The 72,089-nt window shown below is 38.7% G+C and overlaps 6 protein-coding genes across 8 annotated transcripts in view; 2 read left to right on the top strand and 4 right to left on the bottom strand.

Annotated features, from left to right (window-relative positions):
• Positions 1-13,733, top strand: part of zdhhc14 (zDHHC palmitoyltransferase 14) — a 41,566-nt gene extending 27,833 nt beyond the window's left edge. Inside the window, exons 4-10 of one of the 2 annotated variants that reach the window (XM_087780592.1) lie at positions 96-248; positions 4,931-5,068; positions 6,030-6,078; positions 6,210-6,312; positions 7,329-7,438; positions 8,183-8,288; positions 13,036-13,733. In XM_087780592.1, coding sequence (XP_087636718.1) covers positions 96-248; positions 4,931-5,068; positions 6,030-6,078; positions 6,210-6,312; positions 7,329-7,438; positions 8,183-8,288; positions 13,036-13,437 — 1,061 coding nt within the window. In that variant the 3' untranslated portion in view covers positions 13,438-13,733. Of the gene's footprint in view, positions 1-95; positions 249-4,930; positions 5,069-6,029; positions 6,079-6,209; positions 6,313-7,328; positions 7,439-8,182; positions 8,289-12,990 lie in introns of both variants that reach the window. The other variant, XM_087780591.1, reaches the window with a different exon arrangement.
• An 18,816-nt stretch (positions 13,734-32,549) lies between these two features.
• On the bottom strand, positions 32,550-36,873 carry lgals8b (galectin 8b). The gene is made up of 8 exons (XM_087780186.1): positions 36,744-36,873; positions 36,548-36,636; positions 35,496-35,706; positions 35,308-35,427; positions 35,201-35,227; positions 34,398-34,486; positions 33,975-34,140; positions 32,550-33,897 (listed from the first exon to the last, which is right to left on the bottom strand). The coding sequence occupies exons 1-8, from the start codon at positions 36,780-36,782 to the stop codon at positions 33,748-33,750; spliced, it is 891 nt and encodes a 296-aa protein (XP_087636312.1). The 5' UTR covers positions 36,783-36,873; the 3' UTR covers positions 32,550-33,747.
• Positions 36,874-38,373: 1,500 nt separating this feature from the next.
• Positions 38,374-56,950, bottom strand: brf1a (BRF1 general transcription factor IIIB subunit a). 2 transcript variants are annotated; one of them, XM_087780588.1, is made up of 19 exons: positions 56,932-56,950; positions 56,735-56,870; positions 55,319-55,521; positions 54,514-54,591; positions 54,235-54,408; positions 54,124-54,155; positions 53,784-53,856; positions 47,821-47,970; positions 47,391-47,611; positions 47,286-47,325; positions 47,130-47,222; positions 45,273-45,551; positions 43,373-43,437; positions 43,229-43,310; positions 41,734-41,789; positions 41,395-41,651; positions 40,622-40,673; positions 39,365-39,533; positions 38,374-39,291 (listed from the first exon to the last, which is right to left on the bottom strand). In XM_087780588.1, exons 3-19 carry the CDS (start codon positions 55,494-55,496, stop codon positions 39,263-39,265), a joined length of 2,028 nt encoding a protein of 675 aa, XP_087636714.1. In that variant the 5' UTR covers positions 55,497-55,521; positions 56,735-56,870; positions 56,932-56,950; the 3' UTR covers positions 38,374-39,262. The 2 variants fall into 2 exon arrangements, with proteins under 2 accessions (XP_087636714.1, XP_087636713.1); XM_087780587.1 differs by lacking the exon at positions 56,932-56,950 and having other exon boundaries at positions 56,725-56,871.
• LOC148060360 (BTB/POZ domain-containing protein 6-B-like) lies at positions 48,948-53,540 on the top strand. The gene is made up of 4 exons (XM_087780590.1): positions 48,948-49,739; positions 51,052-51,142; positions 51,232-51,350; positions 52,006-53,540. The coding sequence occupies exons 1-4, from the start codon at positions 49,381-49,383 to the stop codon at positions 53,036-53,038; spliced, it is 1,602 nt and encodes a 533-aa protein (XP_087636716.1). The 5' UTR covers positions 48,948-49,380; the 3' UTR covers positions 53,039-53,540.
• Positions 56,951-58,213: 1,263 nt separating the features above from the next.
• Positions 58,214-60,949, bottom strand: sptssa (serine palmitoyltransferase, small subunit A). Its single transcript, XM_087779586.1, has 2 exons — positions 60,784-60,949; positions 58,214-58,952 (listed from the first exon to the last, which is right to left on the bottom strand). The coding sequence occupies exons 1-2, from the start codon at positions 60,884-60,886 to the stop codon at positions 58,849-58,851; spliced, it is 207 nt and encodes a 68-aa protein (XP_087635712.1). The 5' UTR covers positions 60,887-60,949; the 3' UTR covers positions 58,214-58,848.
• Positions 60,950-61,077: 128 nt separating this feature from the next.
• eapp (e2f-associated phosphoprotein) lies at positions 61,078-64,510 on the bottom strand. Its single transcript, XM_087780593.1, has 6 exons — positions 64,357-64,510; positions 62,722-62,912; positions 62,567-62,650; positions 62,322-62,436; positions 62,044-62,166; positions 61,078-61,967 (listed from the first exon to the last, which is right to left on the bottom strand). The coding sequence occupies exons 1-6, from the start codon at positions 64,434-64,436 to the stop codon at positions 61,679-61,681; spliced, it is 882 nt and encodes a 293-aa protein (XP_087636719.1). The 5' UTR covers positions 64,437-64,510; the 3' UTR covers positions 61,078-61,678.
• Between the last annotated feature and the right edge of the window lie 7,579 nt (positions 64,511-72,089).

Genomic DNA, 72,089 nt, shown 5'->3' with positions numbered 1-72,089 from the left:
ATATATATATATATATATATATTGCAATGTTGGTCTGACAATGAGCTCAAAAATACAATGTTTAATTCCAGCGTTTACTCTCTGTCTCCCTCTAGATGTGGCTAACGGCAGCACAGGCTACAGGCCTCCACCCAGGACCAAGGAAGTGGTGATCAACGGCCAAACGGTCAAGCTCAAGTACTGCTTCACCTGCAAAATCTTTAGACCACCACGTGCCTCCCACTGCAGCCTCTGCGACAACTGTGTGGGTGAGTAGTGAAAACTTTGTCACTTGATATCTAGTGTGTATCTTTGCTCTGCTGATCCTGGAACACTTTTGAGTTATATTGTTTGTAAATTGTTTATCACCGGCGTTAGAGTGATGTGTTCAGGGTCGTCCCGATTGATGGGTAGTCTGATTATTGGGAATTGATTATTTACATTTTACTTTATAATAATAATAATAAAAAAAGCAACAAATATTTCCTCACAAAATTGAGCGTAGACGCCACAAAAGTATTTGACACTTTGGTTGGTGAATGATAATGAAATTAAGGTTTTATTTAACGGTTCATTAGCAAGGCTAATGCTAACCTGTTGGGGAACAAATACCTACTTTTTGAACTTTGTGTATTTTTGTAGCTACTAACAACAGAAATGAGAGAGAGAAGCAGAATGAGTGCACGAATGCTCCTCCCCAGGTGCAAAACAAATAGACTCAGGGACTCATTCATTCAGATTCATTCCTCGGGCTATTAAATTGTACAATTCTGAGTTCGGGGGGCAGGAGTGGAGTAAAAGTATCTGGAAGTTCTGTTCTATGTTAGTCTTTGTATCCTTTGTGTTTTTTATTTTTATTTGATCTATGTTGTTTATCTTTATCTTTAGACTTAGATTGTGTCATCTTGTTCTTTCTCTTTATTTCTCTTTGTTCTCGTTCTTATTTTATTTTGATTGATCTTTTGTGAAAGATTGCTGTATTTGCCGTGGCTATTGGAAAAAACAATCTCCCGAAGGAGACCTCCTGAGTCGACGCCATTAAAATTCTACCTTACCTTACCATAACAGACCAAAATCGAATATAAAAAAAAAAAAATTACGAAGAAAATGGTTTGACCCAGTTTTTTTTTTTTAGTGTAGCCATTAGCTTGACAATGCAGTTTAGAGATTCAAGGTTGCAATGATGTTTCAGTTGAGTCGAGGTTCATGTGTCGTCATATTTATTTAGATGACTCGTGTGTGTACACACACGCGCACACACACCCCCCCACACACACACACACACACACACACACACACACACACACACACACACACACTATCCTAACTAAGCTCCGCCAGCACTTGATCCATATTTAGATGTGGCAGCAGATAAATGTGTTTTTAAAACAAACCTTCAGGGCGATTCTTTAGACACGCGTTCAAGGAACTTTCATCCGTCCAGGAATGAAGATCCTCTCGGAAACAAAACACTCCGAGAAGCAGCTTGATGGTTTTTCCTCGTGCTGTTCGGGAACGTCGGCGTGGAGTGAAAGTGTTCGGCTCGACGACGCAATTAGTGAAACAGTCGCACTCATTAGTTTTTGTCGACTTCAAAGTCTGATCTTCAGCTGAGGAGCTGAAGGACGACCAGGTTTTTCTTTATTTTTAAAGTAGACTTGCAATGGTTGCCGGTACGACTCCCTGCGACTCTCCGCGGCCCCCTGAGCCGGTGGTCCGATTAGTTCCATGTTTGAGGATTTGTTCGACTTGTTTGATGATCGTGTTGCGATTACGTTCAAGTGGGTCGTTTCCCTCGACGATGGTGAATAATTCACACGTGTGTGTTCGTGGCTCGGAGACGCCGCGGCTCACATTGGTAGCTCATGAAGGATCACACGAGTGCGTCTCCGTGGGTCTCCCGGGCCACTGATGCCAGGCGAACGCCCGGCGTCGTGAATAAGTCAGTAGCCTGAGTGGTTCAGACTTGCTTCGCTTGATGTGAAGGAGCCGATTATGGGCCGATGTTTCTTCATCTTTAAAGGGATGATCCACGAGGGGTTATGAAGCCCCCCGCGGGCCACGAGTCTCTGTAGATGCTTCCATTTATTTTTCTTGAATCATTCAGCAGAGCAGTTCCGACACACAAACGTGCGCCTTTTTTTTACTTTACCGACCTTTTTAAGATACAAAATACATCCATTATTAAGCGATCAACTTAATGAGTTTTTTGTTTTTGAAATAAAGAAGGTCTTAATATCCCAGAGTCTCCTCCAGGAATGAGTTAAATGTTGGTTTGATGATCTTCTTAACGTTGTGAGCAACTACCTCTGATTGTTTTTCAAAAACCATGAATCCTAGAATCTTACTCGGTGGTCCAGTTTGATTGACAGGTGACCCTCCAGGCAATTAAATGGGAGGAAAAATTGTAGTGTTTTTAAAAAGCTGTTGATTCTACTGTTGTAACTCAAATGTTGAGTGTTTAGCAATAGAGTATTTAATTGATACCATTTATTAGGGCTAAAAGAAAAATAATGATGCTTAAATAAAATTAAATGTTTACTGTATCAATATTCAACTGCACTTTGTTGATATCTATTTAAAATAAATGTTGACCTTTCAAATCATATAATTGTTTTCAAATTTTATAGTCAATTTTTCATTACATAGCATAATGCAAATATTCGTGAAAATATAGTGTTTGCTAATTTCTGGGTTGCAATTTAACTTCCAACCGCTAGATGGCAGCAGTCATTGTGTCCTCTTTGCGACCAGCATCTTTTTAAGCTTGGTCGTATTTTGTTTTCGATACAAATAAAAACGGTAATAACTTCATCAAGAGTCATGTGGTCTGCAAATACAGCAACGTCAGAGTAAAGTACTACAAATGTATCCTTGTTAATCACAATATATCGTATGGTTGTATATCGATACATATCGTATCACCAGATTCTTGCCTACCTTTTATATAGTAAACATTTTCAATAGCAAAAAAAAGTATTAAATTCATAATATAAATATATAACAATAGACTTTAAAGGAATTCAAGTCAGAATAAAGGCGTATAGAACGCAGCATCATCAGCGTATTACTTCATAAATTCATAACTGGCCTTTTATCATCGTTTTGGTTCTGGCCGTTTTTCACATTCAGTCCACGTCGGGTCAGTTGTCGGACTTTAAGTGCGACCATTAAAGCACTACAGGAAGAAAAGTTGGTTCCGACGCAGAGGAAACGACAAAAAGACGGATCAGAAGTGACTGGAGCGACGAGCTGCCGCCTCAGATCAGCCTCCGCTGAGTCGACGCCATTATTACCCTCCACGAGATGCTCTTGTTCCTCACGTCTTCTTCTTCCTCTTCTTCTTCTTCTGCTCGTGGCTCTGATCCATTAGTTCTGAACAAGAGGGTCTTCTTGACGGCCCACTCAGGTTGAAGACGAGAGAGTGCGAGTGTTTCAATCCGGCGTCCGTCCTGATCTAGACGAGCAGCAGCTGCTGGAGCGAGTCGTCACGCCAGGCATCGATTCATGGAGGCCTCGTCGCCAAATAACCACGGATCGTCCGACACGTCCGCCGCGACTCTAATCCCTCCTTTTAATCCCGAACATGTCTGGGAACTGTTTTGGATTCCATCAGCCACGTCTCTCTGAAGCACTTTTTTTTTAATGTCTTGCATCACAGACAACCTGGATTTACAGACGCTTTCATCAGCGCCGTGTCCTGCTTCACGATTTCAGCTTCACTTTCACCAGAACAGAATATATATCGGAATATATTTCAAGTGATACGACGCTGTTCAGTGCCACAAAAAAAGTGATTGATGGCCCTTTTCCTGACTTGATCCAGGCTTGAATCCTGACTGGACGCCAGGCCTGAGCAAACGATCCTCTGAGTGGATTACAGGACGAGGATCGCTAACCGTTTAATTTCAGCATTATATTCACCGTCCTTCAGATAACAACAGTCGTAATGATATAATGTGTGTTGTTGTGTTTCACTCATTTTCACCAAAGTACAGGTTTTTTACAGTAAAATGACTAAAACGTGCTACTTCAGAAAATCTTATTTCAAAACAAAAGGATTTTTCAGACATTAATAATCCATAGATTTATTTTATTATTTCTATTTATTCTGCTTGATAAATGGAGCATAAAACCACTGTTATTAAAGTTTTGAATTAAATTATCTGATGATATTTTTTTTCAGGGGCTTTTGTGTTTTTTTTTTGTTTCATAAAGACTGGAAAAGTATTTTATTATTTTCATTTATTGAGGTAAAGGTGATGTTCTGTTCATCTGGATTCAGGAAGGTTTTTTTCAGACACTCGTATGGCTTCTCTCTGCTGCTGCGTCCACAGTGGGATAACATTTTTGTATGTGAAACACAGCCTTTGGCAGAGGTATGCACTGTCTCAGTGCCTTTCTAGTTAATAATTTAGATCCGTGTCGAAGTTATATTTGGGCTTAAGATGATAAAATAAAGTTTAGGGGAATAAATGAGAATAAAATGTTCAAGATACTTTTTCTTTTTTTTTTGAAAAACTAATATATATATTTGTATATCTATTTATTTTTTAAATGTATTTATTTGTTTTCGTTTACTAAATTAAATATAAAGACCCAAAGTTAAAAATGAAAACTCTCAAAATAGTAAATGTTTTTCAACATATTTTTGTGATCTTTTTTCAAGTTAAAAAAAAAATCTTTTTAATTTGTCATCAAATAAAATTGCAGCCTAAAATAAAGCTGACGGGACTCAAACCAACAAAGTCTCTTGAGTCGTTCAATAACAAAATCAACAAGTGATCAGAAAAAGCTTATTTTGTGGAATAAAAAAGTCAAAACAATCAACAAACCGGTTTACTCCGGTGCTAAAATACGAGTCAAACACTATGATGCTCCTGACTCTGGCCTCTGAGCAAGGCACCATGTCAACGATGCTGGTTCAAATTCTCTGCCTCGTGTCTTCCAGAGCGCTTCGACCACCACTGTCCATGGGTGGGCAACTGTGTGGGCAGGAGGAACTACCGCTTCTTCTACATGTTCATCCTCTCGCTCTCCTTCCTCACCATCTTCATCTTCGCCTTCGTCATCACACACATCATTTTACGTAAGTGCGCACACACGAACACACACACAAACACACACACACGAAAACACACACACGAACACGAAAAGACACACCCATGAACACACAAATACACACACACACACGCACACACACGAAAACACACACAAGAACACACACAAACACATACACGAAAACACACACACGAACACGAAAAGACACACACATGAACACACAAATACACACACACGAACACACACGAAAACACACACACACAAGAACACACACAAGAACACACACAAGAACACACACACACAAACACATACACGAACACACACACACACGAAAACACACACACGAACACACACATGAACACACACACAAATACACACACAAACACACACACACACACGAACACACACACACGAACAAACACACACGAACACACATACACGAACACACACACACGAACACACACACACAAACACACACACACGAACACACACACACACGAACACACACACACGAACACACACACGAACACACACATGAACACAAACACACACAAACACACACACACCCACACACCCACACACACACACGAACACACACACACGAACACACACACAGCAGGTTGTAAGTGGGTGTTGTGAAAGCTGCAGCATTTCTGGCTCGTAACCATTTTTCCAGCTGGGTCGCGGCTGCGGACGTCTGGGCTCCAGATCAATCTGTGTGTACATGTGTGTGTGCGCACTTGTGTGTGTCACAGTGTGTGTCAGTGGGAAGAAACCGGAGCTTCCTTGAAAAAAACTGCACAGGATCCGAGGTTCATTAAGCAGCAAAGTGTCTCGAGCTAATGTTGCTAATGTGGCTAACGTGAGCAGAGATTGAGCTAAAAAAAAACTTTAGCCGTTTCCACTGGTGTTTATTCTCTGAGCTCGATTGCTCTCCCCTGATGGATCCAGAGATCCGTCTTCATTCTGGTGTGTTTCTCCTCCTGCAGGCTCCCACGAGAGCGACTTCCTCAGTGCACTTAAAGACAGTCCTGCCAGATATCCTTCTGCCAGCAGAACTCCTGATGGTTCTGGACTGAACTCTAACATGTGATAGAAAACACTTCCTGTTCCATCAACTGTCAAAACTCTTCTCTTCTCCAAGTGTGTTTCCTTGACTGTTGTGTTACTGTGTTGGAGGTGGTTGTGTGTTTCTTCTCCGTCTGGTCCATAGTCGGACTCTCAGGCTTCCACACTTACCTGATCAGCTCCAACCAGACCACCAACGAGGACGTGAGTCACTTCCTGTCATCAACGCGGGCTCAGAATTTGACCCTTTCAAAGATCCTTTTCAGTCCAAGAAAAAGTGTTGTTCAAAATATATAAAAAAGATTTAGATTTTAAGACAAAAAAAATCTTCTTTCCTCAAATAACCTGTAGTTAATAATACAATATTTAGTAACTGATAATTTCCCAGGAATTTATTTATGTATTAATAAAGTTTTATGTATTTAAATAAAATCAAACAAGACTTTCTTTTTATATTTACATGTTTGACTCTTAACAAATATAAAGAATATATTTCAAATGTTCTTTTCTTATTAATAATTTAGTAATTACAATAAATACCATTAGACATAGTCTATTATTCTTTACATACTTGAAAATGATTTAAATGTATAAATTTATAATATTATAAAATAATGATGATTAATTGAAGTAATGAATGCGTTTGAACTTTTATGTGGAAAGAAATATATTAAAATACATATGTACACTTAAAGAAAAAATATGTTTTATTTCCCAGATTTACTGTAATTAATGTGTTTTTTTGGTGTGATCAATTTTTTTTTTTGCTGTTTTTTCCCGATATTTAAAATATTTACCTTTTTAAACTCTTTAAATTATTCACATTTGTTCATTTGGCTCTTAAAATTATTTGTATTGTTATATACAAGTAATTAAGTAAGTCATTTTTATTTGTACAGCGCTTTTCCAGACCAGGGTCACAAAGCGCTTAAACAATCAAAACAATATTCAATAAAGTATATATTTTAAAGGTCAAGATAACACTGATAACACAACAGGAGTTCCAGAAAATCAAGGAAAAGCGTCCTAAGATGTTTCTTAAAGGAGTCAGTAGATCATCAAGCTCAAATATATGAACATAATCAATGATTTAAATGTAATATATCTTCGATTTACATCATTTAACTGAACTATTTTGAACATCAGAAATGTGTGTTTATTATGTGAGTGTGACAGGTGTGTGTGTGTGTGTGTGTGTGTGTGTGTGTGTGTGTGTGCAGATAAAAGGCTCGTGGTCGTCCAAAAGAGGGAAAGACAACTACAACCCCTACAGTCAAGGCAACATCCTCACCAACTGCTGCGCTGCTCTGTGTGGACCTCTGCCGCCCAGGTCTGTCCCTCAGCCTCCAACCCAGAAGCTTCTTCTCAGAACATCATCCTCGACTCGCAGGGTTCGGTGGAAAGATGTTTGTAGGATTCCAGGAACATTCCTGTCGCTCCGTTAGGAACGATGAGTCATCGGGAATGACGGCGTCGTGGCGCCTCAGGTGGTCGACATCTGGCCGGAGAGGAATTTTTCTTCCTTCCATGAAAACCAGCTCTTTTTCTCTTAGAGTTTTTTGTCATAAAAAAGCATTTTTAGTTCCCCATTTTTTAAAATATATTTGCATATAATTTTTAATTTCTTTAACGGTTTTTAAATATCTTTTCCGATATTGTATTTAACGTTTAAAAAAAATGTATTTATGTAATTTTTTCATAAGAAAATACGTTTTTTTTCTACGTTTATATGCCGAGTTTACCAACAGGGGGCGCTGTAGTGGATCGTAGTACAATTTCAGTCATTCTTTTTATAATTTTTGAAATCATGTTTTTTTGTTGTTTTTTCTGCTTGGTCGTTGTGATATAAATGGTTAAATTAAAAAGGGAAAACAATTAAAATGAATAGTTTATTCAATTAATTCCTCTACTATTTTGATATTTCTGTCACTAAAATGATCGATTTCTGGATTAAAAGTCTTGAAATAATAACGTAGACGTAGAAGTCACTGATGATGATAAGATGTCGTCGTACTCGAGGGATGATGTTTTATTTATTACCTTAAAAAAATGTTTCTTCTTGTCCTCCTCACAGTTTGATTGACAGACGGGGCTTTGACCAATCGGGCGCACCGCAGCTGGCCCCGCCCACCAACGGCATCACCATGTACGGAGCGACGCAGTCGCAGCAGAGTCACATGGTGAGGTCACTTCCTGTTCCTCACGTCTTTCTACGAGTCTTGACGACAAATTACTTGTTCGTGACGTGAATCGAACTCTTTTAAAAGTGGCTCAAGCGTTGAACCTGCAACTTTGATTTTCCGTGACAAACTTTCAACTTCACAACATAATTAATGACAATAGTTATTGTAGTTGATTGACAGGCTTCAGGAAGGCGGGACTTAATGATGACAAAATTAGTAAAAAACGATTCACGATGAAATCGATGTTAAAACACAACCAAATGAATCTGTGAGATTATAATCCAGGTCACGTGCGTGTGTGTGAACATGTGAGTGAACATGTGAGTTAACATGTGTGTGTACGTGTGTGTACATCTGAGTTTATGTTCTTATTATAGAAGTTTTGTTTTGTTTTCTCACAATGGCAGTAAAAAGTATTGAGTGTTGCTATAACATGGTCTTTTATGTCATACTATAGCATGATCATTTATGTCATGCCAAAGCATGATCATTTATGTCATGCTATATTATGCCATGCTATAACATGGTCTTTTATCTCATGTTATAGCATGATCATTTATGTCATGCCAAAGCATGATCATTTATGTCATGCTATATTATGCCATGCTATAACATGGTCTTTTATCTCATGTTATAGCATGATCATTTATGTCATGCCAAAGCATGATCATTTATGTCATGCTATATTATGCCATGCTATAACATGGTCTTTTATCTCATGTTATAGCATGATCATTTATGTCATGCCAAAGCATGATTATTTATGTCATGCTATATTATGCCATGCTATAACATGGTCTTTTATCTCATGTTATAGCGTGATATTTAATGCCATGCTATAGCATGATCTTTTATGCCATGCTATAACATGATCTTTTATGTCTTGCTATAGTGTGATCTTTTATGTCATGCTATAGCATGATCATTTATGTCATGATAAAGCATGATATTTTATGTCATGTGTAGCATGATATTTTATGTCATGCTATAGCATGATCATTTATGTCATGCTAAAGCATGATATTTTATGTCATGCTATAGCATGATCATTTATGTCATGCTAAAGCATGATATTTTATGTCATGCTATAGCATGATCATTTATGTCATGCTAAAGCATGTTATTTTATGTCATGTGTAGCATGATATTTTATGTCATGCTATAGCATGATCATTTATGTCATGCTAAAGCATGATATTTTATGTCATGTGTAGCATGATATTTTATGTCATGCTATAGCATGATCATTTATGTCATGCTAAAGCATGATCTTTTATGTCATGCTATAGCATGATCTTTTATGTCATGTTATAACATGATCTTTTATGTCTTGCTATAGTGTGATCTTTTATGTCATGCTATAACATGATATTTTATGTCTTGCTATAGTGTGATCTTTTATGTCATGCTATAGCATGATCATTTATTGTCATGTTATAGCATGATATTTTATGTCTTGCTATAGTGTGATCTGTTATGTCATGCTATAGCATGATCATTTATGTCATGCTATAACATGATCTTTTATGTCATGCTATAACATGATCTTTTATGTCTTGCTATAGTGTGATCTTTTATGTCATGCTATAGCATGATCATTTATGTCATGTTATATTATGTCATGTTATAGCATGATCTTTTATGTCATGTTATAGCATGATCTTTTATGTCATGTTATAGCGTGATCTTTTATGTCATGCTATAACATGACATAAAAGATCATGCTATAGCATGATCATTTATGTCATGCTATAGCATGATATTTTATGTCATGCTATAGCATGATATTTTATGTCATGTTATACCATGATCATTTATGTCATGCTATAACATGATCTTTTATGTCATGCTATAACATGATCTTTTATGTCTTGCTATAGTGTGATCTTTTATGTCATGCTATAACATGATCTTTTATGTCATGCTATAACATGATCTTTTATGTCTTGCTATAGTGTGATCTTTTATGTCATGCTATAGCATGATCATTTATGTCATGCTAAAGCATGATCTTTTATGTCATGTTATATTATGTCATGTTATAGCATGATCTTTTATGTCATGTTATAGCGTGATCTTTTATGTCATGCTATAGCATGACATAAATGATCATGCTATAGCATGATATTTTATGTCATGTTATAGCATGATCTTTTATGTCTTGTTATAGCATGATCTTTTATGTCATGCTATAGCATGATCATTTATGTCATGCTATAGCATGATATTTTATGTCATGCTATAGCATGATCATTTATGTCATGCTATAGCACGATCATTTATGTCATGCTATAGCATGATCATTTATGTCATGCTATAGCACGATCATTTATGTCATGCTATAGCATGATCTTTTATTTCATGCTATAGCACGATCATTTATGTCATGCTAAAGCATGATATTTTATGTCATGCTATAGCATGATCTTTTATGTCATGTTATAGCATGATATGTTATGTCATGTTTCTGATTGCGGGTTTGGTTTCATACGGCAACAACAAGTCGGGAAAAGTGTTGCATTCAAGTGTTTCTGAACATCAAACATTAGTTTGCTTCTGCCTGTTGCTCATGAAACCAAACAGCCAATCAGAAACAAGCGTTCTCCGGTCTCTGTGATTGGTTCGCTCATTGGCAGGAAGCGCTGTGTAGCAAAGTAAGATTTATTGAATGTAAAAGAGATTAAAAAATTTTTTTTAAATACATGCAAAGTGTCACTTACATGCGCGCAAAATATACTCTCAGGTGCTCACAATTCTAAAGGCACGCTCAAAAAATGACAACAAATAAAACTTGACCTCCAGTCTCAGGCGGTGATGTCATCACATGTCTTTGATCTGAGCTCCTGTGTTGCATCTGCGAGCAGCAACGCCTGTTGCCATGGCGACAGCGCATGAGGATTCACACCTCGGCAACGAACTGCGTCACCATTAGATCTGACAGGAAACGGGATCACAGAAGGTTCCTCGGCCAGAGTAGAGGCGACGTAAACGTGGTTGTGACTGTGTGTGTGTTCGCCTGCAGGTGAGGCGGCTAGAGATGGAGAGCGTAGAGCTGCAGACAGAAGGAGGAGAGACGGCTAGAGATGGAGAGCGTAGAGCTGCAGACAGGAAGAGGAATGAAGGCTAGAGATGGAGAGCGTAGAGCTGCAGACAGGAAGAGGAATGAAGGCTAGAGATGGAGAGCGTAGAGCTGCAGACAGGAAGAGGAGAGACGGCTAGAGATGGAGAGCGTAGAGCTGCAGACAGGAAGAGGAGAGACGGCTAGAGATGGAGAGCGTAGAGCTGCAGACAGGAAGAGGTGAGACGGCTGGAGATGGAGAGCGTAGAGATGCAGACAGGAAGAGGAGAGACGGCTAGAGATGGAGAGCGTAGAGCTGCAGACGGGAAGAGGAGAGACGGCTGGAGATGGAGAGCGTAGAGCTGCAGACGGGAAGAGGAGAGACGGCTAGAGATGGAGAGCGTAGAGCTGCAGACGGGAAGAGGAGAGACGGCTAGAGATGGAGAGCGTAGAGCTGCAGACGGGAAGAGGAGAGACGGCTAGAGATGGAGAGCGTAGAGCTGCAGACGGGAAGAGGAGAGACGGCTAGAGATGGAGAGCGTAGAGCTGCAGACGGGAAGAGGAGAGACGGCTAGAGATGGAGAGCGTAGAGCTGCAGACGGGAAGAGGAGAGACGGCTAGAGATGGAGAGCGTAGATCTGCAGACGGGAAGATGAGAGACGACTAGAGATGGAGAGCGTAGAGCTGCAGACGGGAAGATGAGAGACGGCAAGAGATGGAGAGCGTTGAGCTGCAGACGGGAAGAGGAGAGACGGCTAGAGATGGAGAGCGTAGAGCTGCAGACGTGAAGAGGAGAGACGGCTAGAGATGGAGAGCGTAGAGCTGCAGACGGGAAGAGGAGAGATGGCTAGAGATGGAGAGCGTAGAGCTGCAGACAGGAAGAGGAGAAAAGTCAAAAGTTTCTCATCCACAGCTGTTTTCACCTGGAGAATGTCTCCACCTACTGGTGACGAGGGCGAACTACAATCAGACAGAATTCCTTTTCTGTTCTTGTCTTCAAATGTAATCAAGGAAACTATTTGATAATAAAAATGTTATTTTTTAAAAGAGCTTAAAACGTTAACGAGGTTTCATCAAAAATATAATCGATCTGTCCTCGGCTACACTCGCTAACGAGGGTTCAATAAGGGGTCAAAGTTCACAGGCCTGCAGCTGATGTTTGGTATCGATAACTGGTTCTGACCCGATTTCCAGCTGCTCCAGTTTCTACCGTGAGAACAGAAAGAAATATAATAAATATAGAAACATTATTTTTAATTCAATATAATACATTATATTTATCAAGTTTTATACATTTATAGGCCCGGGTGTGTAAATGACCACCAGCAGAGGGCGCTGTTGTGAAACGTGATATAATCATGCTTGTCGTTTTTCTTCTGTTATCGATAGATTTTAATGAGAAATTTGATCAATTTAGTCCCGAAAACGTTTTTGTGATTAATCTAAAGTGTATTAACATTAATTTTAATTAATTTTGGGGGGAAAATACAAAATGAATCGTCGACTAACACTTGCTTTCTCCGCTCCTGGTGCTTGTAAAGCTTGTCCTATTCCTGTGAACGTTCTGCTTGTGGGTCTGTGTGGTTCTGGTTCTGGACTCGGGCTCTAACCTCTGCTCTCTCTCGCTCCTCCTCGCCTCAGTGTGATCAAGACCAGTGCATTCAGAGCACCAAATTCGTTTTGCAGGCGGCGGCGACGCCTCTCCTGCAGCAGCAGAGCAGCGAGCCCGTCATCCTCACCGCCGCCCCCGAGAACGGGCTCTCCCTGCCGGGCCGGACCTCCCTGGTCCTGGGCGGGCCCTGCGCCTCCCACCCCATGGGGCAGCCCACCCCGCCCACCTCCACCCCCAGCCTCAGCTGCCACGAGAGCTCCGACATGATCCACGCTCACAGCTGCCCCCTGCAGGAGCAGGTGGGACACCACCACTATCTCACCCCCGAGGAGATGCCGTCCCCCCCGGGGATGCTCCCGTGCGGGACCCCCCTGGGCCACGGTCAGCACATGCCCGTCGGGGTCTACGACCCGGCCAGCCAGGACTCTCTACACGAGGACTCGGTGCGAGGTTTGGTGAAGCTCAGCTCCGTCTGAGGCTCTTTTGCAGCAGGAACTGAATCCAGTCCGAGCCGTGAGCGGATTCCACTCACGGGTGCGATCGAGTCGTTTTACGATGATTCTTTCGGAACTATTTTTACGGAAAAAAAAAGAAGCCAACTTGCCTGTCTTTGGGAGGAACATGTGTCGCCTTTTTGTTTTTTACTGGTGCGATCGCTGGATGTCGTCTGTTTCATATCATCCTGCTTTTTTTTTTCTAACGTTCCCAAACAGACTTTGTTCCCCGAATGACTCAACTTCCTGTGAACATGAATAAAAACTGCTACTTTGTATCTGGTGGGTTTGAATGTTGACGTCACATGACCAGGAAGTCTTCTTTATTTTTGATGAATCATTATCTTAAATTATTATCAAACCCTTGACACAAACGGATTTATGCAGACGCACAAATGCTAGTTGAGTCGCACAGATGCAGAAAAGCTGGTCGAGGCCCACGGATTCTGAAATGCTTACCGAGTCCCACAGATGGCAGAAGTGGAGACGCTGACGAGTCAAACAGTCGCATAGTCACTAGCTGAGTCCCACAGATGCACAATCGTTTGCTAGCGTTTGTGCAATTATGACTTGGCTGAGTCCCAAAGATGCAGAAATGCTAGCAAGGTCATAATTGCACAAACGCTAGCTGAGTCCCACAGATGCAGAAACATTATCTCATGATTTCATGCTGTGATCTCATGAATTCATGTTATGATTTCAAAATAAATCTCATGATTTCATGTTGTGATCTCATGAATTAATGTTATGATCTTATGATTTCATGTTGTGATCTTATGATTTCATTTTTATGATCTTATGATTTCATTTTTATGATCTTATGATTTCATGTTATGATCTTATGATTTCATTTTTATGATCTTATGATTTCATGTTATGATCTCATGATTTCATGTTGCGATTTCAAAATAAATCTCATGATTTCATGTTGTGATCTCATGAATTCATGTTATGATTTCAAAATAAATCTCATGATTTCATGTTGTGATCTCATGATTTCATGTTGTGATTTCATGAATTCATGTTGTGATTTCAAAAAATCTCATGATTTCATGTTATGATCTCATGAATTCATGTTGTGATTTCAAAATAAATCTCATGATTTCATGTTATGATCTCATGCTACGATCTCATGAATTCATGTTGTGATCTCATGATTTCATGTTGTGATCTCATGATTTCATGTTGTGATTTCAAAATAAATCTCATGATTTCATGTTATGATCTCATGAATTCATGTTGTGATTTCAAAAAACCTCATGGTTTCATGTTGTGATCTCATGATTTCGTGTTATGATCTCATGATTTCATGTTGTGATCTCATGATTTCGTGTTATGATCTCATGATTTCATGTTGTGATCTCATGATTTCATGTTATGATCTCATGAATTCATGTTGTGATTTCAAAAAATCTCATGATTTCGTGTTATGATCTCATGATTTCATGTTGTGATCTCATGAATTCATGTTATGATCTCATGATTTCATGTTACGATCTCATGAATTCATGTTACGATCTCATGAATTCATGTTATGATTTCAAAAAATCTCATGATTTCGTGTTATGATCTCATGATTTCATGTTATGATCTTATGATTTCATGTTATGATCTCATGAATTCATGTTATGATTTCAAAATAAATCTCATGATTTCATGTTGTGATCTCATGAATTAATCTTATGATCTTATGATTTCATGTTATGATCTCATGATTTCATGTTGTGATCTCATGAATTCATGTTGTGATTTCAAAAAATCGCATGATTTCGTGTTATGGTTTCATGATTTCATGTTGTGATCTCATGATTTCAGGTTGTGATCTCATGAATTAATGTTATGATCTCATGAATTCATGAGATTTATTTTGAAATCACAACACGAAATCATGAGATTTTTTGAAATCATAACATGAATTCATGAGATCGTAACATGAATTCATGAGATCGTAACATGAAATCATGAGATCATAACATGAAATCATGAGATTTATTTTGAAATCACAACATGAATTCATGAGATCATAACATGAGATCATGAGATTTTTTGAAATCACAACATGAAATCATGAGATCATAACATGAAATCATGAGATCATCACATGAAATCATAAGATCATAACATGAAATCATGTGATCACAACATGAAATCATGAGATTTATTTTTGAAATCATAACATGAAATCATGAGATTTATTTATGAAATCATGAGATTTATTTATGAAATCATGAGATTTATTTTTGAAATCATAACATGAAATCAATAGATCATAACATGAAATCATGAGATTTATTTTGAAATCACATGAATTCATGAGATCATAACATGAATTCATGAGATCACAACATGAAATCATGAGATCATTACATGAAATCATAAGATCATAACATGAAATCATAAGATAACATGAAATCATGTGATCACAACATGAAATCATGAGATTTATTTCGAGATTATAACATGAATGAATGTGATCACAACATGAAATCATGTGATCACAACATGAAATCATGAGATTTATTTCGAGATCATAACATGAATTCATGAGATCACAACATGAAATCATGAGATTTATTTCGAGATCACACATGAATTCTTGTGATCACAACATGAAATCATGAGATCATAACATGAATTCATGAGATCATAACATGAAATCATGAGATTTATTTCGAGATCATAACATGAATTCATGAGATCATAACATGAATTCATTAGATCATAACATGAATTCATGAGATCGTAACATGAAATCATAAAATCATAACAAGAATTCATGAGATCATAACATGAAATCATTAGATTTATTTTGAAATCACAAAATGAATTCATGAGATTTTAACATGAAATCTTGAGATTTATTTCGAGATCATAACATGAAATCATGAGATTTATTTATGAAATCATAACATGAAATCATGAGATTTATTTTTGAAATCATAACATGAAATCATGAGATTCATTTTTGAAATCATAACATGAAATCATGAGATTTATTTATGAAATCATGAGATTTATTTTTGAAATCATAACATGAAATCATGACATCATAACATGAAATCATGAGATTTATTTTGAAATCACAACATGAATTCATGAGATCATAACACGAAATCATGAGATTTTTTGAAATCATAACATGAATTCATGAGATCACAACATGAAATCATGAGATCATTACATGAAATCATAAGATCATAACATGAAATCATGAGATCACGACATGAAATCACAAGATCATAAAAATGAAATCATAAGATCATAACATGAAATCATAAGATCATAAAAATGAAATCATAAGATCATAACATGAATTCATGAGATCATAACATGAAATGTATTTCAAAATCATGAAATCATAACATGAAATCATGAGATCATAACATGAAATCACGAGATTTATTTTGAAATCACAACATGAATTCATGAAATCATAACATGAAATCACGAGATCATAAGATGAAATCACGAGATTTATTTTGAAATCACAACATGAATTCATGAGATCATAACATGAAATAATAAGATCATAACATGAATTCATTAGATCATAACATGAATTCATGAGATCGTAACATGAAATCATGAGATTTATTTTGAAATCACAACATGAAATCATGAGATCATAACATGAAATCATAAAATCATAACAAGAATTCATGAGATCATAACATGAAATCATTAGATTTATTTTGAAATCACAAAATGAATTCATGAGATTATAACATGAAATCTTGAGATTTATTTCGAGATCATAACATGAAATCATGAGATTTATTTATGAAATCATAACATGAAATCATGAGATTCATTTTTGAAATCATAACATGAAATCATGAGATTTATTTATGAAATCATGAGATTTATTTTTGAAATCATAACATGAAATCATGAGATCATAACATGAAATCATGAGATTTATTTTGATATCACAACATGAATTCATGAGATCATAACACGAAATCATTAGATTTTTTTGAAATCATAACATGAATTCATGAGATCACAACATGAAATCATGAGATCATTACATGAAATCATAAGATCATAACATGAAATCATGTGATCACAACATGAAATCATGAGATTTATTTCGAGATTATAACATGAATGAATGTGATCACAACATGAAATCATGTGATCACGACATGAAATCATGAGATTTATTTCGAGATCATAACATGAATTCATGAGATCACAACATGAAATCATGAGATCATTACATGAAATCATAAGATCATAACATGAAATCATAAGATCATAACATGAAATCATAAGATCATAACATGAAATCATGTGATCACAACATGAAATCATGAGATTTATTTTTGAAATCATAACATGAAATCATGAGATTTATTTATGAAATCATGAGATTTATTTATGAAATCATGAGATTTATTTATGAAATCATGAGATTTATTTTTGAAATCATAACATGAAATCAATAGATCATAACATGAAATCATGAGATTTATTTTGAAATCACAACATGAATTCATGAGATCATAACATGAATTCATGAGATCACAACATGAAATCATGAGATCATTACATGAAATCATAAGATCATAACATGAAATCATAAGATCATAACATGAAATCATGTGATCACAACATGAAATCATGAGATTTATTTCGAGATTATAACATGAATGAATGTGATCACAACATGAAATCATGTGATCACAACATGAAATCATGAGATTTATTTCGAGATCATAACATGAATTCATGAGATCACAACATGAAATCATGAGATTTATTTCGAGATCACACATGAATTCTTGTGATCACAACATGAAATCATGAGATCATAACATGAATTCATGAGATCATAACATGAATTCATGAGATCATAACATGAAATCATGAGATTTATTTCGAGATCATAACATGAATTCATGAGATCATAACATGAATTCATTAGATCATAACATGAATTCATGAGATCGTAACATGAAATCATAAAATCATAACAAGAATTCATGAGATCATAACATGAAATCATTAGATTTATTTTGAAATCACAAAATGAATTCATGAGATTATAACATGAAATCTTGAGATTTATTTCGAGATCATAACATGAATTCATGAGATCATAACATGAATTCATTAGATCATAACATGAATTCATGAGATCGTAACATGAAATCATAAAATCATAACAAGAATTCATGAGATCATAACATGAAATCATTAGATTTATTTTGAAATCACAAAATGAATTCATGAGATTATAACATGAAATCTTGAGATTTATTTCGAGATCATAACATGAAATCATGAGATTTATTTATGAAATCATAACATGAAATCATGAGATTTATTTTTGAAATCATAACATGAAATCATGAGATTCATTTTTGAAATCATAACATGAAATAATGAGATTTATTTATGAAATCATGAGATTTATTTTTGAAATCATAACATGAAATCATGAGATTTTTTGAAATCATAACATGAATTCATGAGATCACAACATGAAATCATTACATGAAATCATAAGATCATAACATGAAATCATGTGATCACAACATGAAATCATGAGATTTATTTCGAGATTATAACATGAATGAATGTGATCACAACATGAAATCATGTGATCACGACATGAAATCATGAGATTTATTTCGAGATCATAACATGAATTCATGAGATCACAACATGAAATCATGAGATCATAACATGAAATCATGTGATCACAACATGAAATCATGAGATTTATTTTTGAAATCATAACATGAAATCATGAGATTTATTTATGAAATCATGAGATTTATTTTTGAAATCATAACATGAAATCATGTGATCACAACATGAAATCATGAGATTTATTTCGAGATCATAACATGAATTCATGAGATCACAACATGAAATCATGAGATTTATTTCGAGATCACACATGAATTCTTGTGATCACAACATGAAATCATGAGATCATAACATGAATTCATGAGATCATAACATGAATTCATGAGATCATAACATGAAATCATGAGATTTATTTCGAGATCATAACATGAATTCATGAGATCATAACATGAATTCATTAGATCATAACATGAATTCATGAGATCGTAACATGAAATCATAAAATCATAACATGAATTCATGAGATCACAACATGAAATCATGAGATTTATTTCGAGATCACACATGAATTCTTGTGATCACAACATGAAATCATGAGATCATAACATGAATTCATGAGATCATAACATGAATTCATGAGATCATAACATGAAATCATGAGATTTATTTCGAGATCATAACATGAATTCATGAGATCATAACATGAATTCATTAGATCATAACATGAATTCATGAGATCGTAACATGAAATCATAAAATCACAACAAGAATTCATGAGATCATAACACGAAATCATTAGATTTTTTGAAATCATAACATGAATTCATGAGATCACAACATGAAATCATGAGATCATTACATGAAATCATAAGATCATAACATGAAATCATGTGATCATAACATGAAATCATGTGATCACAACATGAAATCATGAGATTTATTTCGAGGTTATAACATGAATGAATGTGATCACAACATGAAATCATGTGATCACGACATGAAATCATGAGATTTATTTCGAGATCATAACATGAATTCATGAGATCACAACATGAAATCATGAGATCATTACATGAAATCATAAGATCATAACATGAAATCATGTGATCACAACATGAAACCATGAGATTTATTTTTGAAATCATAACATGAAATCATGAGATTTATTAATGAAATCATGAGATTTATTTTTGAAATCATAACATGAAATCAATAGATCATAACATGAAATCATGAGATTTATTTTGAAATCACAACATGAATTCATGAGATCATAACATGAATTCATGAGATCACAACATGAAATCATGAGATCATTACATGAAATCATAAGATCATAACATGAAATCATAAGATCATAACATGAAATCATGTGATCACAACATGAAATCATGAGATTTATTTCGAGATTATAACATGAATGAATGTGATCACAACATGAAATCATGAGATCATTACATGAAATCATAAGATCATAACATGAAATCATAAGATCATAACATGAAATCATAAGATCATAACATGAAATCATGTGATCACAACATGAAATCATGAGATTTATTTTTGAAATCATAACATGAAATCATGAGATTTATTTATGAAATCATAACATGAAATCATGAGATTTATTTATGAAATCATGTGATCACAACATGAAATCATGAGATTTATTTCGAGATCATAACATGAATTCATGAGATCACAACATGAAATCATGAGATTTATTTCGAGATCACACATGAATTCTTGTGATCACAACATGAAATCATGAGATGATAACATGAATTCATGAGATCATAACATGAAATCATGAGATTTATTTCGAGATCATAACATGAATTCATGAGATCACAACATGAAATCATAAGATCATAACATGAAATCATGATATCATAACATGAAATCATGATTTATTTCGAGACCATAACATGAAATCATGAGATCATAACATGAAATCATGATATTTAGTTTGAAATCATAATAAGATCATAACATGAATTCATTAGATCATAACATGAATTCATGAGATCGTAACATGAAATCATGAGATTTATTTTGAAATCACAACATGAAATCATGAGATCATAACATGAAATCATAAAATCATAACAAGAATTCATGAGATCATAACATGAAATCATTAGATTTATTTCGAGATTATAACATGAATGAATGTGATCACAACATGAAATCATGTGATCACGACATGAAATCATGAGATTTATTTCGAGATCATAACATGAATTCATGAGATCACAACATGAAATCATGAGATCATTACATGAAATCATAAGATCATAACATGAAATCATAAGATCATAACATGAAATCATAAGATCATAACATGAAATCATGTGATCACAACATGAAATCATGAGATTTATTTTTGAAATCATAACATGAAATCATGAGATTTATTTATGAAATCATGAGATTTATTTATGAAATCATGAGATTTATTTATGAAATCATGAGATTTATTTTTGAAATCATAACATGAAATCAATAGATCATAACATGAAATCATGAGATTTATTTTGAAATCACAACATGAATTCATGAGATCATAACATGAATTCATGAGATCACAACATGAAATCATGAGATCATTACATGAAATCATAAGATCATAACATGAAATCATAAGATCATAACATGAAATCATGTGATCACAACATGAAATCATGAGATTTATTTCGAGATTATAACATGAATGAATGTGATCACAACATGAAATCATGTGATCACAACATGAAATCATGAGATTTATTTCGAGATCATAACATGAATTCATGAGATCACAACATGAAATCATGAGATTTATTTCGAGATCACACATGAATTCTTGTGATCACAACATGAAATCATGAGATCATAACATGAATTCATGAGATCATAACATGAATTCATGAGATCATAACATGAAATCATGAGATTTATTTCGAGATCATAACATGAATTCATGAGATCATAACATGAATTCATTAGATCATAACATGAATTCATGAGATCGTAACATGAAATCATAAAATCATAACAAGAATTCATGAGATCATAACATGAAATCATTAGATTTATTTTGAAATCACAAAATGAATTCATGAGATTATAACATGAAATCTTGAGATTTATTTCGAGATCATAACATGAATTCATGAGATCATAACATGAATTCATTAGATCATAACATGAATTCATGAGATCGTAACATGAAATCATAAAATCATAACAAGAATTCATGAGATCATAACATGAAATCATTAGATTTATTTTGAAATCACAAAATGAATTCATGAGATTATAACATGAAATCTTGAGATTTATTTCGAGATCATAACATGAAATCATGAGATTTATTTATGAAATCATAACATGAAATCATGAGATTTATTTTTGAAATCATAACATGAAATCATGAGATTCATTTTTGAAATCATAACATGAAATAATGAGATTTATTTATGAAATCATGAGATTTATTTTTGAAATCATAACATGAAATCATGTGATCACAACATGAAATCATGAGATTTATTTCGAGATCATAACATGAATTCATGAGATCACAACATGAAATCATGAGATTTATTTCGAGATCACACATGAATTCTTGTGATCACAACATGAAATCATGAGATCATAACATGAATTCATGAGATCATAACATGAATTCATGAGATCATAACATGAAATCATGAGATTTATTTCGAGATCATAACATGAATTCATGAGATCATAACATGAATTCATTAGATCATAACATGAATTCATGAGATCGTAACATGAAATCATAAAATCATAACATGAATTCATGAGATCACAACATGAAATCATGAGATTTATTTCGAGATCACACATGAATTCTTGTGATCACAACATGAAATCATGAGATCATAACATGAATTCATGAGATCATAACATGAATTCATGAGATCATAACATGAAATCATGAGATTTATTTCGAGATCATAACATGAATTCATGAGATCATAACATGAATTCATTAGATCATAACATGAATTCATGAGATCGTAACATGAAATCATAAAATCACAACAAGAATTCATGAGATCATAACACGAAATCATTAGATTTTTTGAAATCATAACATGAATTCATGAGATCACAACATGAAATCATGAGATCATTACATGAAATCATAAGATCATAACATGAAATCATGTGATCATAACATGAAATCATGTGATCACAACATGAAATCATGAGATTTATTTCGAGGTTATAACATGAATGAATGTGATCACAACATGAAATCATGTGATCACGACATGAAATCATGAGATTTATTTCGAGATCATAACATGAATTCATGAGATCACAACATGAAATCATGAGATCATTACATGAAATCATAAGATCATAACATGAAATCATGTGATCACAACATGAAATCATGAGATTTATTTTTGAAATCATAACATGAAATCATGAGATTTATTAATGAAATCATGAGATTTATTTTTGAAATCATAACATGAAATCAATAGATCATAACATGAAATCATGAGATTTATTTTGAAATCACAACATGAATTCATGAGATCATAACATGAATTCATGAGATCACAACATGAAATCATGAGATCATTACATGAAATCATAAGATCATAACATGAAATCATAAGATCATAACATGAAATCATGTGATCACAACATGAAATCATGAGATTTATTTCGAGATTATAACATGAATGAATGTGATCACAACATGAAATCATGAGATCATTACATGAAATCATAAGATCATAACATGAAATCATAAGATCATAACATGAAATCATGTGATCACAACATGAAATCATGAGATTTATTTTTGAAATCATAACATGAAATCATGAGATTTATTTATGAAATCATAACATGAAATCATGAGATTTATTTATGAAATCATGTGATCACAACATGAAATCATGAGATTTATTTCGAGATCATAACATGAATTCATGAGATCACAACATGAAATCATGAGATTTATTTCGAGATCACACATGAATTCTTGTGATCACAACATGAAATCATGAGATGATAACATGAATTCATGAGATCATAACATGAAATCATGAGATTTATTTCGAGATCATAACATGAATTCATGAGATCACAACATGAAATCATAAGATCATAACATGAAATCATGATATCATAACATGAAATCATGATTTATTTCGAGACCATAACATGAAATCATGAGATCATAACATGAAATCATGATATTTAGTTTGAAATCATAATAAGATCATAACATGAATTCATTAGATCATAACATGAATTCATGAGATCGTAACATGAAATCATGAGATTTATTTTGAAATCACAACATGAAATCATGAGATCATAACATGAAATCATAAAATCATAACAAGAATTCATGAGATCATAACATGAAATCATTAGATTTATTTCGAGATTATAACATGAATGAATGTGATCACAACATGAAATCATGTGATCACGACATGAAATCATGAGATTTATTTCGAGATCATAACATGAATTCATGAGATCACAACATGAAATCATGAGATCATTACATGAAATCATAAGATCATAACATGAAATCATAAGATCATAACATGAAATCATAAGATCATAACATGAAATCATGTGATCACAACATGAAATCATGAGATTTATTTTTGAAATCATAACATGAAATCATGAGATTTATTTATGAAATCATGAGATTTATTTATGAAATCATGAGATTTATTTATGAAATCATGAGATTTATTTTTGAAATCATAACATGAAATCAATAGATCATAACATGAAATCATGAGATTTATTTTGAAATCACAACATGAATTCATGAGATCATAACATGAATTCATGAGATCACAACATGAAATCATGAGATCATTACATGAAATCATAAGATCATAACATGAAATCATAAGATCATAACATGAAATCATGTGATCACAACATGAAATCATGAGATTTATTTCGAGATTATAACATGAATGAATGTGATCACAGCATGAAATCATGTGATCACAACATGAAATCATGAGATTTATTTCGAGATCATAACATGAATTCATGAGATCACAACATGAAATCATGAGATTTATTTCGAGATCACACATGAATTCTTGTGATCACAACATGAAATCATGAGATCATAACATGAATTCATGAGATCATAACATGAATTCATGAGATCATAACATGAAATCATGAGATCATTACATGAAATCATAAGATCATAACATGAAATCATAAGATCATAACATGAAATCATGTGATCACAACATGAAATCATGAGATTTATTTCGAGATTATAACATGAATGAATGTGATCACAACATGAAATCATGTGATCACAACATGAAATCATGAGATTTATTTCGAGATCATAACATGAATTCATGAGATCACAACATGAAATCATGAGATTTATTTCGAGATCACACATGAACTCTTGTGATCACAACATGAAATCATGAGATCATAACATGAATTCATGAGATCATAACATGAATTCATGAGATCATAACATGAAATCATGAGATTTATTTCGAGATCATAACATGAATTCATGAGATCATAACATGAATTCATTAGATCATAACATGAATTCATGAGATCGTAACATGAAATCATAAAATCATAACAAGAATTCATGAGATCATAACATGAAATCATTAGATTTATTTTGAAATCACAAAATGAATTCATGAGATTATAACATGAAATCTTGAGATTTATTTCGAGATCATAACATGAATTCATGAGATCATAACATGAATTCATTAGATCATAACATGAATTCATGAGATCGTAACATGAAATCATAAAATCATAACAAGAATTCATGAGATCATAACATGAAATCATTAGATTTATTTTGAAATCACAAAATGAATTCATGAGATTATAACATGAAATCTTGAGATTTATTTCGAGATCATAACATGAAATCATGAGATTTATTTATGAAATCATAACATGAAATCATGAGATTTATTTTTGAAATCATAACGTGAAATCATGAGATTCATTTTTGAAATCATAACATGAAATAATGAGATTTATTTATGAAATCATGAGATTTATTTTTGAAATCATAACATGAAATCATGTGATCACAACATGAAATCATGAGATTTATTTCGAGATCATAACATGAATTCATGAGATCACAACATGAAATCATGAGATTTATTTCGAGATCACACATGAATTCTTGTGATCACAACATGAAATCATGAGATCATAACATGAATTCATGAGATCATAACATGAATTCATGAGATCATAACATGAAATCATGAGATTTATTTCGAGATCATAACATGAATTCATGAGATCATAACATGAATTCATTAGATCATAACATGAATTCATGAGATCGTAACATGAAATCATAAAATCACAACAAGAATTCATGAGATCATAACACGAAATCATTAGATTTTTTGAAATCACAACATGAATTCATGAGATCACAACATGAAATCATGAGATCATTACATGAAATCATAAGATCATAACATGAAATCATGTGATCACAACATGAAATCATGAGATTTATTTTTGAAATCATAGCATGAAATCATGAGATTTATTCATGAAATCATGAGATTTATTTTTGAAATCATAACATGAAATCATGAGATTTATTTTGAAATCACAACATGAATTCATGAGATCATAACATGAATTCATGAGATCACAACATGAAATCATGAGATCATTACATGAAATCATAAGATCATAACATGAAATCATAAGATCATAACATGAAATCATGAGATTTATTTCGAGATTATAACATGAATGAATGTGATCACAACATGAAATCATGTGATCACAACATGAAATCATGAGATTTATTTCGAGATCATAACATGAATTCATGAGATCACAACATGAAATCATGAGATTTATTTCGAGATCACACATGAATTCTTGTGATCACAACATGAAATCATGAGATCATAACATGAATTCATGAGATCATAACATGAATTCATGAGATTTATTTATGAAATCATAACATGAAATCATGAGATTTATTTTTGAAATCATAACATGAAATCATGAGATTCATTTTTGAAATCATAACATGAAATAATGAGATTTATTTATGAAATCATGAGATTTATTTTTGAAATCATAACATGAAATCATGTGATCACAACATGAAATCATGAGATTTATTTCGAGATCATAACATGAAATCATGAGATTTATTTATGAAATCATAACATGAAATCATGAGATTTATTTTTGAAATCATAACATGAAATCATGAGATTCATTTTTGAAATCATAACATGAAATAATGAGATTTATTTATGAAATCATGAGATTTATTTTTGAAATCATAACATGAAATCATGTGATCACAACATGAAATCATGAGATTTATTTCGAGATCATAACATGAATTCATGAGATCACAACATGAAATCATGAGATTTATTTCGAGATCACACATGAATTCTTGTGATCACAACATGAAATCATGAGATCATAACATGAATTCATGAGATCATAACATGAATTCATGAGATCATAACATGAAATCATGAGATTTATTTCGAGATCATAACATGAATTCATGAGATCATAACATGAATTCATTAGATCATAACATGAATTCATGAGATCGTAACATGAAATCATAAAATCATAACATGAATTCATGAGATCACAACATGAAATCATGAGATTTATTTCGAGATCACACATGAATTCTTGTGATCACAACATGAAATCATGAGATCATAACATGAATTCATGAGATCATAACATGAATTCATGAGATCATAACATGAAATCATGAGATTTATTTCGAGATCATAACATGAATTCATGAGATCATAACATGAATTCATTAGATCATAACATGAATTCATGAGATCGTAACATGAAATCATAAAATCACAACAAGAATTCATGAGATCATAACACGAAATCATTAGATTTTTTGAAATCACAACATGAATTCATGAGATCACAACATGAAATCATGAGATCATTACATGAAATCATAAGATCATAACATGAAATCATGTGATCACAACATGAAATCATGAGATTTATTTTTGAAATCATAGCATGAAATCATGAGATTTATTCATGAAATCATGAGATTTATTTTTGAAATCATAACATGAAATCATGAGATTTATTTTGAAATCACAACATGAATTCATGAGATCATAACATGAATTCATGAGATCACAACATGAAATCATGAGATCATTACATGAAATCATAAGATCATAACATGAAATCATAAGATCATAACATGAAATCATGAGATTTATTTCGAGATTATAACATGAATGAATGTGATCACAACATGAAATCATGTGATCACAACATGAAATCATGAGATTTATTTCGAGATCATAACATGAATTCATGAGATCACAACATGAAATCATGAGATTTATTTCGAGATCACACATGAATTCTTGTGATCACAACATGAAATCATGAGATCATAACATGAATTCATGAGATCATAACATGAATTCATGAGATTTATTTATGAAATCATAACATGAAATCATGAGATTTATTTTTGAAATCATAACATGAAATCATGAGATTCATTTTTGAAATCATAACATGAAATAATGAGATTTATTTATGAAATCATGAGATTTATTTTTGAAATCATAACATGAAATCATGTGATCACAACATGAAATCATGAGATTTATTTCGAGATCATAACATGAAATCATGAGATTTATTTATGAAATCATAACATGAAATCATGAGATTTATTTTTGAAATCATAACATGAAATCATGAGATTCATTTTTGAAATCATAACATGAAATAATGAGATTTATTTATGAAATCATGAGATTTATTTTTGAAATCATAACATGAAATCATGTGATCACAACATGAAATCATGAGATTTATTTCGAGATCATAACATGAATTCATGAGATCACAACATGAAATCATGAGATTTATTTCGAGATCACACATGAATTCTTGTGATCACAACATGAAATCATGAGATCATAACATGAATTCATGAGATCATAACATGAATTCATGAGATCATAACATGAAATCATGAGATTTATTTCGAGATCATAACATGAATTCATGAGATCATAACATGAATTCATTAGATCATAACATGAATTCATGAGATCGTAACATGAAATCATAAAATCATAACATGAATTCATGAGATCACAACATGAAATCATGAGATTTATTTCGAGATCACACATGAATTCTTGTGATCACAACATGAAATCATGAGATCATAACATGAATTCATGAGATCATAACATGAATTCATGAGATCATAACATGAAATCATGAGATTTATTTCGAGATCATAACATGAATTCATGAGATCATAACATGAATTCATTAGATCATAACATGAATTCATGAGATCGTAACATGAAATCATAAAATCACAACAAGAATTCATGAGATCATAACACGAAATCATTAGATTTTTTGAAATCACAACATGAATTCATGAGATCACAACATGAAATCATGAGATCATTACATGAAATCATAAGATCATAACATGAAATCATGTGATCACAACATGAAATCATGAGATTTATTTTTGAAATCATAGCATGAAATCATGAGATTTATTCATGAAATCATGAGATTTATTTTTGAAATCATAACATGAAATCATGAGATTTATTTTGAAATCACAACATGAATTCATGAGATCATAACATGAATTCATGAGATCACAACATGAAATCATGAGATCATTACATGAAATCATAAGATCATAACATGAAATCATAAGATCATAACATGAAATCATGAGATTTATTTCGAGATTATAACATGAATGAATGTGATCACAACATGAAATCATGTGATCACAACATGAAATCATGAGATTTATTTCGAGATCATAACATGAATTCATGAGATCACAACATGAAATCATGAGATTTATTTCGAGATCACACATGAATTCTTGTGATCACAACATGAAATCATGAGATCATAACATGAATTCATGAGATCATAACATGAATTCATGAGATCATAACATGAATTCATGAGATCATAACATGAAATCATAACATGAAATCATGAGATCATAACATGAAATCATGAGATCGTAACATGAATTCATGAGATCACAACATGAAATCATGAGATCATAACATGAAATCATGAGATTTATTGAGATAGATATGCTAGCCAAGACGCAAAACAGAAATTCTTAAAAAGCAGAAGTGGAGACGCTGACGAGTCAAACAGTTGCATAGTCACTAGCTGAGTCCCACAGATGCACAATCGTTTGCTAGCGTTTGTGCAATTATGACTTGGCTGAGTCCCAAAGATGCAGAAATGCTAGCAAGGTCATAATTGCACAAACGCTAGCTGAGTCCCACAGATGCAGAAATGCTAGCCAGGTCATAGTTGCTCAAACGCTAGCAAAGTCAAACAGATGCAGAAACATTAGCAAAGTCATTGTTTGACTCAACTAGCATCAGTGCAAATGATACACAAATGTAAGTCAAGGCCCACAGATGGAGAAAAGCTGGTTGAGTCCCACATATTCTGAAATGCTTAGTGAGTCCCACATATAGAGATATGCTAGCCAAGACGCAAAACAGAAATGCCAAAAAAGCAGAAGTGGAGACGCTGACGAGTCAAACAGTCACTAGCTGAGTCCCACAGATGCAGAAATGCTAGCCAGCTCATAATTGCACAAACGCTAGCTGAGTCCCACAGATGCGGAAATGCTAGCCAAGTCGTAATTGCACAAATGCAAGCTGAGTCCCACAGATGCGGAAATGCTAGCCAGGTCATAGTTTCACAAACGCTAGCTGAGTCCCACAGATACGGAAATGCTAGCCAGGTCATAATTGCACAAACGCTAGCTGAGTTCCACAGATGCGGAAATGCTAGCCAGGTCATAATTGCACAAACGCTAGCTGAGTCCCACAGATGCAGAAATGCTAGCCAAGTCATAGTTGCTCAAACGCTAGCAAAGTCCAACAGATGCAGAAACACTAGCCAAGTCATTGTTGGACTCAACTAGCGTCAGTGCAAATGATATACAAATGTAAGTCAAGTCCCACAGATGCAGAAAAGCTGGTTGAGTCCCACAGATTCTGAAATGCTTACAGAGTCCCACAGATGCAGATATGCTAGCCAAGACGCAAACCAGAAATAGCTTGAGGCTTGAGCCATCGAAATAGCAAATAGCAAAAAGCAGAAGTGGAGACGCTGACGAGTCAAACAGTCGCACAGTCACTAGCTGAGTCCCACAGATGCAGAAATGCTAGCCAGCTCATAATTGCACAAACGCAAGCTGAGTCCCACAGATGCGGAAATGCTAGCCAAGTCGTAATTGCACAAACGCTAGCTGAGTCCCACAGATGCGGAAATTCTAGCCAGGTCATAATTGCACAAACGCTAGCTGAGTCCCACAGATGCGGAAATGCTAGCCAAGTCATAGTTGCACAAACGCTAGCTGAGTCCCACAGATGCAGAAACATTAGCAAAGTCATTGTTTGACTCAACTAGCATCAGTGCAAATGATATACAAATGTAAGTCAAGTCCCACAGATGCAGAAAAGCTGGTTGAGTCCCACAGATTCTGAAATGCTTACAGAGTCCCACAGATGCAGATATGCTAGCCAAGACGCAAAACAGAAATAGCTTGAGGCTTGAGCCATCGAAATAGCAAATAGCAAAAAGCAGAAGTGGAGACGCTGACGAGTCAAACAGTCGCACAGTCACTAGCTGAGTCCCACAGATGTAGAAATGCTAGCCAGGTCATAATTGCACAAACGCAAGCTGAGTCCCACAGATGCGGAAATGCTAGCCAAGTCGTAATTGCACAAACGCTAGCTGAGTCCCACAGATGCGGAAATGCTAGCCAGGTCATAATTGCACAAACGCTAGCCGAGTCCCACAGATGCGGAAATGCTAGCCAGGTCATAGTTGCACAAACACTAGCTGAGCCCCACAGATGCGAAAATGCTAGCCAAGTCATAGTTGCACAAACGCTAGCTGAGTCCCACAGATGCAGAAACACTAGCCAAGTCATTGTTGGACTCAACTAGCGTCAGTGCAAATGATATACAAATGTAAGTCAAGTCCCACAGATGCAGAAAAGCTGGTTGAGTCCCACAGATTCTGAAATGCTTACAGAGTCCCACAGATGCAGATACTCTAGCCAAGACGCAAAACAGAAATAGCTTGAGCCATCGAAATAGCAAATAGCAAAAAGCAGAAGTGGAGACGCTGACGAGTCAAACAGTCGCAGTCATGAGATGTTGTCGAGTCACACAACATTAACACACAGAAGTCGCACAAACGTTCAACAGACGACAAACAGGAAGTTGACGGTTGAGTTCAGCAGGTCAGAGGCGACGATGATGTCGACAAAAGTTTGTGGTTGATTTTTTTTTTCAGGGACTTGAGCGCCACCATGTGACGAAGTGAGAAACTCGCACCAGAAGGAGGATCGAGAGATTTATTCGTCAATAAATACGTTTGTACAACATTTACAACAGGAATATATTCAGTTTCCTCGTTTGCTGCTTTCACTGCCAAACACACCTCAAATGTTTTAGACCTTTTCAGTCGTTGTCGTCGCACTAAAATATTCTATCATCAAATTTATTTGTCGGCTTTCAGTTTGAAACAAAGAGAAATGTTATTTTTTTTCAAGTAAATGTTTAAATAAACGTGTAAATTGTATGTAATAAAGTGCTGACATTTATTCATAGAAGGAATTTTATTCAAAATAAAATATCTCATTAAATTTTAAATAAATATTTGAATGGTTGTATTATTGTATAGAAAATATGTAATACTATGAAGTAGTTTGCTTTTATGAATTTTCATGACAATAATATTCAATTTAAATACATTTTATTTCGTTATTTAACTTTTGTTTTATTACATTTAGACTCTTAACCATATAATCAAGCATCAAACCTTTAAGAGTATTTTAAACAGAAATAATAAATTCACTATTAAATAGTGGAAATCATTCATAAATACTTAAATAAAAAGCATATCAGGACAAAACAGAAATAATGGAAATATTGCAGTTCAGTCAAATAAATATTTTGAATAAATTAACATGATAAATAGTGACAGTAAACATTTGACATGTTTTGATTTTACAAAAAAATGTCATTAAAGTGCTTTTTAAGAGCTTATGTTGGTGGTGAAAAGAAAAAAAAACACTTTATCAAGACTAATAAAAATGAGCTGGTCTGAGTTTGTTGCCGTACCGTTTGAGGAAACACCTGACTCAGCAGAATCAATGAAGGGTTGACATGCAACACAGACTCTTCATTTTTCATTTTTAAATGTCTCATATTAACACAAACCTATAAAAAATAGACTTTCATGGTTAGTGATTAATGACTCAGAAATAAACTCAGAACAATAAACGTGTTTTAATCTACCTAAAATGTCACAAATATATATATCGTTGTTTTCATCGCTCTGAACTAACATTTCTGACTGTGTCTTTGCTGACCTCTAGCGGCGGAGCAGCAGAAGTACAGCTAAAAACACTTTTTTGTGACAGAAGAGTCTAAATGACGCAGCGTCACGTGACTGCTTCGTAAACATTCAGGGATGGACGTGTCATGTCCAGGGAGTTTAAACAGTCGACCCACAATCCTTCATGGCTAAGCTAATGTAGCGTGTGCGCGCGAGTCACCACAGTTTGACGTCGGCGAGCTCCAGGTCCCCCATGATCTCCAGCTGGTCCACGCTGCCCAGGTCCTGGACCCGGTGTCGGAAGTGGAAGAGGTGCGAGCCGTTGACGGCCATCTTGAACTGGTGCGGCTGACAGAGGACGAGCAGCTGCAGGGGGAGGGTGAAGGGGGGACACCCACGATGACGCCCCACATTAAAAAAAATCGTCATGTAATCGTTGTTACCTCGAAGTAGCCGCCCGGGGTGAAGGGGAAGAAGGGCAGCTCCCGCTCCTCCTGACCCCACGACCCCGACAGGTAGGAGTTCCTGATGAACACGGCCGACTTCATGCGGGGGTTCAGGTGCAGCGCCACGTTCCCCGTCCGGCTGTTGCACAGGTTGACGGTGAAACTGAAACCACAGATCAGTGTTCGTTCAGGTCACATGACCCGCCAGAGAACAAGCACTCAGAGAGCACAGACCTCTGCCAAGAGACAAATAGTTGACATTGTTCTTTTCCTGATATAATTATCCAACATCTTTTAAATAAATAAACATCTGAAACGTCATATAGCAATGACATCGACGGGGCAGCAGGTGGCAGCAGAGATCCAAGAAACCTTTGAAGGATTCACGAGCAGGTGATGCAGGTGATGGAGGTGACTCACCTGTGCGGGTACGTGCTGATCCGACCTTTGATGGCGATGTTTTGTCCGGGACTCAAACCGCTGAGGATGCTGCCTTTGTAAGGGAGATCCTGCAAGACAAGATCCAGGGATTACTGCCTTGTATATTTAAAAAAAATGTCATTTAATCTTTGATCATTTCTTTTAAATTATTCATATAGAAATTACTGTTTAATATTTTGCTGCTTTTTTATTTTATTATTTATTTAAATATGTATTTTATTTTAAAAGGCTATATATTTAAACTATTATTTAGCTTGTTATTTAGCTTATATTTTGATTGATTGCATTAGTCGAGTTAATGAATGAAACGTGTTGTCAATTTAAAATAAAATAGTTGTTTTTTTTACCCAAACTTTCATTTCCTTTAAGTTATTACATTTTACATACATTGTTTTTGTTATTGAAATAATGTGCAACTGAATTAATTTCAAATATTATGTTGTTTTTGCATAATTTTTTGGGAATATTTAGGGTTTTCTTTTGTATTTTTATTCAGGTTTACTGTTCTTTTTTATCTGTATCATTATTTTTATTGGACTTTTTTATGCCTTATCATTCAAATAAATGGTGCAATTTTGCATTCTATCATTTTTGCATCCTTTCTTGTTCATAAATAAAGTGTCGTAATTAGTTTCTTATTTTCAGAATTCATTATCATCGTTACTGTCCTTATTATTATTATTTTTAATGCGTACTTTCTTCCCTTAATGGCTCAATTTTCACACGTTTACTCGGCCACGCTTAGAGAGACCTTCGGTCACATGACTCGGGTAAATACTCACCAGGTCACCTGACTCTGTGAAAATGGCCTGGAAAAAAGAGGAGGAATAAAGGAGAGAGGAGTGAACACAGCAGCTCTGTAGACGACGGTGAAAAATGACGAACTCACGGAGTTCGGGATGAAGCCAATGGCGTTGATTTTGACTTTCCCAGAAACGGAGAAAGTGTCGATTTTGTTGAGCGGGACTCTGTGCTCGTAGTCCAGCAGGTGAGCTCCGTTCACTCCCACCTGCGGGTGAAGATCGACTACATTTAAGGGGCTAGTCTTAGAAGACCTTTTTCTTTATCTTCACTGACTTTGAAGCCGTCCTGGTGCACGAGGATGACGGTCTCGAACGGCGCCCCCGCTTTGAAGGGCAGCTGATGCAGCGCCTCGTCGTCGCTCCAGACCTCCTGCAGCAGCGAGCGGCAGACGACAGCCGGCGACTCGCTGAAGCGAGGGCTGATGCGGAACGCCACGTCGGAGCGAGGCTTCGTGCTGCAGCCGCACGACAAGTCCATCTGGAACCTGGGAAGATTCGTTGTCAAGTTTCACACCGAGATATTTTTAAAGCGCAGTTTTCGTTCTCTGCTCAGTTTATCTGTTTATAAGATTCACCCATTTCGGAAATGTTGGATTTAATTATTTGTTTAAAAGCAGAGTTTTATTTTAGGATGTGTTGTATCTTGACCATAGTTTGTAAACAAATGGAGGAATTGGGAGAATATTCAACAAAAAAAAACAGTTTATCTACGTTATAATGGTGATATATTTAATTCCAGACTATCTTTTTCCAGAGTTAATATATAAAATTAAAATTAAATCAAAAACATTGAAGCTTATTCAAGTAAGTAAGTAAGTAATTTTTATTTGTAGAGCGCTTTTCCAGACCAGGGTCACAAAGCGCTTAAACAATCAAAACAATACTCAATAAAGTATATACTTTAAAGATCAAGATAAAACTGATAACACAACAGGAGTTCCAGAAAATCAAGGAAAAGCCTGAATCAATAAAGTTTCACCTTACCTTACCTTATATATACTGGTTTCATAGAATCAATTAATCTTCACAATGTTGCAAACACACCTATTAATAGACGTTAAGTTAGACTTTAAATTACTGACAACGTGTGTCTATTCATGTCTAAATGAAGACTTTAAACAAAATGTATGAGAATCTAAACATTTAACATCATTTAAACGTATAAATAAAATAACATTCTAACACAACCAGTCATTAAGACTATGTTCAATCGTTCACAACAAACCTATAATAAAGGACATTAAAGTCACAATAAAGCGTCACATCAGGTCATAGACTCGGCGTGACGTCACGACGGTACCGATGCTCACACCTGAGGTGTCTCACCTGTCAGCATCCGGGGGAACCGAGCCCTGGATGATGATCATCTCGCCCAGGTGCAGACCTCCAGGTATGGGTCCAGTGTACGGCACCGCCTACAACATTGGAATTAAATAAAATAAAAATACGTTGCTATGCTAAGCTTGACGAAGTTGTTTACAAACACAAAACAGTGGAAAACAAAGATAAATTCTTCTCGTACCGGGTACAGGACGCTGTGTTTGGTGTTCGCCACAGACATGGAGCCTCCGAGGGTTTTGACTTCAACCTACAATAATATTATTTTAATTATTTTATAGAAATATCTGCAATGCACGGTTAGCATAGCAGAGTAGCAACGCAGCGTCTGCGCAGTGCGCATGCGTTTGTCCAGTGACACGTGATCAGAGAAAACGTCATCAGCAAAGCGCCTCTTATTTATTATTATTGTCTTAAAAATAAGAATTTGTCGCTTTATTTTACTTTATAGCTGTGCTTTGCTTGCATCGAAAATCATTTCACGTCTGATTTGCTATTTATCTTTCTTCTAAATTACTGTAAATATTTGACTTCATATTTTAGCTAAACTAATAACACCATCAATATATTATTCTGTATATTGGGATGTATTCAAATAATCTGATTTCTTTAATCATTTGATCTACTCCTTAAAATGTATGACGAAAAATATTGTACATTTTTTTGTAGCCCTGTGCTTGAACATATATATTTTTTCAAATATATTGTATTTAAATTCAGTCTTTCTTTTCGTCATAATAACAACAGATATTTTAATTAGATTATATTTATTTCTACAATAATTATATGAATATATTGATATTAGATATAACTTTATTGATCCCTCAGAATATATATGATATAGTATGATATTATTACAATATAGGATATACATTTTATTGGACAAATTTTCAAAAATGAAGGGATCTTTTTGTTTATTTTTTATTTTAGAATTTCAAAAAGTTATTTTAAAGATAGTTTGTTTAAGATATTACTCTTACTTACTTACTCGGGAACAAAGTCATCAAATGTAAGTAAGTAAGTAAGTGATTAATTTTTATTTGTATAGCGCTTTTCCAGACCAGGGTCACAAAGTGCTTAAACAATCAAAACAATATTCAATAAAGTATATATTTTAAAGGTCAAGATAAAACTGATAACACAACAGGAGTTCCAGAAAATCAAAGAAAAGCCTGAACAAATAAAAACAGCTGGAAAAGGACATGAGGCTCATTTCGTGAAAGAAAAATATTGCAAAATATCCGTCAACAGACCTCAGTGTAACGGCGTCTGATGTGGTTTGTTTGTCCTTTATTCACATGAATCTTCCAGGTTCAAGGTCGCCTCTGGCATAGTGAGGTCATCATGACATCATCACAAGTGTTCTCAGTTTGATCTTGCCCTTTAAAGTATATACTTAATGGAATATTGTTTTGATTGTTTAAGCGCTTTGTGACCCTGGTCTAGAAAAGCGCTATATAAATAAAAATGACTTACTTACAAAAGTGACGCAGGGTTTGGTGAATTGTCGTCAAACATTAGTCTGCGTTGTTTTGTCTGCTTCATTAAACGGACCAGCTGGCATCTGTATGCAAAAGAGCGTCTGCTGGAATGTCGACTTAAACCCATGACCTTCTTTTGTGGTCTTCAGATGTGGGAGGAACCGGAGGGGGGCGTGGAGGGGGGGCTTTGAAGTCTTTTAGGATTTTAAAGATCCGTGTGTGAAAGACAGATAAGTGTGTGAGTCACCTGCAGCAGATGTCGCTCTCTCTCTGCAGCTCGTGTGGAGGTCAGACAGATGTTTACGGAGACAACAGGAGGTCAGACAGATGTTTACGGAGACAACAGGAGGCGGGACAAGCGACCGCTGACACCCACGGTGACAAGAGGTCAGACACACACTGACCACCACAAAAGAGAATCTGGACCAGAGATCACATGACCGGCTGCTTTTTTGTGATGGTGTGACGACAGCTTGACGCGTGCACCTGCCCCCTCAAGTGGTCACGTGACCCGCTGGAAAAGGAAAAGCTTCAAATTAAATAAATTAATAAATGTTTTATTGTCTTTAAAAAAAACTAAAAAAAACGTCTAAGCCACGCCCCCTAGTGGAGATTAACCAACGGACTAGAGGGCGCCGCATCAGAAAACAATCCATCTTCAAACGGAAACAAAAAAGAAAACATGGCGAGCGAGGGCGTGGCTGAAGAGACTCCGCCCACTTGCAGAGGTATTCAGGTAGAAAGCAGAGCAACAACTATTCAAAGCAAAAAAAAAAAATCAACGCTTTTATTCACACTCTTCTAAACAGTTTTCTTTTTTCCACACCTGATGAAAAAAAAACCAAAGTCAAGATTTGCGCCACCTGCTGGTCAGGTTTATAACCAGACCTAACCAGATCGCCGGCTCATAAATTATTCAAGAACTCAAAAGTTTCACGCTCCAGTCAGCCACGACGGTGGTGGCACGACGAACAAACCTATCGCTGCTGCAGTTCCGGACTTCACCAGCAGGATGTGCAAAACAACACCAAAGGCAGAACCTGCGCTTTGATTTCTGCAAACAAGTCACGACGGCTAGCAAGGTTTTTTTTTAAGCTAGCCGACTCTGTGACGTTCAACGTGTCGGTTAACATGCTAGCTCGAGCACAGAACCCCAAACGGTTCAACCGCACAACCGTTTCCTCGCAAATGCCGCAACCGTCCTCCGGGGGGCGCGTGAGAGTCAGTCGTAATACTCGTCGCAGCCGTAACCTGTGGACGGACAAGTTCGTGTTGAGGGAAGATTCGGAAAAGGGGAGGTTTCTAGACGTGTGGTGGTACCGACCGGTGCTGCCCAGCAGCTCCATGGCGCTCACGCAGGCCTCCTCTTCCTCCTCCTCCTCTTCCTCGTCAGCGACGTCGTCGTACACCACCGGACCGCTCTCCAGCAGCGCCGACCCTCCATAGCCCGCACTGGCCGGTACATCGACCGGTACTGGTGTTGGACTGGAATCCTGTTTTTTTTTTTTAGACAGAAGATAAATAGTGAGTGTAAGAGGAAACAAAAGTAGGAACAATTTGAAGACGGTCCATGTTTCATTTATTTATAAAGCCTCTGCGGGCCTCATAAAATGACTCTGTGGAACGGAACTGGCCCACAGGACAATTGATTGTGTTTCAACTTAAGTTTTCTCCAAATCTTTTCTTTCAGAATATGATACACAACTTTCAAATAGACACACTTGAGTTTGACACCCCTGAGGAGTGTGTGTTATGTGTGTGTGTTATGTGTGTGTGTTATGTGTGCGTGTGTTATGTGTGCGTGTGTTATGTGTGTTATGCGTGTTTTATGTGTGTGTGTGTGTTATGTGTGTGTGTGTGTGATTTATGTGTGTGTGTGTGTGATTTATGTGTGTGTGTGTGTGATTTATGTGTGCGTGTGTGTTTTATGTGTGCGTGTGTGTTTTATGTGTGCGTGTGTGTTTTATGTGTGCGTGTGTGTTTTATGTGTGCGTGTGTGTTTTATGTGTGTGTTTTAAGTGTGCGTTATGTGTGTGTTTTATGTGTGCGTGTGTGTATTATGTGTGTGTGTGTTTCATGTGTTTGTGTGTGTGTGTTATGTGTGCGTGTGTGTTATGTGTGCGTTTTATGTGTGCATGTGTGCGTGTGTGTTTTATGTGTGCATGTGTGTTTTATGTGTGCGTGTGTGTTTTATGTGCGTGTTTTAAGTGTGCGTTTTAAGTGTGCGTTATGTGTGTGTTTTATGTGTGCGTGTGTGTATTATGTGTGCGTGTGTTTTGTGTGTGTTATGTGTGCGTGTGTGTTATGTGTGCGTGTGCGTTTTAAGTGTGCGTTTTATGTGTGCGTGTGTGTTTTATGTGTGCGCGTGTTATGTGTGTGTTTTATGTGTGCGTGTGCGTTATGTGTGCGTGTGTGTTTTATGTGTGCTATATGTGTGTGTTATGTGTGTGTTTTATGTGTGCGTGTTATGTGTGTGTGTGTTATGTGTGCGTGTGTGTTTTATGTGTGTGCGTGTGTGTTTTATGTGTGTGCGTTATGTGTGTTATGTGTGCGTTATGTGTGTTATGTGTGTGTGTGTTACCTGCTCAACTGCCACCTTCTTACTCGCCTGTCGGCTGATGAAAGGCTGCAAACTGCAACACACAAAAAAAGAGCCACATCTACACAACTGGACACTGACTTTCATCTGGACACCACAGGTCCCTCTCACTGTCGCCATGGTGACAATGTATCTGAACTGGGAAAAGGGGGGGGGGCGGCGGCGGGGGTCGTGACATCACAGATTATAGAGATCAAGTGGAGGTCAGGAGTCAAACAGCCGAGCGTCTGGCAGACTTGCGTCTCCGTGACGACTCAGTGGCTCCACAGTGAGGATGGAAAAAAAAAAAAAAGTTTAACTAATGAATCGTCTTCTGTCGGTTCTGGGATCGACTCGTTGGCCTTCCTACGGATCTGAACCCCCAGTTTCTGGCACGCCTGGTCATGTGACCTGACGCCACATTATTGATCAGCACATGTCCTGCAGCTCCTCTCAGAGGAGCAGCTGCTGGTTCTGGTTCTGCCTCCTCCTCCTCCTCCTCCTCCTCCTCCTCCCCTCCTCCACCACACCCCCTCTCAGAGACCTCCCTCTCCTCCTTCCTCCCTGACCCCCCCTCCAGCTGCCAACCCTCCCCCGCTCCTGTTGCAGAAATAGCTCCCCGATATTTTCCCCGCCTGTGGTGGAGACTCCCGTGAGAAGATACCGGAGCGCGTCGGTGAACATAAATATATACTTAAAGTACACCTACACCAGAGTACCCGGAGGGGAACTCACTATCAAAATAAAAGCTATGTTTATATATCCATCCTTCTCACCGTTTTCCCAGAGTGCTCAGCGGCGTGCTGAGGCTGAGCGGCGTGCAACTGTTGGGGCGCCTGTTCCTCGCCGTGAGCTTGGCCGGCGTCTCCGGCTCCACCTTGTGGGCGGGGCTGGCGGGGGGTTTGACGTTCAGGTCCTTCAGCACGTCGTAGTTGATCTTGGTGGAGATCCGCTTCTGCTCCAGCATCTTCTCGATGGCCTCGTCGGCCGTGCGCGCCTCGATGGGCCCCCGCCGCTTGTTGGGGGTCCGCTTCTGCTCCAGGTGTCAATCAAAGGTGGAGGTTGTTTGTTTGTTGTTTTTTTTGGTGGAAGAGTTCTTGAGCTTTAGGTCTTACCCTCTTCTCCTTGTAGATCCCGAGCTCCTTCTCTTTGGCGATTTTGTCTTCTTTCTCTGCAGACATGAGCAACAAAGAATCCAATGTATTCAACAGAACTGTATCCATTAATAAAATGTAATGTTTTCCAAGTAAAGTCACAAGTAATTTTCTTAATTTACAATTAATATGAAACTATTCACTGGGATTGCTCATTTTTAGCCTTGCAATAAAACTTCTCCGCAGCTAAAGGAACAGTTAAAAACCTACGCGATCCCGTCGATGACTGAGGACGAGAGGATACAGACGATGTTTGGACATATTTTGGTTTGTAAACAAATGAAAGCAGTTACAACTGAGGACGAGAGGATACAGGGACTCCAGCAGATTTTAAAGCTGACGTTTGGACATATTTTGGTTTGTAAACAAATGAAAGCAGTTACAACTGAGGACGAGAGGATACAGGGACTCCAGCAGATTTTAAAGCTGATGTTTGGACATATTTTGGTTTGTAAACAAATGAAAGCAGTTACAACTGAGGACGAGAGGATACAGTGACTCCAGCAGATTTTAAAGCTGATGTTTGGACATATTTTGTTTTGTAAACAAATGAAAGCAGTTACAACTGAGGACGAGAGGATACAGTGACTCCAGCAGATTTTAAAGCTGATGTTTGGACATATTTTGGTTTGTAAACAAATGAAAGCAGTTACAACTGAGGACGAGAGGATACAGTGACTCCAGCAGCTTTTAAAGCTGATGTTTGGACATATTTTGTTTTGTAAACAAATGAAAGCAGTTACAACTGAGGACGAGAGGATACAGTGACTCCAGCAGCTTTTAAAAGCTGATGTTTGGACATATTTTGTTTTGTAAACAAATGAAAGCAGTTACAACTGAGGACGAGAGGATACAGTGACTCCAGCAGCTTTTAAAAGCTGATGTTTGGACATATTTTGTGTTCAAAACAAATGAAAGCAGTTACGACTTCGTCAAGAGTCATGTGGTCTGTAAATACTACAACAGTCAAGTACTCGACAATACTTGTAATATTTCTCTTTATTTCTCTTTGTTCTTGTTTTATTTTGATTTTTTTTTTTATGAAAAATTGCTGTATTTGCTGTGGCTAATGGAAAAAAACAATTTTCACTAAAGTTCTACCTTAACTTACTACAAATATAAGTAAGTAAGTAAGTAATTTTTATTTATATTGAGCTTTTCCAGACCAGGGTCACAAAGCGCTTAAACAATCAAAACAATACTCAATAAAGTATATACTTTAAAGATCAAGATAAAAACTGATAACACAACAGGAGTTCCAGAAAATCAAGGAAAAGCCTGAACAAATAAAAACGTATTATTATTATTATTATTATGTTACTACCGTATCATAATATAAGGTATTGCTGCTCCTGTATTGTGATACATATTGTTTCGCCAATTTCTTCACAATACAAACCCTTAATGCTATACAGTATAGAAACTCTAAAAAAAAAGTATTATTCCGGGTCAGTACCTCTCTGTTCTTTGAGGTAGTCCGAGTTCTGGGCCATCCAGAGCGCCGTCTTCACCTGGACCTCCTGCTCACTCAGCAGGTACTGAAGCAGAACAGTCGGGTTCAGAACACCAGAACCAGTTAGCGTTGAGATTCTGGACCCACCAGCTCTATCTCGGTGTCGTCGATACCACTCAGGTCCAGTTCCTCGTCTCCCTCCGCCGATCCACCTGTCAATCAACGAGGAGTCACTTCCTGTGCGTGTCCCCCCGGCACCACCGCTCGGCGACATTCCTGACCTATGACCCCCTCGTCTCGTCTGGGGACCGAGTCTCTTTGAGGTTGTGATCTTTGACCTCTCCCAGTGAAAGCTGAAATGGCCCTGTCAGGTCGGTGACACGGTCCCGACTGGACACGCGGTCATGTGACACGTGTCGATGTGGGATATGTTCTCAGGATGAGCGAGCAGAACCAGAACCAGATCCAACTGGAGCTGGAAGATTGAGGGTCTTGCTCGTAGGCAGTCTAGAGGGTGAGGGGTTCACTTCATCTAAACCAAGCCTCCGGAGGATACACTCAGATTCAGGAGGGTTGAGAGTTCGACTCCGGTTTAAACTTCAGACCCAAGCCTGCAGCGGTGCGAGGTCATGTGACCCGGCGCCGGTCAGATTCATGCTGACACCGAGCCTGTTCAGACCCGAGCACTGTGACCCCACGAAGACGCTGCTGAGCAAACGCCCACTCAACCACCTGCTCCCCCTCAACCCCCCGTTCTGCTCGCCCTCCTCCCTGGACAGCTTGAGGCTGTGCGTGTTTGTATGTGTGTGTTTGTGTGTGTGTGCGTGTTTGTGCATGTGTGTGTGTACCTCATTCAAGTCTGTGTTTGAATGAGAGTAGATAAGTTTCTTACTGAAAACGGTGTTTGTCTGAATGTGTACGTTTGTGCTTGTGTGTATTTTGGTGTGCATGCTTGTGTGCATGTGTGCGTGTTCGTGTGTATGTTTGTGTGATTCTCTGTATGTTTGTGTGATTCTCTGTATGTGTGGGTGTTTTAAGTGCTTGTGTGCATGTGTGTATGTTCGTGTGCATGCTTATGTGCATGTGTGCGTGTTTGTGTGATTATCTGTACGTGTGGGTGTTTGTGTGTATGTTTTGAGTGCTTGTGTGTATGTTTGTGTGCATGTGTGTATGTTTGTGTGCATGTGTGTATTTTGGTGTGCATGCTTGTGTGCATGTGTGCATGTTCGTGTGTATGGTTGTGTGATTCTTTGCATGTTTGTGTGATTCTTTGTATGTTTGTGTACATGTGTGTTTGTGTGCATGTGGCCATGTGTGTCTTTGTGTTCATGCGTGTGTGTTTGTGTTCATGCTTGTGTGTACTTGTGTACGTTTGTGAGTATGTGTGAATGTCTGTAAGTTTGTGTGCATGTGTGCATGCGTGTGTGTTTATGTCCATGCTTGTGTGTACTTGTGTACATTTGTGAGTATGTGCGAATGTGTGTAAGTTTGTGTGCATGTGGCCATGTGTGTATGTTTGTGTGCATGTTTGTGTTTATGTGTGTGTTTGTGTTTATGCTTGTGTTCGTTTGTGAGTATGTGTGAATGTGTGTACGTTTTTGTCCAAGTGGCTATGTGTGCATGTTTGTGTTTATGCTTGTGTGTACGTCTGTGAATATGTGTGCATGTGTGTTTGTGTGCATGCGTGTATGCATGTGTGTTTGTGTGCATGCATGTATGCGTGTTCGTTTGTGTGTGTGTGTGTGTGAAGCGTTCCTCCATCTGTCTGTGCAGGGAGCAGATCAGGAAGCATCGGTGCGGACCATCATTAACGACGAGTCATCATTAATAAGTGACGAGTCATCATTAATGAATGACGTCTCATCAATCATTCATCTTGTTGTGACGATAGAAGTTTCACGTGAGCGACTGAACCTCACAACCTTGTTGAGCAACACACGGATCGACAGTCCTTTGCATTAAGGATTTAAAGATAATGATCCGTCACCCAGAACCAGAACCAGAGGTCCTGATTTACTTTCAGATTCAACAGACCAAGAGGACTCACCGTTCTCCTTCTCCTCCGCGGTGCTGGCGATGGAGTCGTCCAGGCCCAGAGTGGCCGCTGTCGGCATTGGACCCAAGATGGAAGCCAGCGAGGGTCCCCTCCGACCCGGGGTCTCCTCCCGGTCCTCCTCCACTTCCCTGTTCTCCAGTCTGGCCAGAGCTTCCACCGTCAGCTCGCTCAGGTCCTTCCCAAAGTGTCGGGCCACCGCCGCCAGCTCGTCCGCCTCCTCCGGCTCCAGCTCGGCCGACGCCACCACCATGTTCTCGCTGAGCGTCACGTCTGGAAGAGCCCGACATGGTCAGTCCACGAGTCAGAGTTAGCCCAGTATAGTTGGGCTGGTTTGTGAGTCACACTATTACCACTAGGGGGCGTATGCGGAGAAATTATTGAGAGACGGATATTTTGCAATATTTTTCTTTTAAAATACAATACATTTTTTCTACCAACAGCTTTTAAAGCTGATGTTTGGATATAATTTGGTTTGAAAACAAATGAAAGCAGTTACGACTGAGGACGAGAGGATACAGTGACTCCAGCAGCTTTTAAAGCCGATGTTTGGACACATTTTGGCTTGAAAACAAATGAAAGCAGTTACGACTGAGGACGAGAGGATACAGTGACTCCAGCAGCTTTTAAAGCCGATGTTTGGACATATTTTGGTTTGAAAACAAATGAAAGCAGTTACGACTGAGGACGAGAGGATACAGTGACTCCAGCAGCTTTTAAAGCCGATGTTTGGACACATTTTGGCTTGAAAACAAATGAAAGCAGTTACGACTGAGGACGAGAGGATACAGTGACTCCAGCAGCTTTTAAAGCCGATGTTTGGACATATTTTGGTTTGAAAACAAATGAAAGCAGTTACGACTGAGGACGAGAGGATACAGTGACTCCAGCAGCTTTTAAAGCCGATGTTTGGACATATTTTGGTTTGAAAACAAATGAAAGCAGTTACGACTGAGGACGAGAGGATACAGTGACTCCAGAAGCTTTTAAAGCTGATGTTTGGACATATTTTGCTTTGAAAACAAATGAAAGCAGTTACGACTGAGGACAAGAGGATACAGTGATTCCAGCAGCTTTTAAAGCTGATGTTTGGACATATTTTGGTTTGAAAACAAATGAAAGCAGTTACGACTGAGGACGAGAGGATACAGTCGACTCCAGCAGCTTTTAAAGCTGATGTTTGGACATATTTTGGTTTGAAAACAAATGAAAGCAGTTACGACTGAGGACGAGAGGATACAGTGACTCCAGAAGCTTTTAAAGCTGATGTTTGGACATATTTTGCTTTGAAAACAAATGAAAGCAGTTACGACTGAGGACAAGAGGATACAGTGACTCCAGCAGCTTTTAAAGCTGATGTTTGGACATATTTTGGTTTGAAAACAAATGAAAGCAGTTACGACTGAGGACGAGAGGATACAGTCGACTCCAGCAGCTTTTAAAGCTGATGTTTGGACATATTTTGGTTTGAAAACAAATGAAAGCAGTTACGACTGAGGACGAGAGGATACAGTGACTCCAGCAGCTTTTACAGCTGATGTTTGGACATATTTTGGTTTGAAAACAAATGAAAGCAGTTACAACTGAGGACGAGAGGATACAGTGACTCCAGCAGCTTTTAAAGCTGATGTTTGGACATATTTTGGTTTTAAAACTAAATAAAGTAGGTACCACTTTGTCAAGAGTCAGGTGGTCTGTAAATACTGAAACACCAGAGTCAAGTAATTGACAATACTACAAAAATATCCTTGTACTTACTACAGTATCACAATAAATCGTATCAAAGCCACTGTATCGTGATACATATCTTATCGCCAGATTCTCGCCCAAACACACCCCCTTAATTATCACCTTCTTTAGCGTAGGCGGCGTAGACGCCCCTCAGCTGTTTGCGACAGCTCTGCAGCTCCGTGTCGATCTCATCTTCATAGACGTGGATCTCATCTGGGGGGTAAGAGACGGGAGTTCAGGGCGACCTTGAGACAAGCCGTCTCCAACTTTCTGTACCTTCAACATCGTCTATCTTCTTCTTCAGCTCCAGCTCCAGCTGAAAACAAAAACCACCAGCTCAAATCATGAGAGACGAAAGATTCCAAGTGACGGGGACGGTACCTTGTTGACCTTCTTCTTCTGGAGTCCGGTGGTGTAGCAGGGCGGATCGCACTCCTGGTCCAGGTCCATCTTCATGAACTCCTCGATGGTCAGCATGCTGGTGGGCGTGTTCTCGAACTCGTTCAGCCGCTTGCGGAGCGTCCCCTCGCACACCTTCACCACATTGACCACCTCCTTGAGGGTGCGGCAGAAGTCGTGCATCCGGGCAGCGACCAGGAGAGCTACACAACACACACAACACAACACACAAACACACAAAAATAGAGTTACTTTCTGAACAAACTTTTCTTCCAATATGGCCGCCGTGTACAAGTACATCTTAATGCATGACTTTCTAACAAGAATGTGAGAAGAGTTTAATCACTGTGACACATCGGAGTGTCATGGAGACAAGTGTGTGTTTGTGTGCGTTAGTGAGTCGTCTGGTTACCGGCACCACAGAGTCCAGACGGTCGTCGTCCCGTGTGCATCCAGTCCCTCTTCATTCTTTGGACCAGCCGGAGCGCCGTCATAGCAACGTCATGGTTCTTCTCTCCAAACTCCAGTAGGGTGGCGAAGCGTGGGATGTAGAGGCAGGGGTCTGAAGCACACACACACACACACACACACACACACACAAACACACACACACGTGTGGTGAGACAGGTGTATTTGAAAGTGGATCATCAGCCTGATGCGACATCTGTTTCACAGACTTGTTGTGTCTAGAAGCCGTGTGTGATTCAAGTAGTTTATTAAGGATCCTGAAAGTAAGTAAGTAAGTATTTTTTATTTGTATAGCGCTTTTCCAGACCAGGGTCACAAAGCGCTTAAACAATCAAAACAATATTCAATAAAGTATATACTTTAAAGATCAAGATACAACTGATAACACAACAGGAGTTCCAGAAAATCAAGGAAAAGCCTGAAAGGCACTTTTAAAATTACTGTAACTTATGTTTTATACTATACAGAAAATCCAAACACCATCTAAAAAAAAAGATGCATCTGTATTACTGTAATTACGGTAATCCTCAGCACCAGTCTCGCAAAAACAATGGAAACCTCTAAACAATTATTCTTTTTAATTTGTTTTAAATTTATATTTCAGAATCAGAAAATAGGTTAATGCCAGTGTTGTAAACGAAACAGGAAGCTGTTGTGGTGGCATTACAGAATATAAAGATTCAATATGAATAAATAAATATAGTAAAAGAAAATTAAATAAGATATATTACCATAAAAATGACAAATGAAACATTAACTATTATTCAAAATACGTTACATTTAATTAAACAATATTCATGATCCGGACAGCAAACGGATATTCAATAAAATACTATTATTTTCTTTTGCGTTTTACTTGATATTCCATTTTAAATATTATTAGTGGCTTTATTTTGAGTAACTAGTAAGATTTTATTTCCCAATTTGTTGTGACTCAAAGGTTCCAGATTAGCAGCAGCGTCATCGGCCTATAAAAAAGGCGCGTTACGTCACAGGCTGGATTACCTCATCACGACCTCAAATCTGTTTTCACAGCGCAGCGCCCGAGGCTCTATCTTGCGCGGCGGAGGAGCCGTATCTCATCGAGTGACGCATTCTGCTGCTTTAGGGCGGCGCTTCTTTCCTCTCTCTACGTCACGCAACGACGCGCTCTGATTGGTTGGCAGCGCGCAGTAGGAGGAGTTTTGCACTCGGGAGTAAAAAAGAGAAAAAAACATTAAAAAAAACAGCGCAGAGTCAAAACTCTTGGTAAACGAACCGAACTCGGACCGACCAGCACCGACCCGGAAAACGGAGGCTGTGAAAAGAGGTTCCGTTGGGGGGGGGAAGGTTCCGGTCGGATCACTGTCGCTGGAAAAAAGCGAAAACAAGCGTCGACCGGAGAGGATGAGCTGAACCCGGAGACGGTTCCGAACTCCCGTCCTGGACTAGAACCGACTCGGGAAAAAAGAGGTCGCGACTCGGCGGTGGAGGAGGAGTTCGGTTCGGGGAGCTCCCGGTGCCGATGCCCTCGGCGGACTGGCTTCATCATGGCCGGATCATGAGGTGTCTGTCGTTCCTGCTGCTGCTCCCAGAAGCCCTCCACAAGTCCGGCAAGATCTCGCTGTGTTCCGAGGTCCAGTACCTGAAGAAGAAGAGGAAGATGGCCGCGGAGCTCTGCACCGCCGCCAGCGACGCGAGCGCGCTCACCGCCGGCACCACGGTACCGGACGGCGCCGAGAAGCCCAAGAAGGAGCCGCAGGTGGACCAGGCCTCGCTGGAGGACGGGGGTCGCAGCGAGGCCGGCAGCCCGACCACCCAGCAGGGCGCCTGCCAGGCCGAGCCCCCCAGCTGGCAGAGCAGCCACCCGACGCTCCGGGAGAGGTACGACCCCCCCAAAAAAAGACTTACCTATACCTGTGACCCCAATAATCCGAGATGTCGCTAAACTAGTTGAAACCGAATAAGAAAAAAACAAAACCATAACTTGGTTGAATCGGTCCATCTACCGACAGTTGTGACGTCACACGAAGTAGAAGATGGACTAGCAGGTGTGATGCTGGGGGCAGTGGTCCACAACCCCAGTCCTGGTCCGAGAGGGATTCGATTTTTACTATTGGTTATCAGTTTGGTTTTGGAAAAGAAAATGCATTTTCTCTTTGACTGTTTGAAGCTCTTTTCATTCGAGTTTACCCCAAAAATAAACCTGTAAACTACTGAAAATTAGTCTAAAACAAACTAAAAAGGGTTATTTTTACTCGATCCGTTAATAAAATGCCGATATTAAACTGGTATACGGTGCAACAATAAAAAAAAACTTGTTGTGGATCCCTTACTTTTGGGGGATTTAAGTAAGTAAGTAAGTCATTTTTATTTGTATATCGCTTTTCCAGACCAGGGTCACAAAGCGCTTAAACCATCAAAACAATATTCAATAAAGTATATACTTTAAAGATCAAGATAAAACTGATAACACAACAGGAGTTCCAGAAAATCAAGGAAAAGCCTGAACAAATAAAAACGTCTTCAGATGTTTCTTGAAGGAGTCAGTAGATCATCAAACACAGAGATCGTTCCAAAGCTTAGGAGCAACAGTCTGGAAGGATTTCTCTCCTCTGGTCCTGAACCGTGTTCAGGAACCATCAGTAGATTCTGATCCACAGACCTCAGAGCCCGAGCTGGGGTGTAAGTCTGGATCAGATTGTATTCCCAGACTCTTTGAAGCCCTTTTCACTCGAGTACCCCAAAAAATAAACCTGTAAACTACTGAAAATAAGTCTAAAACAAACTAAAAAGTTATTTTTACTCGATCTGTTAATAAAATGCCGATATTAAACTACTCCACCATGCGAAAAAACGTGGTGGACCCCCTTCTTCTGGGGGATTTAAGAGCGGATACAAGTCCAAATCCTCGTGGCGTTGATGAGTCGTATGTAAACACAGAGACATAATTCATAAACCAGGATTGTTAACCCTTTCGTCGCCCTTTATTTTCCGCGTACACCCCAGTTTCTTTGCATCAAAACGGACCACAGGAGTGCCCCCCCGACACTGCATATTCTTTTTAATGCAAAGTGGAAGTGGCACCATTTTTCTGGTAGAGTGACCCATCTGTGTTTATAAAGTGTGTGACTGTGAGCGTATGTGTTCTTTGGGCGAGTGGGCGGCGCTCACACGGGTCTCTTGTTGTCTCCAGGAATGCCTTGATGTTTAACAATGAGCTGATGGCAGATGTCCACTTCATTGTCGGGCCCCCGGGGGAGTCCCAGAAGGTTCCTGCTCACAAGGTGAGTCACGGCGTTCCCCCTCTTCGCCGCAGACAAAGATTAAAGAGATACTGATGACTGTCTTTTTTTTTTTCTGCGCGCTACCCTAGTACGTTCTGGCGGTGGGAAGTTCCGTGTTCGGCGCCATGTTCTACAGTGACCTGGCTGAGGAGGAGATGGAGATTCTGATTCCAGATGTGGAACCTGCTGCTTTCCTGATCCTGCTCAAGTGAGTCTTGGACCCTTGATCCGCCGTTATTTAATTGAGAACTACATTTTTTTTTGTATAATCATTTTTTAAAAACAAATTAAAATTATTTTGTGTTTCAATATCCTTTTTATTAATACAGATAAAATGAAGGTAAGTTGAAAAACTGGCTAGGGGCAGTTTATATATACTGTATATATAATATAATATATATATATATTCTTGTTCTTATTTGATTTTTTTTTTTATTTTTCATGAAAAATTGCTGTATTTTCTGTGGCTATTGGAAAAAAACAATTTCCTCCTGAGGGATCAATAAAGTTTTACCTTATAAATAAATAAATAAATATATATATATATATATATATATATATATATATATTATAGCATTTTATATCCAGTTTGGCGATAAAATAATTTAAAACTCCCTGTAGCCAGTATTTGAACTTCCCTTTATTTTGTCTACATAAGGACATTGAAAAACTAACACAAATAGAGATTATTATTATTATTATTTTAGTAAAATTGTTTCTTTTTTTAAAAGGATTTAAACAAAAAAAATGACCATTTAAAAAAATATATTCTTGTTCTCAGTTGAATAACAATTGAATACATCACACGCTGACTCTGTACTGCAGGTTCTTGTCGCTAAAAATCCCTCCTTCTCGTCTCGCAGGTACTTGTACAGCGACGAGATCGAGCTGGAGGCCGACACGGTTCTGGCCACGCTGTACGCCGCTAAGAAGTACATCGTCCCGGCGCTGGCCCGGGCCTGCGTCACCTTCCTGGAGACCAGCCTGGAGGCTCGCAACGCCTGCGTCCTGCTGTCGCAGAGCCGGCTCTTCGAGGAGCCGGAGCTGACTCAGCGCTGCTGGGAGGTCATCGACGCGCAGGCCGAGCTGGCGCTGCGCTCGGAGGGCTTCTGCGAGATCGACCTCCCCACCCTGGAGATCATCCTGCAGAGGGAGACGCTGCATGCCAAGGAGCTGGTGGTGTTCGAGGCCGTGATAGGCTGGGCCGCCGCCGAGTGCAAGCGCCAGGGACTCGGACCGACGACCGCCAACAAGAGGGACGTCCTGGGCAAGGCCCTGTTCCTGGTCCGGGTCCCCGCCATGAGCTTGGAGGAGTTCGCCGACGGCCCGGCCCAGAGCGACATCCTGACCCTGGAGGAGACCCACAACATCTTCCTGTGGTACACGGCGGCCAAGAAGCCCCAGCTGGACTTCCCCCTGGTGGCCAGGAAGGGTCTGGCGCCGCAGCGCTGCCACCGCTTCCAGTCGTCGGCGTACCGGAGCAACCAGTGGCGGTACCGCGGCCGCTGCGACAGCATCCAGTTCGCCGTGGACAAGCGCATCTTCATCGCCGGGCTGGGCCTGTACGGGTCCAGCGGCGGGAAGGCCGAGTACAGCGCCAGGATCGAACTCAAGCGCCAGGGCGTGGTCCTGGCGCAGCACCTGACCAAGTTCGTGTCGGACGGGTCCAGCGGGACGTTCCCCGTGTGGTTCGAGCACCCGGTGCAGGTGGAGCAGGACACCTTCTACACCGTCAGCGCCGTGCTGGACGGGAACGAGCTGAGCTACTTCGGGCAGGAGGGCATGACGGAGGTGCAGTGCGGCAAAGTCACCTTCCAGTTCCAGTGTTCGTCGGACAGCACCAACGGCACCGGGGTCCAGGGCGGGCAGATCCCCGAGCTGGTGTTCTACGCTTGAATCCTCATATGTAGCATTAACAACGTAGGTGGTTTATTTAAGATAATTTAAGTCTCTGCAAGGACAAAACTAATCTATCGCTGGGAACATTTTCCTGCTGGAAACTTGCACTTTTGGGATGTTCTTGTTAGAGTTAAGGTCACTCGGGGAAGTCGATGGAGGAGGGGGTCACAGCGCCCCCTGGAGTTTATTTAAAAGTTTCTGCTGAAAAGTTTGATATTTATTTTTGTTAAATATTCTGTACGTCGGTTCCGTTGCGATAATAAAAGTTTTACTTTTTAAATCTTAATATCCGATCCGCTTTCGTCATGAACTAGAGACGAGAGCAAAATTAGCGCCACCTGTGGCCCTTTATGACTGTATTAATGAGGCCCTTGTGACGTCGGAGTAGAACTGATCCGCATATTGAACGTGTAAAAACTGTTTTGACAGTGAGAACTAACCATTTTATTTTGTATTTATTATTGTATTAACTCTAAATACACAACTTCCTTAAGTTCTACTATTTTTCCTTTGTCTTTTTGGTGAATATTTCTTGACCCTCGATTGATTATTGAGATATTTAGAAGTTATTTTAAACAGTGTTTTTTTTATGAAAGGTTTATAATGGCATATTTGTTTTGTTTATTTGTTTATTTCTTAAAAAAGTGGCCCCTTAGGAAATTTTACGTTTCACCTTTAACTAGAGAAAAAAAAAGCTGACTATTCCAACTATTTAAGCAGACACTAGGGAAAGAAGACGTACCGATGGCTGGAGCGTTGATGCACAGCTCCCGAGACAAAACCAGGAAAGTTCTTCCCAACTCGTAGACGTTCACCTGTTGGGACACCAGAGACAAGAGTCAAAATGGCTCCGAGAGGTCAAAGGTTAGAAGTCACAAGATCCATTATTGAACTTGGTTCATGATATTTTCTGATAGTCAGTAATAATGTTTGAGTGGACCCCCCCTTCCGCCTCCCCCAGCCCTTTAACACCCCATGGCCCAGCTGTCTGTCTGTCATCCGTCAGTGCCCCGGGAAGTAAAAAATAAATCCGAGCCGCCAAGATCCTAATTTAGCTCCAGAGGGAGGAGGAGACGACGTACCTGCACCACGTCACTGAGGTCCAGCAGCATGTCTGAACGAAGGTCAAAGATCGCCACATAAGAAAAAAGGAACTCCAGGTTCTGGACCCTGGTGGTCCTAGAGAAGGATACGAGGCGTCCCCTCGGTGCGACACACCAGGTAGAGGCAGGCGGCGACGACGTGCAGAGACTTGCGGCCCCGTGTCAGGTGCTTGGACAGCGCCATCTTGAAGAAGTTGAAGGCTGTGTCGATGCAGTGCTGGTTCATCTGCAGCTGGTGACCCAGAGTGTTAATGCTCCCTTTGGCTGCACACAAAAAAGAATTATTCTCACTTTGTGTCCATGATCAACCCTACTAGAGAACTTCACTTTCCGTTCTCGCTCGTCTGGCGCCCCCTACTGGCCACTCACCCCTTTGCAGCGTCTGTGCTCGACTGTTCGACCCAAGTCCTGTGTGGTATCCGTCACCGAAAGTGGGGTTTTTAGCTCCTGATGAGACGCACACGCATTAAAAGCCTTCAAACTCATGAGCGAATCTGAGACATGCACTGGAAACCGATGTTTTTTTTACACGGCGTGTCAAACATTTTCCGTCTGCGCTGAAACAGCGGCCTCTGTTGGTGGAACAAGTGCAGCACAACAACAATAGACACGCGAGGAGCTATAGGTTGGAAAACTTAATTTTTAACGTCAACTCTTAACGGACAATGCTAAAGATGGAATCTATAAAAATGTTCAATACATGTATTTTTATTAGAGTAAACTGTCAATTATGAAAGTAGTAGTAGTAGGGCTCAAATAATTCCTTGTGAATCACAAATCATTTAACTAATAAAAATGGCTTTGAAGGCCAGTCAAAAACAAGTTTTAGAAGCAGCAAATGTTACCAAGCTTTTCACAAAATTCATTTTTTTTCCAGACACATTGTGAAGTAACATTGTTTGAAACCAAATGAATAACCGCACTGCGTTCGAATACACACTTAAATAAACTTGATGGAAAGTGCTGAGAATGATTTACACGTTTTAGAATTCAATTGCTAATTTTCCAGATCCAGTTTTGCTTTACTTTGAGAATCTGAAGGAGGTTATTGTAGTAACCTGGTTGTAACCCGAGTTCTATGAAACTGCGCGAACCCCCTTACGTGTTCTACTGGTTTATAGTTTTAAAAATGACTTAAAGTATTGTAGCGTCGCTCCACTGTGGTCCAACTTACCTTCGGACGAGACAAACTGTCCGCAGGCCGACGACCCGCCGCCGCCCGTCTCCACGAACTCCACCTCGGACACGATGATGTTGGCCTCCAGAACCGACCCGCAACCCATACAGACGGCATCTCCGCGGGCCTGATCCACGTCGATGTCGGAGCTGCCGCAGTTCTTGCACGTCCTCATGGTGGCAATCTGGCGTCCGTCGCACCTGGAGACAGGAAGTGAATGAAAGCACATTACCGAGCGAGCCGGGTCACCTGGATCAGTTTGAAACTTTATATCCCCCTCACGATACAAAATACTCTATTTACGATAGGATACATAGGTTAGGTTAGGTAGAACTTTATTGATCCCTCAGCATGCCGCCCACGAATACATTTGATACAATACATTCTGTTAAAAATAAGATATATTCCACTCACGATATGATTCAATACCATATATTCCACTCACGATACCATTCAATTCAACATATCGAGCTCACGATACGATACAACATATTTAGCACACATTACAAGGTTGCATAATCTTTGGAACAACTTTAGGAGACACCAAATATTTCACACTTTTGATCACATCTGAGTGTTTACTTTTTGTTGATTTAATAGAATTTGATTTAATTGAAAGCAAAGACTATGCCTGAATGTCAACTTTAAAAGGAACTGGAGTCGGCTGTATTGTATCCTCTAGTCCTCAGTCATTTGTTTTTCAGCATTCCTTCGGCGAGGAGGACTTAATGACTGCTGCCATCTAGAGGCCGGGGGTTAAACTGCATCACAAAAATGAACAAAGGCCAAGAATATACGAACGTTAATTGTTCATTTTTAATAATCAATACAGTGCGATGTTGAGATTTCTCTAAGATCAAGACGACTAATAAAATGACTTACTTACCAATGAAGGAGGTTTTGTCAATCATGACAGCTTTTTATAAAAGATGGTGTTCAACACTTAAAACTATATGTTTAATGCCAATAACTAGTTTGACTAGTCTTCACATCATGCGTTTCTAAAACTAATCCATGCAGTCAAATAATTCAGTCACATTTCTTGCTGAGTAATCTTTGGAGGACGAAAAAACTGCCGAGTCGCCACCGAGCTGATGAAACCTCTGTGATCTTTGACCCCCGCAGTGACATTTAAAACACATGTTTAAAGTTGAGCAGCAGCCCCTCCACGTTAGCCGACTAGCTACGTGGCACTCCCGTCAGGACGCCCATCGCCCGGGTCCCTACTACTGACAGTTCAGCCCCCGTGGAGGAACATTAACAGCGGTTCGACTGCTGCCGGTTTCACGTGCTGACGGTTCGGTACCGAGGGCTAGCAGGGCTCCACCCGCGAGACCTGCCAGGCTAACACGCGGTTTTTCTTGGGCTCCCGAACCGCGACCGGAGAGAGGGTTGAAACGAACCTGCACACACCGGCTGAAAGTCCCTCCGCGGATCCACTTCGTGTCAGTCCTGCCCCGAGAAAACTCTAGGACTCGTGGTGGTCCCGCCTGGTGCCGAACTCGTCTCACACTTGGCGTCGACCCGGACGGTCTGGATCCAACATGCACTGCAACACAAACACCAACATGTGCGCCTGATACCGGGACACCCGGACTGAACCAACCGACCTGGTTTTTTGGGGGGAGGGCGGGGGGACACGCGATGAGCGAGAACTATGACGTCGGCTGTCAGAGTTTCTGTTATAATGAGTTATAAAGTTTTTAAGATCATGACGAGGAAATGTTTTTTTTAAAGCATTTTTGACCAACGTGACGTCATACCAGTGCAACCTTCCAACAGGAGTCGCAGCTGATGAAACATCTGTTGAGTTGACGTAACGTGACGTGACTCAATACATTAGCTTTTATGTATATATCTGGTAATACATTGGTGTGTTAGGTTTCTTTTTTAAATAATATAAGTCAAACTTAAGACTATGACCTTTGTATTTATGTTGCTCTCATAAGGTCAAATTAAATCTCAATTATTTACATCGTTTTCATTTGTATTAGTCAATACTAGGCTAACTCTAAAAATAAAAAAATATTCTGTTCAAGCTATATTTCACTATTAACTTAATATTTATATTTATACATTGCATTATTTACATCGTTTTCATTTGTATTAGTCAATACTAGGCTAACTCTAAAAATAAAAAATATTCTGTTCAAGCTATATTTCACTATTAACTTAATATTTATATTTATACATTATACATATATACATTCACTCTGCTGTTTGTAATGGTTGACAAGCAACGACATTTCGTTTCCAGTTTCACTGCTGTGTCTTCTGTGCAATGACAATAAAATAAAGTCTAAAGTCTAAAAGGAGACGTTTAGGTTTTTGTCTCAGGAATTTTGTTGATCATTTATTTCCCATCAAAAATGTATGGATGAAAAAGTAAGTATTGTTTAGACCGCATTTGAAAGTAAGAATATATAATCATCATTTGAGCCTATTTAGATTGATTTTGTAACGGTTCTTTTTGTAACATAAGTACTTTAAATGGAAGCTTTGAACTGTTTTTTTGTTCGCTTGATGTCCATCAATGTACACAAACAGGAAGTGTAATAGCTCACCAAATATGTCACAAACTCATTTTTTGTCTTCCATAAAAGCCTTAAAATCAAACAATTTTAATTAAATGTGAGCCACGGAGATGAAAATGTTTGCGATTATAGATGTAAACATTTACTTCACAAAATAAACTACACAGAGAGGAGAATTTTGACAAAGTGTGTAGAATATTCGCACATCTATAGTGTCTTTTATCTGTAAGAAGGACATCATCTTCTATTTATCTTGTTGGTTTTCTTAGAGCTCTACACTGAGGATCCGCCGGGTGACTTACCTTCCCTTATCTCGTTCATCACCATCTGGGCAAAAAGAAATCAAAGCACATCACAATAAACAGAGGATCTCTTTTTTTTGTTGTAACATAGACATGATATGACAACGTTTGGCGAAACAGTTGTTTGTTGTTGTTCAACATCGGAATGTGTCTTTAATGATTTCAGATCTTTTTGCAATTACAGTGTGATAAAAAAAAGAAGCCACACTTGTTCCCGGAAGCCTCTAGAAAACTTTACACGATTATTTACACTCTAAATGGACACAGTTTAAAAATAAAAAGTATTCGCGCCATAGAACAGGACATTCTTTCGATGATAAAGAAGAAAAATAAATCCAGTGGTTTCAGAGCGGGTCTTTGGTTTGAGTCCAGGCACAAGATTAGAAAAAGCATAAATATGAGTCAGCAGCAGACACACTAAAAGACGCTGGCGCCCCCTTGCTGTCGGCTTGTGCCATGACTTGGTTATGAACTGTCTCCCTTGGCAGAGGCGTTCACACACAGGTTAGGTTTTAAGACTCTTGGAGAACTTTCACTCTCCTGACAGGACGCTCCACCTTCACCCGCCCACAGACTTGAGGGGGGGGAAAGTCCCAGGCAGTGATTTTTGGGGGGAGAGGGTGGGGGAGTCAGACTAGGAGGTCATCAAAATGGCGGCGTCGTCGTCAAGAGGGGGTGAAGTTGCGCGATGTCACTGGATGACCTCGAAGTAGTGCAGGATGGCCATGATGTGCTGCGGCATGAAGACGTAGCCGGTGTAGACCGCCATGATGGCCACGGAGACCAGGAGGGAGTCTGAGAGGCCGTCAAGGACACACACTTCACACACACACACATGTTGACACAACAGCTACAACCGAGAAAAGAACAAATAGCAGAACCTAGAACGGATCTCACAACAAGTTATTTGAGATGTATGTTTCATACAGTACTGTATATCATGACAAAGAATACTATATTATAGGATTACTATTATTATTGTTATTATATAATTTAAACATCATCAGTATCAGCAAACATAAATCTTTAGTGACTTCTTTAATTAAAACCTAAGTTGAATTCATATTATTCAAGATAAAGAAGGTTTTTTGTTTAAATATACTATAATAAAATATTAAGAAAATATTGATGCACTAATATCTTTTCACAATACTGTATATATATTTAACAGCACAATATATGTTTATTTTATTTTGCTTTCAAATGATATATATATATTTTTTAATCAAAGTTCTTATATTGTTTTTATTTTAACAAATTTTTAAGAAATCAAATTAAAATAAATCGCTTTTTTTTTATTTACAATTAACATGCAGTTATAAACAGCGTTTGTGTTGTAATTTAAGTCATTATGTCCTCCACAGCTCAAGAAACGATAAAATCCTTTGAGAATACGGTGATGACTGAGGATGAGAGGATACAGTCATCTCCAGCAGCTTTTAAAGCTGATGTTTAGATAAAATATATTTTTCTTTATTTACAATTAATATCAGCAAATATTGTCTCGGTTAACTTTTTGAGTTTTGCAATTAAACTTCCCGCCACTAGTTGTCATTACTTTCTTCGTAGCTAAAGGAACAAAGAAAACCCGCCATGACTGAGGATAAGAGGATACAGTAAGCTTTTAAAGCTGATGTTTAAACTTTTTTTCTTTATTTACAATTAATATCAGCCAATATTGTCTCTGTTAACTTTGAGTTTTGCAATTAAACTTCCTGCCACTAGTTGTCATTACTTTCTTCGTAGCTAAAGGAAATAGGAAAACCCGCCATGACTGAGGATAAGAGGATACAGTCGACTCCAGCAGCTTTTAAAGCTGATGCTTGGACATATTTTGGTTTCAAAACAAATCAAAGCAGTTCATCGAGAGTCATGCGGTCTGTAAACTTAAGAGTCAATTAGACGGGCAATACTACGAATATATCCTTGATACTACAGTATCATATATGTGGCAATATAACATAATGTTTCTGTGGTATTATGATATTTATCACCAGATTCTTGCCAATGCTCACCCCTTATACTGTTAGTATTGTTAACTGTTGAGTAAATAAAATAAAAGTAGATGGTATTCTTGTGAATGTTTTACCTGCAAACAATTTGAAGTATATTTCACACTTTATACATGGTAAAGATTCTTCAATACAATAAGAAATTATAAGGAGTATCTCCTCATCTGTGACGTCTTGTTTACAGGAGTCACCTGATCGGACGCGACCACGCCCTGTTCATGTCCTAACTCCCAGAGAAACTGCTGTTGTAACTTCAGGACGTTTGTGTCCGTGTTTAACTCACATAACGACTGTTTATGACGTCAAACAATGATACGTAACATTCGTTTGAAGCACAGAAGTCAATGTTGGGATTAAAGCGATTTTTAACTCGATTATTGTGTGGTTTTGAGATAAAATACTGTACAAATAGTTTCAGCATCACGAACCGTCGATTAAGCGTAAAACATCGCAATATTACTATCACGCTAAACACGACATTAGTTTAAGAACAGTTCCATATTTTTAGGAGGCTTAAAACTTTTGTTATTAAACTTTTGAACGCCATCGAGAGTCGTTAGCATGTTAGCTTAGCATCGGGTGGAGGCCGAGGGCTCCGCCCGGTACAAGGATACTGAAGACGGTCCTCTCCCAGGGCTCCAGCATGTACAGCGCCGTCACCAGCAGGTACTGGTAGTAGTACCAGGATATCTGCTTCCAACAGTCGCTCAGAGTCATGGTGGCTTCGGTGCGACCCGCTGATCCCCCGGCAGAAGATGACGAGCCTACAGGTCCGGCAGCCGATCGTGACGTCACTTCCAGCCGCCGCCAGGGAGAGACGCACTTTCGTCACAATTGTTGAAGTTGTAATTTCTCGACTCAAACCAACTGAAGTTTGTAGTTAATAAAAAATTGATTCTGTCTCAATGTCGCCATCTGCTACGTTTTTATTTGTCGTTGTTAGGCCTGGATATTGACCAAAAATGTTTGACACTGGTACTGATAACTTCAATCCGATAGCAGTTATGAACCGATACTTAAAAAAGCAACCATTTTCTAACAGAAAGAAAATGACATTACATATAGTACAATCCTTCCACAATTGTACATTTGCACTCTAGGCTGTTTTTCTTGAAGAAAAAAATATTAACCAATAATTTCCAGTTCAAAAAGAAGACATTCCAACAACAAATGTATCCAATGTTCACCTTCTAAGTCAGTTATCAGTTTTGCTTCAGAAAAATCCAAGTTCTAATCATGCATGGCTATCAAAACTTGGCACCGAAAGACAAAAACATGTTTATGTATCGATACGATCAAAGCATTTTGTTCAGTGCCACACAATTAGTTAGTTCAATACACAAACTGTGTCCAGCAGGGGTCAAAAGAACACAATTGACACGTAAAAAAAAAGTCATAGTCAATATGATGGAGGATGAACAGAACAGTCAGGACTCTGTTAGTCAAAAATATTTATGAAAAAAAAAAACATTAAAAAGTGTGCGAGGAGGGAGGGAGGGAGGAGAAGCGTCAGCAATGGCTGGCCAGGATGTTAAAAAAGTGAAAGACCTCCTCCTGGTCCTGTACGGCGACCTCTGTGGAGCACTCAGTGCACTGCACCGGGTGGTAAACCTCGTCAGAGTTCATGCCAGCAGGCGTGGGCTCCTGATTCTCCGTCAGGTTCTGGCTTTGCTTCTTCTTCTTCTTCTGCCTTCTGGACCTCCTGTCGTCCTTGGTCGGGTAGCGCAGAACTTCTTCTTTCTTCACGGTGCAGTTCATGACAAACATGGCCCGGTACTGAGTGCGGTACTTCTCGTGTCTGCAAAGACATCAACAAACACAGAGGATCAACGCCTGCATATTTATTTTCGATGTGACCGGCATAATCGTCTGACCTCTGACAGTCCAGGCACAGCGTGGTCATACAGGCCGGGCAGTTCAGGACAGCGTCACTGTTGCATGTAGTTTTCTGCTTCTGGGTTTGAGACAAAGAAGTTGACGTTCTCTTCCTGTTGTACCTGCAATACAGAACAACATGATAACTGGAGAGAACTTCTGAGACTGGAGACAAAACATTCTAGTGGTTAAATAGTGCAATTGCGTGTTACTGCCAACCTTTAAAACAGGTTTATTTTGGGGGTACTTTGACAGGTTTTGGATTAGATTGTCTCACCGGTTCCGACGAGCATCCACCCAGGCTTGGTCCCGATCGTCCTCATCTGGGTCGTAGAGCAGCTCATCATTTGTGGGTACCCTGCGCTGCTTAGTCTTTCGACTGCTAGTGGTCGCTGCAGAATATAAAGAGAAGAATTTGTTCTGGTGAGAAGCCAGTTTGATTAAATAAAAAAAAAAAACAGCTCTAAAGATTTACTGAACCGAAGAACAGACACATCAGACTCATGGGTAAAAGACACTTACCTGCAGCGTCTTCGTCTTCATCGTCAGAGTCGAAGTAAATCTTATCGTACATTTCAGACGTTCCTGCTGCTGCTGGGGCCGCAACTAGACGAATGACACAAAAGTCTTAGTGTTTTGAGTTCATAAACAAGTGTAGAGAGACAGTTGTGTACTACCTGGCAAACCTGGCAGTGTCGGGCCCCACTTCCCCTCCAAGGTTTTGATGGTGGTGTTGAGCTCGGCCTCCATCTCCTTCTCAAACTCATCTCCACTCGACGATTCGCTCTCGCCAGTTAGATACTCTCGGATCAGCTTCTTCTTTTGATCGGGAGTTCCGTTCAGCAGTACATCCAGTTCATCCTCAGAACTGCGTGTTTGAAATTTAAAAGAATTGAAGCAGACAGACCATTATTATGGTAGCTATTGATTACTTATAACTTCAAATTTAAATTAGTTATATTTACTTGCATATTTTGAAAATATGTATATTACATGTTTAACACCTATTTTTTATTTATATTGAATTATTCCCATTTATATAGGTATGCGTGTATTATCCTCTTCCTGGATATCGACGTTTGATCTGAATATCTCCCGGATCGCTGTATTCACCATTTAACTGTGTTCAACTTGTTTAACGACATCACTATTCCTCAATCCTGATGACTTGGAACACGTCATAGTTTATCTAGAATATTGAAACTTTCAGATTGATCAAGTAACATCGCCACAAATCTCCAACAACATTTCAACCATTTTTCACTCGACTAAACTGCCTCGCAAAATATCTTAGACGAGTAAAATGTTCTTTGGAACCGCCATTATTATGACAAGTTATATATTCATCCGTTTGCCTGTCAAATACCTTTTATCAATTGATTCGATAATTGATCAATTTGCACATTGTTCTTTTGGACCTATCGATTTCCTGGTCGAGTCTGACGAGCCATTTACTAGTCACTTCCGACGCTACTTTCATTAAGTTAATCATTTAAATACATCAAAAGTGTGCTTTATGTTTCCTTTATTCTACATTTATGTTCTCTGAAGAAAACATATGTGTTTGTTTTGTGTGTGTGGGTGTCTATATACATATATATATATATATATATATATATATATATATATATATATATATATATATATAAGGTAAAACTTTATTGATATATATATCAAGTACATATTTGTTTACATATATATATATATATATATACACACTGTATATATATACACGTTTACATATATATATTTAAGTACACATATATTCATATACACATATATATATTTATACATTATAAATATTTAAACAAGTTATGGTGTGTTTATTAAATCTGATAAATTAATTTGCTTTTTCTATGCATGAGACATTTATTTTCTACTTGAACATAAAATCTATTGCTTAAAAATCATTATTTAAATCATTATTACACATTTATTCTGTTTCTTTGTCTGGCACGTTTACCAATGATACCAACCTTTTATTAAATTAAGTAAATATTAAGCAAGCCATGACATTTTGAAAGAAAAAGGTCAAAGCTAAAATATTGACCCCATTGATTTGTATTGAGGAGGTTGACCAGAAATGTTTAGTCAACCTCTATAACTTTCTTAATATTTATCAAAGGGAAATTGTACTTATATCACCGGAATAGTCTTTAGGAAACATTTTAGATGATACTGGTTTCATATAAATCAATGGATCTTTAACATTTTACACTCATTCCTAATTTATAACCTTCTTTCTGCTTGACGAAGATTTGTTTACATGTTAGCATAGTTAGCTCCAGACGCAACCACTGGTCCTCCCTCACCTGATGGCGCCTCTGTCCTCGTCGCTTTCTTCCTCCACCTCATACGAGTCATTTTGCTCGCATTTCTCCATCGCGTTCATTTCTTTCTCCTACAAAAATGTGCTTTGAGCGGAAGCGATGCTAACAACGTTGCCTGTGTAGCGCGCCGCGTCTTCTTCTACTACCGGCGTTTATCGGTCCTGAATAGGAACAGCGTCATCTGCCGGATAGTAAAGGTACTGACCATGGCAACACTCAGAACCCGCCTGTAAAAATAAGTTAAAAAACGAAACCTCAGTTTATTTTAAATTAAACATAGACACATTTTTAATTTAAAATAATTGTTAAGGTTAAAACTAGAAATGAGGTGACTTGTGTAGATAGTGTTATACAGAACGACCACTAGATGGAAGCAAAACATCACAGTTCATGGTTTCCTTTCAACGCGAGGCCTCCTGGCGACCTTTGACCTTTATCTTCTGTATTTCTCACCGCAGTGACACAATCCTACTGGATCCCCCGCTTCAAAGGTCACCCTAAGACGCGTCAGGAATAACCTGATGGAGTCCCGGGAAGTAAAAATAGGTTGAGAAGAGGAAGTGATTCACTCTTTTATTCTTCATGCGTGTGTGTGTGTGTGTGTGTGTGTGTGTCAGGATGTGTTGTTGTTTGACAATGTGCATGAATCTGTGTGTGTGTGTGCGACAACGTCTAAGTTCCTTTGTGTGTTGTTGACACATCTCCCTGACACTCTGACAGGCAACACAAACCGACTCTACCACTTTACCTGCTCGAAGTCTCACACCGACACACACACGCGCAAACACACACACACACACACACACGCGGTCCACCTCTGTCGCAGCTCCACCGCTTGACAAGCTAATTTAGCCAATTACACACAGGTGTGATGCTAATTTCCCCCGAACTCCTGGAGATAAAAATAACATAATTACACCATCTGTCCTCTGCAGGCGCTCTCCCACACACACACACACACACACACACACACACACACACACACACACACACACACACACACACACACACACACACACACACACACACACTCATTTACCTGTGTGTGTAGTGCTGGCACCCTGGTGTCTCTTTCTCCAGTTTACAATTTAGAAGTACAAAAAAAAAAACAGAGGTGTGTGTGTGTGTGTGTGTGAGTCTGTGTGTGTGGAGTAACTTGTGTGTTGACGACAAGGATGCTACTAACTCTGGAGGAAGCGTCCTCACAATCGAGACAAGTCCACTCTGAGGTCTGGCAGCCATGTTGGTACCAGCAAACACACATGCTGTGTCTTAAATCGCATACTTCTCTTTGTATACTAGAAGTTAGTATGCATCAGGATAGTGTACGTACTAACTAGTACGCAAATTCTCCACAGATAGTATGTCTCTCTCTTCTCTCTCTTCTCTCTCTCTCTCTCTCTCTCTGGACCCGCCTTTTGGCTGTCACTCAAACCTCCATCCTCCGTTACCACGGCGCCCGGCGTCTTCAGGTGCTCACCTGCCAGGAATAAATGAAGCTTCAGGTTCAAGCTGCCACGGCTTCGCATGACCACCAGCACTCCCCCCCCAGACCACCACCTCGATGTGCCGGTCCATCATCAGCATCACTGGTCGCCATGGCGACACCGGTGTTTGTGCTCGGATGAGAATAGTATAAAACGTTGTTTGTATTTACGTTTTTTTCTTCTCTAAACGTGTTTCTCTTCACCTCCGTCGCTCTCTTCATCATTCACTCATTCTTCTGCTTTTCTCCGTCTCTGCTGCCATTTCCTGAAACTTGCGGTGTGTGTGCACGTGTGTGTGTGTGTGTGTGTTGAAGTTGGTGCAGAGACACAAAAGTCCAGCTGTGAGAAGAACGAAGGACAAATGAAGCGGATCTTCCACATGCTTATTACCATGTAAATGACACACACACACACACACACACACACCCCCACACACACACACACACACACACACACACACACACACACACACACACACACACACACACACACACGCTCTCACTCGTACTTGGCTGCTGCCTCCTGTTTATTGGGCGATGGAATTACGTTAATTGCTTATTGGTATTTTAATTAAGTTTCTTTCTCGGCGGGAGTTTGAGTGAGTTTGGAGTATTTATTGATATTTTAATGAAGTCGTATTGTGACGCACACACAGTGGGGGAGCAGCTGAGGGCGCACACACACAGCAGGTGGTCACACACACACATCACACACACACACACTCTCGTCTGTGCCACCTTCAGAACCGATCCGGTTGTCGTCGTAAGGGCCACATCTGCCCGAGAAGGAACTCCGGACTGGACCGGATCTCTGGTGACTTCTTCTTGAGTTCCACTCGTGTTCTTCTCCTCTTCCACCGGATGCTTGAGAAGGTTCTGTCAAAGCGCCCCCGGAAGCTTCTTCCAGGGGTCCAGGATGATCAATAATCACCTTCTGGATCCTCCTCTCTGAGGCCCCCTGCTGGTGAGGAAGAGGACTCCCTCGTGGTCTCAGTGAGAAGCTGTGAAGCTGCTGCTGCTGGTTCTGCTGCCACCAGTCAAAGCACTCACGAGTGTGTGTTCTCGGGCCCCGTCACACACACACACGCACGCATGGATGGACTCGCACTGGTGTGTGTATCGTTGGTGTGTGTGTGGGTCTAACATTGATTCTCTAAAGTAGTTTCAGTGTAAACTGTCACAGAGCCTCAGCGTCAGGGCAGTGAGCCGCACACACACCCGAGCAGCTAGCACGCAACACTGCAGGAGTCTGGTGGAGGAGGGGGGGTTGTGTGTGTGTGTGTGAGTGTGTGTGTGTGTGTGTGAACCCGAACTTGGATGTGAGTGTACATTTTGTCTATCTCATTCTCAGAACTACACACATGCACACAGACCCGCAGGCCAAAAAGCCACAAACACACACACAGATGCACGTTTTTTAGAACTACAAATACACACAAACACTTAAACACATCATGCACACCATAACGACTACACTGACGCACACAAAATGCACTAGACCTGCAGGCCAACATGCACACGTACACACAGATGCACACTTTTAAACATACAAACATGCACACACACGAGCACTTAAACACATAAACACATTCACTCACACAAATAAATGCACACAAAAATGCAAAAACATGCACACAAAAGAACTCAAACACATACACACAAACATAGATCCACACATTCAACTATATACATAACCAGAGACACCCCCACATACACACAAACGAGCACACAACTGTTGCACAACCAGATATTCGCACCCAACCACGCAAATGGACTGACACAAACATGTTCACACACACATACACAAGCACACACGCGCACACCTCTCCAACTCCACCTACACATTAAAACATGCATGAAACCACACATACAATTACAAACACACGTACACAAATATTTAAACGTTTAAAAATACACACAATACACACATGCAGACAGACACAAATTGTTACTCATTAAATATATATACACACACACGTACAAACACATACACAAAACTCTTAACATGCTGTTGACATTCAAACACACAACACATACACTAACATGCAGACGCACACACGTGACCTTTAGTCACTTGAAAGGCGCTTTTAAATAAAATGTATTATTATTATAATTACACAAAAACATGCAGACACACTCACACAAACTAGCAGACACACTCATACACACAAACTAGCAGACACACTCATACACACAAACTAGCAGACACACTCACACACAAACATGCAGACAAACACTCACACAAACATGCAGACACACTAACACAAACATGCAGACACACTCACACAAACATGCAGACACACACTAACACAAACATGCCGACACACACTAACACAAACATGCATACAGACACACTAACACAAACATGCAGACACACTTATACACACAAACATGCAGACACACTCATACACACAAACTAGCAGACACACTCATACACACAAACATGCAGACAAACACTCACACAAACATGCAGACACACTAACACAAACATGCAGACACACTCACACAAACATGCAGACACACACTAACACAAACATGCAGACACACACTAACACAAACATGCATACAGACACACACAAACATGCAGACACACTTATACACACAAACATGCAGACATACTCACACAAAAATGCAGACACACTAACACAAACATGCAGACACACACTAAAACAAACACGCAGACACACTCATACACACAAACATTCAGACAGACACTCACACAAACATGCATACAGACACACAGAAACATGCAGACACACTAACACAAACATGCATACAGACACACAGAAACATGCAGACACACTTATACACACAAACATGCAGACACACTCACACAAACACGAAGACACATTCACACAAAAATGCAGACACACTAACACAAACATGCAGACACACACTAAAACAAACAAGCAGACACACTCATACACACAAACATGCAGACACACACTAAAACAAACAAGCAGACACACTCATACACACAAACATTCAGACACACACTAAAACAAACACGCAGACACACTCATACACACAAACATGCAGACACACTCACACAAACATGCAGACACACTAACACAAACATGCAGACACACTCATACAAACATGCAGACACACTAACACAAACATGCAGACACACTCACACAAACATGCAGACACACTAACACAAACATGCAGACACACTCATACACACAAACATTCAGACAGACACTCACACAAACATGCAGACACACACTAACACACAAACATGAAGACACACTAACACAAACATGCAGACACACTCACACAAACATGCTGACACACTCATACACACAAACATGCAGACACACACTAACACAAACATGCAGACACACTCACACAAACATGCAGACACACTAACACAAACATGCTGACACACTCATACACACAAACATGCAGACAAACTTACACAAACATGCAGACACACTAACACAAACATGCTGACACACTCATACACACAAACATGCAGACACACACTAACACAAACATGCAGACACACACATACAAACATGCAGACACACTAACACAAACATGCAGACACACTCATACAAACATGCAGACACACTAAAACAAACATGCAGACACACTCATACACACAAACATGCAGACACACACTAAAACAAACATGCAGACACACACTAACACAAACACAGAGACACACTCATACACACAAACATGAAGACACACTAAAACAAACATGCAGACACACTAAAACAAACACGCAGACACACTCATACACACAAACATGCAGACACACTAACACAAACATGCAGACACACTTACACAAAAATGCAGACACACTCACACAAACATGCAGACACACAAACATGCAGACACACACTCACACTAACATGCAGACACACACTAAAAACAACATGCAGAAACACTAACACAAACATGCAGACACACACTAAAACAAACATGCAGACACACACTCACACAAACATGCAGACACACACAAAAACCAACATGCAGACACACTCACACAAACAGGCAGACACACACTAAAACAAACATGCAGACACACACTCACACAAACATGCAGACATAAACTAAAACCAACATGCAGACACACACTAACACAAACATGCAGACACACACTAACACAGACATGCAGACACACACTAACACAAACTTTCAGACACACACTAAAACCAACATGCAGACACACTAACACAAACATGCAGATACACTCACACAAACTTGCAGACACACTAACACAAACATGCAGACACACACTAAAACCAACATGCAGACACACACTAACACAAACATGCAGACACACACTAACACAAACTTCCAGACACACACTAAAACCAACATGCAGACACACACTAACACAAACATGCAGACACACACTAACACAAACATGCACACACACTAAAACCAACATGCAGACACACTAACACAAACATGCAGATACACGCACACAAACTTGCAGACACACTAACACAAACATGCAGACACACTCATACACACAAACATGCAGACACACACCTGACCTAAGGTGACCCGGTCGAATGTTTAGTGCGGAGGTTTGACTTGTCATGTTTGTTTGTTGTCGTGTTTGTGTGTTGAGCTCGAAAACACGCCACAAAAACGCTTGTTTTTCTTTCCGCGGGCGAGCAGCTGTGGAGGTGAAAACAACGGTCCCCCGACGGAAGTGCGTCGTCATGGCGACGAGTCTCTTCATTAAAAGCCGTCGTCTCATTGTGTCGAGAAAAACGAAACTGTCTCGTGCAAAACCCTCAGGTGAGTCCCGGCCCATCTGGGGGGGGGTGTGTGCGGGGGGTTATTTAACAAGTTGCCACATGTTTCAGAGGTGAAAGTGTCCCTGGTCGACTGGGACACTCTTGGCCTCGAGAGGGGGGGGGGGGCATGTCATGTGACCGCCAGACATCTGCCCCCGAGCAGCAGAGAGGAGGTCGTGACTCGGAACATTCTGCAGTGTGATTCCAAAAATTCAATCCCTTAACTCCCTCCCCCCTCCCTCCCCCGTCTCACCCGTCTCCCCCCCTCTCTCTCCCCCCTCCCTCACCCCTCTCCCCCCCCCCCTCTCTCCCCCATCCCCACTAATTGGTCTGTGTTTCTCTGCTCGTATGCTACATTAATTACAAGACCAGCGACAATATGGCTTTATTTGTTCCTGCGGGAGAGTGTGTGTGTGTGTGTGTGTGTGTGTGTGCGTGGGGGTGTGTGTGTGTGTGTGTGTACGTGTGAGACAGGTGAGTGCGGCGTGTGCGTTACTTACAGCTGAGATCTTTTGCGGCTCATTATTCGCTCGAACAAGCTTCGGCGGCTGCAAGTGTTGACACCGGTGTGATTACCAGCACAACACAAACAACACAAAGACACCGACAACACCAACACAATCGGACAGATATCGTTACAATAAATAAAACACATAGCACCGCACGATCGAGAGGGAAAACACAACAAACAGTAACGCACAGGATGAGGCGGCGACACAAAAAAAATGATAACAAGGAGCAAAAGTGCACACACACACTCACTCATACACTAAGTTACTAACATACTCTTTCTCTCTGACACACACACATCAACAAACACACACATTCACTGTCACAACTTAACTTGAATACACTCACATATGCTCATTGACGCACACACACACAAAAACAGCTTATAGTATATACACACCTAGACACACAAAAAAAACTTAATTAACACACAAAAACCTACATATACACATCTACACAAATAATAACACACTAAACTATATACACACACATTTAAACAAATAATCACACACTAACCTGTATACACACTTTTAGACAAATAATCACACACTAACCTGTATACACACTTTTAGACACATAATCACACACTAACCTGTATACACACTTTTAGACAAATAATCACACACTAACCTGTATACACACGTTTAGACACATAATCACACACTAACCTGTATACACACTTTTAGACAAATAATCACACACTAACCTGTATACACACTTTAAGACAAATAATCACACACTAACCTATATACACACTTTTAGACAAATAATCACACACTAACCTGTATACACACTTTTAGACAAATAATCACACACTAACCTGTATACACACTTTTAGACAAATTATCACACACTAACCTGTATACACACTTTTAGACAAATAATCACACACTAACCTATATACACACTTTTAGACAAATAATCACACACTAACCTGTATACACACTTTTAGACAA

The sequence above is a fragment of the Callionymus lyra genome, chromosome 18 (genome assembly GCF_982586985.1).
Source record: "Callionymus lyra chromosome 18, fCalLyr1.hap1.1, whole genome shotgun sequence".
NCBI classification, from domain to species: Eukaryota; Metazoa; Chordata; class Actinopteri; order Syngnathiformes; family Callionymidae; genus Callionymus; species Callionymus lyra.
The sequence above is the reverse complement of the archived record's forward strand: the minus strand, read 5'-3'. Positions and strand labels throughout refer to the sequence as shown.

Excerpts from the sequence above, each read along its gene's own strand:
- brf1a (XM_087780588.1), bottom strand. The coding sequence starts at position 55,496 with ATGAGGACGTGCAAGAACTGCGGCAGCTCCGACATCGACGTGGATCAG. Across the intron at positions 54,156-54,234 it reads TCGCACCGAGGGGACGCCTC|ACATGCTGCTGGACCTCAGT; the intron begins GTATCCTTCTCT and ends ACCTTCGTTCAG. Across the intron at positions 47,612-47,820 it reads GTCTGGACTCTGTGGTGCCG|CTCTCCTGGTCGCTGCCCGG; the intron begins GTAACCAGACGA and ends TGTGTTGTGTAG.
- lgals8b (XM_087780186.1), bottom strand. The coding sequence starts at position 36,782 with ATGTCTGTGGCGAACACCAAACACAGCGTCCTGTACCCG. Across the intron at positions 34,141-34,397 it reads ATCAGCACGTACCCGCACAG|TTTCACCGTCAACCTGTGCA; the intron begins GTGAGTCACCTC and ends CTGTGGTTTCAG. Across the intron at positions 33,898-33,974 it reads CCCCGGGCGGCTACTTCGAG|CTGCTCGTCCTCTGTCAGCC; the intron begins GTAACAACGATT and ends CTCCCCCTGCAG.
- eapp (XM_087780593.1), bottom strand. The coding sequence starts at position 64,436 with ATGAACGCGATGGAGAAATGCGAGCAAAATGACTCGTATGAGGTGGAG. Across the intron at positions 62,437-62,566 it reads TGAAGACGAAGACGCTGCAG|CGACCACTAGCAGTCGAAAG; the intron begins GTAAGTGTCTTT and ends TATATTCTGCAG. Across the intron at positions 61,968-62,043 it reads CTGTGCCTGGACTGTCAGAG|ACACGAGAAGTACCGCACTC; the intron begins GTCAGACGATTA and ends ATGTCTTTGCAG.
- LOC148060360 (XM_087780590.1), top strand. The coding sequence starts at position 49,381 with ATGCCCTCGGCGGACTGGCTTCATCATGGCCGGATCATGAGGTGTCTG. Across the intron at positions 49,740-51,051 it reads CACCCGACGCTCCGGGAGAG|GAATGCCTTGATGTTTAACA; the intron begins GTACGACCCCCC and ends TGTTGTCTCCAG. Across the intron at positions 51,351-52,005 it reads GCTTTCCTGATCCTGCTCAA|GTACTTGTACAGCGACGAGA; the intron begins GTGAGTCTTGGA and ends CTCGTCTCGCAG.
- sptssa (XM_087779586.1), bottom strand. The coding sequence starts at position 60,886 with ATGACTCTGAGCGACTGTTGGAAGCAGATATCCTGGTACTACTACCAG. Across the intron at positions 58,953-60,783 it reads CTGGGAGAGGACCGTCTTCA|ACTCCCTCCTGGTCTCCGTG; the intron begins GTATCCTTGTAC and ends ACGGCCTCTCAG.